This window comes from Elephas maximus, chromosome 2 (genome assembly GCF_024166365.1).
Source record: "Elephas maximus indicus isolate mEleMax1 chromosome 2, mEleMax1 primary haplotype, whole genome shotgun sequence".
Classification (NCBI taxonomy): domain Eukaryota; kingdom Metazoa; phylum Chordata; class Mammalia; order Proboscidea; family Elephantidae; genus Elephas; species Elephas maximus.
In genome coordinates this window covers 130,147,217-130,212,961 of record NC_064820.1, presented here as the reverse complement: position 1 = coordinate 130,212,961, position 65,745 = coordinate 130,147,217, and the positions used below count along the sequence as shown (strand labels likewise).

At 40.5% G+C, this 65,745-nt stretch overlaps 1 long non-coding RNA gene across 3 annotated transcripts; it reads left to right on the top strand.

Moving 5' to 3' along the window:
- The first annotated feature begins 6,431 nt into the window (after nucleotides 1-6,431).
- Nucleotides 6,432-37,193, top strand: LOC126069702 (uncharacterized). Of its 3 annotated transcripts, none has more exons than XR_007516015.1 (6): nucleotides 6,432-6,692; nucleotides 18,534-18,617; nucleotides 28,841-28,945; nucleotides 33,748-33,843; nucleotides 34,344-34,464; nucleotides 36,547-37,193. It is a non-coding gene; the product is annotated as an uncharacterized LOC126069702 (long non-coding RNA). The 3 variants fall into 3 exon arrangements; XR_007516016.1 differs by lacking the exon at nucleotides 36,547-37,193 and adding an exon at nucleotides 35,632-36,232; XR_007516017.1 differs by lacking the exon at nucleotides 6,432-6,692 and adding an exon at nucleotides 17,283-17,406.
- The last annotated feature ends 28,552 nt before the right edge of the window (nucleotides 37,194-65,745 follow it).

The window sequence follows — 65,745 nt, the reverse complement described above, 5'->3', positions numbered from 1 at the left end:
CTATTCAAAACCTATGCAACTTTGAAATGAGACCATTAACAAGACCAATAAAGCCTCAATTAAAATATTCCCACAATTTTAAAAAACATGTTCCTAATAAGTAGAAAAATAAAAGAGAACTTTAACAGGAGAAAAAAGGTGAAGGTAGCTGGATGGAAAGGGAGAGCAGTAATAAAAGATTGAGGGTGTTGAGCTTTGGAAAAAGGACAAATGACAGAATGATCAAGGACAACTGTGCGCTTCCAAGACGGAGCAGGGGTTCCATTTAAGCCAAGAACGTGGGTTGAATGGGCAAGGTGTGTAGTATGTCAGGGCTTCCTGTGCTCATCTGTGTTTGTGATTTTGCATTTAGGTGTTAATACTTTGTTGCAGAAACCAGTGGGACTGCTAGATTTTACAGACAATATGTACCAATTGTATATAAGCTAATTGTTACAGAAAGAGCCCCTGGGTGGTGCAAACAGTTAAGTGATCAACTACTAGCCCAAAAGGTTGGTGGTTGAAACCCACCCAGGGGCTTCTCAGAAAACAGGCCTAGGGATCCTCTTCAAAAAAGGACACAGCCTTGAAAACCCTGAGCAGCTCTCCTCTGTACACATGGGACCACCATGAGTTGGAATCAACTTGAGAGCAACTAATAACAACTGTTAGAGAAATGTGGGTTGTAGCGGAAGACTGAAGCTGATATTTGCCTTATTCATTACCTTTGGAAACTAATTGCCATTATATATACAAAAGCACTTCGTAAACCATCATTAAAAAAAAAAAAAAACCAAACCCATTGCCATCGAGTTGATTCTGACTCATAGTGACCTTATAGGACAAAGTAGGACTGCCTCATAGGGTTCCCAGGGAGCAACTGGTAGATTTGAACTGCCAGCCTTTTGGTTAGTAGCTGAGGTCTTAACTACTGCACCACCAAGGATCCACAAACCATCATAGACAAAGTCAAATGCCTCAGGGGTCAGACAAGCAAGAAGAGTGAGTGACCTGGGAAGGGCAGAGGCTGCTGCACTGGAGAAGGTACAGCCCAGCCACAGGGGCCAGGTACTCTCTGTTTCAGTTGATGGTTGCCCCATAGGATTGTGGACCTGGTGTGGTGAGATCAACTGATATTTTCAAGGGAATGGAGATGCATGGATTTTTATATGAAGTTGCTTAATTCTTAAAACTCTGACTGCAGAAAATACGACAGAGTTGGGATTCAGTCATCGAGATCCCAGTTTTGCCCTGTTAGGGTATAACGAACTTTGCAAATCTACATGTCTGTTCCCCAGAGAGCTTTACAATGAGGAGAGTTCTGTGATGGCTAGATGTGGCCTCAGCTGTGGGTTTGTGCCAACTGAACTCAAGATCTGGTCTCAGGAAGCTACATAGTGTACGTTCCAGATGCTGAGATCAGGGTTAAATTCAGTTGTCTGACACTTAGATTACTCCATCGTTCCCGTTTATTTTCCTATAATTGGGCTTTCCATGCTTTCCTCTAATAATGTAAAGGTGAGTCTCTTTCTGCCTTTGCAGAGTTGGTATATCCAGAATAAGCTCCAGCACTTCACGAAAAATGAGAACATAATGCAACAGCCTGAAACTCTTCCTGTAACTTTTCTCCTTATCGCTGCTTCGTTCAACACTAAAACAACTGGCAGGAAAAAAAGTCCAAGTCTTTCTAACAAACACAGCTAATTGGATTCTTAAGTCTCTTCTGTAACATAAAAACTGAAGTAGTTTCAAAGCTAAAACACCAGTTAACAACAGGGCTTGTCATGGAAAGAACACTTTACAAGCAAACCTTAATACCACATTTGTAGATTAGTAGATTTGCGTAATGGTTTGTTGGCAAGCCGGGTCTTTTTCCCTGTTTCTTTTGCCTGTGCTAAACACTCTAAAAGGCTCTAAGCACGTATCCTAGTCAGCAGGAACTTGGCAACTAGTATCTCCTTCCTGGAACCCCTGAGCCTTGCTTCAGCCTCAAGACAGTGAGCCAGCCAGCCATCCAGGCGACGCTTTATGAACCTGATGCCATGAAAAGGACAGTAAATTAGGGGGAGCTGGGATTCATCTGTCTCTTGCAGAACACCCCATTTTGAGTATATGAAATGTGTATTGCCAACAGGAGTTTCTGAGACAAGATGTTGAGGTGGTGTCTGCTTATACAATTTTATTATTTTTTCAGCTGACTTGGCCCCACTGAAGATATAGGAGGTGAGAGGGAAAAAATGATTAAATTGCCTGGTAGTCAAAATACACTTTTCCCTTGCTTCTTAGTTTGAAACCAAGGAATGGTAGACAAATATTTCCATGAAGTAATAATTGCCCCTTGAATAAGCATCCATTCGTTAAAAAAAATCAGTCTATGCCAAATGAAAGTGAAAATGTGTACAGAATCGTGGTGGAAAGTATAGATAATCCAGCATGAAATCAGAGACAATTAACTGGGTTTTCTGAGTTTACACTGTTGCTTTAGGAAGATAAAGTCTCCTTTGTCATGTTGTTGTGTGCCATCAAGTTGATTCAGACCCATAGTGACACTATATGACAGAGAAGCACACTATAGGGTTTCCTATAGGAACAGATTGACGGTCAGGCCTTTTCTCCTGGGGAGGCACTGGTGGGTTTGAACCGCCTACCTTTCAGGTAGCAGCCAGCGCTTATGTATCAGATGGATGATAACCAAAACCAAACCAAGCCCACTGCCACTGAGTCGATTCTGACTCACAGCAATCCTATAGGACAAGTAGAACTGCCCCATAGGGTTCCAAGGAGAAACTGGTGGATTTGAACTGCCAACCTTTTGGTTAGCAGCCAAGCTCTTAACCACTGTGCCACCAGGGCTCCATCAGATGGATAGATAGATAAAACTCCATTCACCGAGGGCCTGCTCCATGCCAGGCGCTACTTTACACACATTATTTAATCCTCACTTTGCACGGAAGGTACTCCATTTTACAAATGAAAAAACTGAAGCTCAAAATGGTCACTAACTGGTGTAAGGTCGCACAACTACTAAGAGGTGGCACTAAGACTCAAACCCTGTCTTATAAGATGCTGAATTTCATGTTCTTTCCACGATGCCTCCAAAATGCATTTGGACAGGCGAGATATAGATAAAATGAAGCTGAGCTTTATAGGTAGATAGCTAGTCTGTGTGTGCCGCTACATACATGCTGGGCAACTCTGGGGCATATGACGAGAAGAATAAGTCAGGAGTTTGGCTTTGGAAGGAGGTCAAAGGGGAGATAAGCACATAAACAAATGATAGCAAAACTCCTGTGCAAAGCACTGTCGTTGAAGCAGAGGGGTCTGAGTGAGAAGCCTTCGGAGGATGGGAGATACTTGCTAGAGAAGATGACATCCGAAGGTCTCGAAGGATGGCCAGGGATCTCCAGTGTTCTGCATGGGGAGCACAGCACATGCTAACGCAGGAAGATGGCTGCACGGGTGCTCAGAGAAGCACAATATGTTCTGTGTCAGGAGAAATAGGATCAAAGATCCTAAGGGCTGGGTTGGGGCCATTCATGTTATAATGGAATTTTTTCATGAGGCCACTAAAACCAAAACCAAACCCATTGCTGTCAAGTCGATTCCGACTTAACAGCGACCCTCTAGGACACAGAGTAGAGCTGCCCCATAGGGTTTCCAAGGCTGTAAGTCTTTTTGGAAGCAGACTGTCATATTTTTCTCCTACAGAGTGGCTGGTGGGTTTGAATCAGTTAGTAGCTGAGAGCTTAACCATTGCACCACCAGTGTTCCTCGTAAGACTGCTAGTTACTAAAAATGGTTTTTAGAAAAAGTTGCAAATAGCAGTGTAAAAGAAGAGTTGGCAGTAGAGAGAAAATCCAACTAGGAAGATGTAAAAACAATCCCAGTGGGAAATGATCAATGTCTGGAATAAAGCAATGGTGTCCAGGACAGAGCCCTGGTGATGCAGTGCTTAAGCGCTCGGCTGCTAACTGAAAGGTCAGCGGTTGGAACCCACCAGCCACTCTGCCAGACAAAGATGTGGCAGTCTGCTTTGTAAAAGGTTTACAGCCTCGGAAACCTTATAGGGCAGTTCTACTGTGTCCTATCGGGTCGTTATGGGTTGGAATCGACTCGATGGCAGTGAGTTTTTTGTTTTTGGGTCCAGGACAGATGAATGGGAGAAATCACATAACTTGGTGGTAATGCCAGCTGAGAGAGAAGGAATCGAGACTGACCCTTCAGTCTCTGCTCTGGAGACCAAGTGGATACCGTAAATGGAGGTGGTGCTGCAGGTGGAGGAACAGTTTTGATGGGGAGAAAGGCTTTGGGCTGCATATGTATATATGTAGGATACTTAAAACCAGTTACTCTTGAATTGATTCTGACTCATGGTGACCCCATGTATGTCAGAGTAGAACTGTGCTCCACAGGGTTTTCAATGGCTGATTTTTCTAAACTGCCAAGCCTTTGCTCCAAGGTGCCTCTGGGTGAACTCCAACCTGCAATTTTTCAGTGAGCAACCATGTGCACTAACCATGTGCACTGCCCCATAGGGTTTCCAAGGAGCGGCTGGTGGATTTGAACTGCTGACCTTTTGGTTAGCAGGTGTAGCTTTTAACAACTGTGCCACCAGGGCTCCATATAGGATACTGCGGCAGGTGATATCTTTGGTCCTTTGCCGGCTTGAAGCGAACTCAGCACGTACTCTCTTCTTGTGATGACATGACAGTACTGCCTCATTATCCCATGGTTTCCCAGAGCCAAGGGGAATTGTGTGATTTTTGGAGCACGTCTGAATTACCTGAGGCAGCATTGAAAAACCAGCTGCCCCCATAGGCAGGTTCCCAGAAATACAAAGTAGAAAAACTGTCCTCATTGCTAGAAGAGAAGCAAACCCTAGAAAGCATTTAAGAACCCTTATCTTGTAGGCCCTAGGAAACCAACTGGGCTTTGCCTTCCAAATTACAAATGGACTCCAGATTCTGGCCTCCCAACTTCTTCATTTTCTTTCTTCTCTGTAATTCTGGGATACCAAAACCAAAAACCAAACCCACTGCCGTCGAGTGGATTCCAACTCATAGCGACCCTATAGAACAGAGTAGAACTGCCCCATAGAGTTTCCAAGGAGCGCCCAGCAGATTTGAACTGCTGACCTCCTGGTTAGCAGCCATAGCACTTAACCACTATGCCATAGGGTAAATTAACCAGCAGCCATCAGTGTCAGAGTGGAACTGTGCTCCACCAGGTTACCAATGGCTGATTTTTTGGTAGTTCCTCGACAGACCTTTCTTCCAAGACCTCTCTGCGTGGACTCAAATCTCCAGCCTTTTGGTTAGCAGCTGAGTGAGTTAACCATTTGCACCAGCCAGGGACTCCATAGGGTAAGTTAGGTAGAATGAATGAATTTAGCTTTAAGACGACAATATGTAGCCGCAGACTCCTTCCTGGCCACTAGAGGGCACCAGTTACACACAAAATGTCCAGGTTTCAAAGCCGGAAGCGCTTTCCCCCCACAAACATTCTTTAAATACATCAAAATGAAATGGAAATGGCTTGTAATAAAGTGGCTTCCCACTGCCTCTGTCCTCATTAACCCCCTATCTGCTGGTGAGTAAAAAGAACATGCTACACTGGACTTTACAGTGTTTTCAAGTTTTACTTTTAGCTCAGAAATCTAATAAATCAGGGATATGAAGAACAAATGTTTAACACAAGAGTACATGACTGTACATTATCTTTGCTACCATTTATCTTGCTCTTACCGTGTGCCAGGTAATGTGTAAAACATATTATATGAATTTTGCACATGGTTTTCTATCAGATCCTGCAACATGTGAAAATGGCTGTTGTTGGCAGGAAGCTTCCCCTAGCTAGCAATACTCTGAGATAAAATTCACCACTCACTGTATAGTTATGTCTCCTATAAAACCTACAGTTAAGTTCCTCTGTTGAAAGTTTAGAAAGAAAAACTGCTCAGAAGTTTAGTTTATATAACCCTGTGTGGTGCAAATGGTTACTATTAACAGAAAAATAGGCAGTTTGAACCCACCTAGAGGCACCTTTGAAGTAAGGCAATCTACTTCCTAAAGATCACACCCTTCAAAACCCTATGGACAGCAGTTCTACTCTGCAACACATGGGGTCACCATGAGTCGCACTTGACTAGATGGCAACTGATTTTTTTTTTTTTTTTGGTAAGGGATGGCAGAGAAATAAAATATCACAGCGAAGTGGCCAACCGTCCAGTTTCCACTGGCTTTGCCTCGTGAAACTGAACCCCTTGAGACCTGGCTTGGGGTTTACACAGCAAAAAGGGGGCTCACTGTTTCTCCTCTGGGATGTGTTCTCTATCTGTAGTCTGCTTTGGCAAAAGAAAGAAAGTGAGCAGTCACCATGAAACTTGTTGATTCGGTTGAGTGCTGACAGGTACTGTGTACCGAATAGAATTACAGAGACTCTGCTCACCTCAGGGACACCCAAGATCAGGTCAGATATAATTTAATTTGCTCATGATGAGAGGTCACAAAATGTAGGCTGTGGAAGGAAGTGCCATCCGGACTTTGCAGCGTTTGCAGTTGCTCTGAATGGTGTCAGGCAAGATCTTCAGTCAAGCGTGCTTTGTAATGTCGACTCTAAAAGTGGAGGTGAAACCAGCAGCTCCTCTCCACACTGCATGGGGATTGATGGATGAGCTTAGTGAACCGGGAGAAAGAAAGGAGCACAAACAGAAGGTAAAAGAAGGATTAGGACGTGTGAGATTTTCTTGCCCTTTTCACTGCCTGGTGTTTTCAGATCTGTGCATCTTCTCTAGAACCGAGGCAAGTAGGTTGAAGGGAGCTCCCGGCTTGAGGGCAGGGCAGCCTTGAAAAAACAATTTAACGTAAAATGCATTGACAGACCACTGGGCGCCGGGCACAGGGCTAAGTATTTATAGCCTCTCAAGTGTCTTATGAAGAAGATCCCTGGTTCCTGTTTCATACAGGAATAAACAGGCTGCACTAGATTAAACAATTGCCAAAGTCATGCTTCTAATTGTAAAAGTAATGGCATCATAAATAAGAACCATCACTGAAGAAGCACATTCTGTGTACCAAGTACAATCTCATCACTAATCCTGTCAACACAGCAAATCAAAAAGAAAAAAAAAAAAAACCTGTCACTAGTGAGTCAATTCCAACTCATAGCAACCCTATAGGACAGAGTAGAACTGCCCCATAGGGTTTCTAAAGAGCGGCTGGTGTATTCGAACTACTGACCTTTTGGTTAGCAGCTGTAGCTCTTAACCACTGTGCCACCAGAGCTCAGTCAACACAGCAGGGAGATATTACCACACCGGTTTTGTAGATTAGGAACCTGAAGGTTAGAGAATCACATCTTCATCTCCCCCTCGGTCTCGCCACCACCTTTCATTAGCCCATGCCACACCAGGCCCCCCTCACCCTCTCACCTCTGGTTTGCTGCTTCCTTCTAAAAAAGGTTAAAAAAAAAAAAAAAAAAAAAGGCTGATAAACTAATTCATTTGCATACCCTGGAAAAACTGGGTTAAAAATTAGCATCTCCCTGAGGGTGTCTGGGAAAACAATGGTCTGTGCTTCTATCCACACAAAGGGTCCTGTGGTTAAACAAATTTGTTGTTGTTTGCTGCTCATGCAGGCCCTATGCACAAGGGGATTGGACCCTTGTGATGGATAACGAAGGTTTTCATTGGTTGATTTTTGGGAAGTAGATTGCCAGTCCTTTTTTCCTACTCTGGCTTCGTCTGGAAGCTCCGCTGACACCTGTTCAGCGTTAGAGCAACACGTAAGCATAAGGTTCATTGGCTGGGAATTGAACCTAACTCTCCTGCATCAGAGGAGAGAATTCTACCATTGAACCACCACTGCCCCCACTACCCCGCCAAAAAAAAAATTTAGGAAATTTAAAATGTGCTATCTTCCTCTTAGAGATTCCTAAAGTAAGGAAGAAAAGAAGTTAAAGAAGGATGAAGATTTCCCCCTAAAAGACCTTATGGGAGCTAAAGCTGGGGAGGTGTTTGGGCATTTAAATATTGACGCTGTTCTAGACATTCCGGGGAATTCTCCACAGTACAATGGGAGTCTTCCACAGCACAACCTATGCATGAGTAAAATCCAGTGTTACAGGAGGCCTCAGGGGTTAAGGGCTCGGCTGCTAACTGCAAGGTTGGCAGTTTGAATCCACCAGGTGCTCCTTGGAAACCCTGTGGGGCAGCTCTACTCTGTCCTATAGGGCCCCTATGAGTCGGAATTGACTTGACAGAAACAGGTTGGTGACTGATTAGACTCTATAGCCAATTCACTATATAATACAAATTGCATACCATAAAGAGATATAACTACCAATCGGATCTGATGTGTTTGCTTTAAAAAGGAAAGAAAAAAAAAATTTAGCAGCAGCTGGCAGCTGTACCTTTAAAAAGTAACCTCTGAAAGTCAGGCGGTGATCATCTTGTTGACCTTGGTTAGACTATATGGTTCTCTTGAAAGCCCAAAGGAGTGAATAGATCTCTTCGTGTGCTCAGCCCTCACGCAGGCCAAGCCGCCCTGGATTTTGTTTTGGCATGTCCGCAAGAACGCCATAGACAAATAGGTTTTGATTTACAGATACACATAAGTAGACGTGATTTCCTTTCCAGGAAACAGGCAGGATGGGCTAATGTGCCTTAATGCATACACTCCAGCCTCTTCAGAAGCTTGTAGTTTGGGCTTTGTCAGTGTGGGTACTCCAGCAGAGAGCAGGCATTGCTCCCCAGTGCTGACAGTAAAGGTGGGAAACTGGCAAGGCAAGGAAAGGGTAGGGGAAGACTTGGAGAGAAGGAGGATTTTTGGAATTTTCGTTTTGGAAACTAAACTTCTGAATGTAAAGGTTTCATAAATTTCCCCTGCAACCGCATTCTAGTTCTCTGGGCCTGGTTTTTCTTGCTTTAGCTGCTTCCTGCTTTGCAGGTATGAGTGGTCCTACTGCCTGGAAACACAACTGCTACATTTTTTCCAGCATGTGGTTTTCTGTTGGATAAGGTTTCTACAGTGAATGAGGTTGATTTGGTCCGGTCATCCTGGTGTCATTTTTCCATTGTGTAGATGATTCCTAATCATCTCATTGGATTGAAGCAAAAGCCGTAACTTAACCATCCCTAAAGCTCAACAGCATTTACAGGGGCCTAGAAAAAATTTTTTTTTTTTTTTAGAACAATTGCTTTTCCAGTAAGTAATTTTAGTAAGTCCAGCAAAGAGACAGTGTCTTTCTAAGATCCAAGACCCTCCTCCCCTAGGAGTTCCCTGAGCCATCTGACAATCGTGTGGAAGAGTTCCCAGGCCCACTGGCTAGCTTTGCTCAGAGAAAACGTGTTCCATGGCCACAGGTTGAACCGTTCACCCTGGGGAGACATCTGTGCTGCTCAGAGGGGGCATTAAAAAGGCATTCTTTGCAGCTATTCCACACATTTGTCCTTTGTTCCCTTGCCACCCAAAGAGACAAAGACTCCTCTGTCCTTTGTTTGGTTGGCCTCTCCTCTGTGGAGCTTTCTGCTCTCTTTCTTCTCCTACAGTCTATTAAGACTGTTCCTGTTACCAGAAGGTGATAGGAAACACCTTTCAAGTAGTAAAAACAAGTGTCTAGGAAGTACCTTTCCATCAGGTTAAAACAAATGACAAAGCCAGGCCTCTGACTCTGGAACAGAGGAGGAGAACTATCCAAGAGAGGCTTTGAGCAGCTGTTGACAGGCAAAACACGGCTGCCCACACTGCTGTGAGCCATGGTGGCCGGAAAGCTGGTGGGCAGGGAGATGCTTCCAGGGCAGCTGCTCTGTCTGTACTGGACAGCTCTTGTCCTACTTTGATTTTTTTCCTTTTTTTATTTTTTAATACTGTCTCTCACTTTTCACTCTTGTCCTTTCTTTACTTTTCACCTCCTTTTTTCTCTGCCCAGAACTCATGAACTCTCTCATCACCAACGATCCGCCTAGCAAATCCTGTCAGGACCCAACTCTGTAGTGTGTTCTCATCTGTATAGCATGATAATGATAATAATAATGGCTATTGTTTATTGAAAGTTTATCATGCCCTTTTTAATTTCAAGGAAGCGTTTCAACAAACCAGGATAGGTTAACCGTTGCAATGAGTACCACAGAATCGCAGTGAAACTCTTTCTTTCTTTCTTGCTCACGCTGAGTCTGATGCAGGTGGTCCTGGATGGGCAGCTGTCCTGGGCAGCTTGCCTTCAACCATGAACTCAGGGTTCCAAGTTCCTTCCATAATGTACCCATAATGTCCCTTTGGTCTTGGAGGCTTTTGTGTAAAGGGGAGAGAGAATGTGGAAGCTCACGTGGTTATTCTAGACTAGGCCTGTGAGTTGCTGGCGTCCCACCACTTCCCACATCCCACTGGCCACAAGTCTGACACACAGTCCCTCCCAGCTGCAGGGAACTAGGAAATACAGTTTTCCTTTTGCCCAGGATGAAAATGAAACTGTGGTGGGTTTACCTTTGTCTCTACCACAGGTGGGTCCAGGTAGGGAAAATGAGGCTCAAAGATTCTGAGTGTAAAAATGGTGTAGGGCAGCTTCTGACCTCCTCTAATTTCACAAGGAAAAAGGAGAATCAAGATCAACAGGCCAAGGCTGATTCCTATGAGGCAGAGGTCAGACATGACTTATCTCTCCACCATTTTTACCAGTTCTGACACCAACTGCCCCTCCCACAGCACTGTCTACTTCTCTGCTGAGTTCAATAATTCATTGCAATGGCCACAAAGAACTCACAGACAATATTCATGATTATGGGGTTTATTAGGGAAGCAACAGGTTACAATTCAGGTTCAGAAATGCTCAGGATACAGTTCTTCCACCTGGACAGCCTCTTCTCAGCCGTGCCCACAGTCACACCTTTCAGGCCCCTCCACCTCTGCTCTGCTCAGGCAAGTGTTACAAAGCTTTTAGCTCCGCCAACAAGTGCCCAGAGGCACCCCACTCCATTAGTAAGCCTTGGCCTGAAGGTGCTCAGTTTTCTCACTCCATGGGCTAGGAAGCCCACTGCCCCATCTCCTGCTGGTCTTTCCTGCCGCTGTTTCTCTGCCATCGCTTCTCACCATCTTCAGTGTTATGACTCTCTCTTTCTCTCTCTCTCTCTGTCTCCTGGTTCCAAGAACTTCTCAGTGCAGGGATTCAAGGTCCAAAGGTCATGCTCAGCTCCTGGCTCTTCTTCCTTAGTGGTGGTGACATCTTTGTTTCCCGCCTCTGGTATGGCTCATTTTAAGCCTAGCAGGATGGCAAAACTGACCAGGCCCCTTGATGGGCTACAATTACCTTATTTGCACAGTCCCACCCAATCACCTGAGTGAAAGTTACAAGACCATGGTGAGAAAGGTCACACAATATGATTCATTGCACCACACTGAGTCAGCCACTAATACGTGATGGGGGCAGGATTCCAGCTCTATAAATCTGACTCCAGAGCTGCACTCTTAACCTTGTGCTTTTCTTCTTTCTTTGGTTCTCTTCAAATAAAAACAGTCCTTCCCTCTTTTGTGCCAATGCTGTACCCATTGCCAGTATTTATTCCAGTGCTTATCACATTGTGGTGCATGTGGTACCAGGATGTGAACGCCTGTGGGACAAGGAAAACTCTCATTCATATTTGCATCAGCAGAATATAGCATGGTACCTGGAACATGTTGTCGTTGTTAGGTGCCATCGAGTGGGTTTCAACTCATAGTGACCCTATGTACAACAGAATGAAATACCGCCTAGTCCTGCACCATCCTCACAATTATTGCTATGCTTGAGCCCATTGTTGCAGCCACTGTGTCAATCCATCTCACTGAGGGTCTTCCTCTTTTTCACTGACCCTCTACCAAGTGTGATGTCCTTCTCCAGGGTCTGATCCCTCCTGATAATGTGTCCAAAGTATGTGAGATATAGAACAAAGTGGGCCTTGATAAAACTTGATGAGTGAAGAATCCCTGTAGTGTGTGTGGAGGTTCATTGAAAGGCATCCCAAGGTGCTGAGTCATGAGTGGGTTACTCTACCAAATAACTTCTGTAGACTAAAGTTAAGGAATCTAGATTATCACAACACTCATCCCATATAGCTGTTTTAAACCCATCAGTAAAATCCCACATTTAAAACCTAAGTCAGAGTGTATTTCTTTTCTTCCCTAATACCTCCAATGACACATACACACACACTCCTAGATTTTTGTTTCTTAATATTATGCTCCAATAAAAAAACACAAAACCAAGGCTCCTAGGAGAAATGGCTGATTCTAGGGCTGGGACATGGAAAATACAGGACGAGCCTGAAGTATCTTGTAGTTCCAGGAAGTTAGAAAGTGCTAAAAAATAGAATAAAATACATGGGGATAACTCAAAACGACAGCCTGAAGGAGCCCCAAATGTATGAAGCTAGAACAATTGAAGAAACAAAATAAATAACAATAGTATTGGATTATATTCCAAAGAATAAAATAATTATCCATGAGCCTACACTGATATAAATAAATGATTGAATAAACAAACAAACAGGGGAGAAGGGACAAATCTTCCTTCTAGAAAAAATCCAAATGTTAAACATGGGAGGAATGAGTGAAATGGAAAATCACCCTTAGAATACGACTTGCTGCAGGTAGGACCCGCTGATAGATGCTAAAGTTAATGGGCAAAATTTTAAGAAACAGCAGGATTTTTTCATGGGCTCAAAGTATCTCCCTCCAAATACTTGTTAATTACTGTGGTGGTTTTAACATATGTCCACAAATTCGCTGATACTCCGCACTCTAAGAGATGGAGCTTAATTTCCCTTCTCTTGAGTGTGAGCTGAACTTAGTGACTCGATTCTACGAATAGAGTATGGAAAGAAGAAAATAGTGCCCCTGCGATGGAGGAACCTGGCAGACATCACCTTAACCAAATGATCAAAGTTCTATCAGCAGCCGTAAGTCACAGAGATACCGTGTATCTTGTCACAGGATATGGTGAGATGGGCACTCCCCATCTGTGGAATTCTTTCCAAATACCCATAACCCCAGTCCAATCATGAGAAAACATCAGACGGACCCTGACTGAGGCACATTCTACAAATAACCTGACCAGTATCGTGCAAAATGTCAAGGTTGAATTGCGTGTCCCCCAAAAGATATGTTAAAGTCCTGACCTCCGGTACCTGGGAATGTGGCCTTCTTTAGAAATAGGGCTTGGCAGATGTAATTTGCTAAGTTAACGAGAAGTCAGACCGGAGTTGGACGGGCCCTAATCTAATATTTTGTTGTGTGCCATCGAGTCAATTCCAACTCATGGCGACTCCATGTGACAGGATAGAATTGCCCTATGGGGTTTTCTTTGCTGTAATCTATTTTTTTTTAATCTTCACAGAAGCAGATTTCCCGTGAAACCACTAGGTGGTTTGAACCGACAACCTTTCAGTTAGCAGCTGAGCACTTAATCTTTGCACTACCAGGGCTCCTTTAATCTAATGTGACTGGTGTCTTTATAAGATACAGAGGGAAGATGGCACGCGAAACAAAGGCAGAGATTGCAGTTATGCTGACACAAGCCAAGAAACCCCTGGGGCTGCCAAAAGCTGGAACAGACAAGGAAGGGTCTTCCCTTAGAGCTTCTAGAAAGAGCATAACCTTGCCAACACACTGATTTGGACTTCTGGTCTCCTGAGCTGAGAGAGAATAAATTTCTGTTGTTTTAAGCCATCCGTTTTGGCATAATTTGTGGTAATTCCAGCCCTACGAAACTAATATAGTCCATGAAAAACAAGAAAAAAAACAGAGAAACCATCATAGATTGCAAGGGACTAAGAAGACACGATGACTAAATGCAGCAAGATATCCTGGATAGAAGGAGCCCTGGTGGCTAAATGGTTAAGCACTCAGCTGCTAACTGAAAGGTTGGTGGTTCGAACCCACCCAGTGGCTTCAAGGAAGAAAGGGCTGGCAGTCTACTCCCATAAAGATTACAGCCTAAAAACCCTATGGAGAAGTTCTACTCTGTCACATGGAGTCGTTATGTGTTGGAATTGACTTGACGACACCCAACAAAAACATCAGGGATTCCCCTTTGCTCGTCGAGTTGATTCAGACTCATAGCAACCCTATAGGACAGAGTAGAATGCAAAGTCCGTGCAAAGCAGGACTGATGTTAAAAAAAGAAAAAGGCAATAAATGGCCACAACTACAAGTGCAGAGAGATGCTGGCACACCCTGCTCAGAAACCAGCCATTCTGGAATGAAAAGGTTACCTGGAGGAACTGAGCAAGACTCAGCATGTAAGCTCATCCTTCTGCTGGGGGTACAGCCATTGATACTCCTGCCAGACTGAAGCTCAGCCCAAGTCTCAACTGTAGGTAGCCTCTCACAGAAAATACAAGCTCACTTGCTGCAAGATACTGAGTGTAAGTCATGCGTAATTCCCTCAGAAAATCACCCTCTCCCTAGCATTTGCCTCTGTGGGCATCAGCTCAGTGGAGACTACAGTAGTCTTCTCACGCTCCATGTCCTTCTTTGGGGGATAATAGGACAGAGGGAAACAAAGATGGCAGATGAAATTAAGGTTGCTAATCCACTAATTTTGAGGAGATTAACTTTTTTTTTTTTTTAACCTGGATTATTTGAGTGGAACTAATGTAATGACAAGGGTCCTTGAAAGTGGAAGAAGGAGGCAGGAGGATAGGTCAGAATGATTTTGATATGGGAAGGATTCAACCCCCATTGCTGGGTTTGAAGATAGATGGGAACCATGAACTAAGGACTGCAGGCAGCCTCTAGAAGCTGGAAAAGTCAAGGAAATGGATTTTTCCCTTGAGCCTCTAGAAAGGAATGCAGCCCAGCTAATAACTGATTTTTAGCTCAGTGAAATCCATGTCAGACTTCTGCTTTAAAGAAGCATCAGCCCATTGCTAATGCCCACGTTAGATTTCAGGTTTGGTGAATCCTGGCATTTACCCAGTGTGAAAACTGATGGCAATGCAAGAGCTGTTTTATCATGAATTTCTCCAGTGGTGATCAGCAAGTTGGCAAGATTCTGTGAGCACAGGATGTGTCTGAGTGTGTGTGTATCAGTTTGCATGCATGTGTGTGTGCGTGTGCGTGTATGTGTATGTGCGAGAGAGAGAGAGAGAGGATTGTGTCTGTTGTATAAAGCAATTTTCTGCCAGGCACTCAGACATCCCACAGGCAGAGTTTCTATCTTTGGATTACACGCTATGAGTAAGGCCTTTTCCATCTCTTGTGTTTAAGATTCAAAGTCTCAAGGTGGGCTTGGGGGTCCTGGTGGCTCAGTGGTTAAGAGCTCAGCTGCTAACCAAAAGGTCAGCAGTTCAAATCCACCAGCTGCTCCTTGTTAACCCTATGGGGCAGTTCTGCTCTGTCCTATAGGTTCTCTATGAGTCAGAGTCAACTCGAAGGCCACGGGTTTTTGTTTTTTGAGGTGGACTTGGACGGCTTTTCCAGCTACTGCCTAAGTGCCCTGCATCACCTTGTCTGTTCTAGATAAGAGATAAAATGGTAGCTACAGCACCCTGGAGTTTTATGCTTAGGACTGTCTCTGAGACATTAAAGAATCTTACAAGAAGCAGCTGGTGTACAAAGGCGGTGCAAGTGCCTCCCTTGATCTTACTGAGAGTCCTTCTCATCTAGAGTCAGGCCTTTGAGGGGTTAGAGATTGATGGCTGAATTTGCTTGTTTTTATTATGTAAAATAACAGGAGAGCCAGAAGCAATATAACCAAAAGAGCTTTATAAATAAAATAGGAATAATAGATATTTGAAAGATAATGTCCTCAAGGACCTTGGAAATGACTAGAGTGTCCTAGAAATTTTAGATGAATGGCTCTGAATTCATTTTGGAATGGTCTTTGGTTGTTAAATTTCCCTTTCTGAATAAATCAGCAAAAGTTTTAACTAGATGTAAAATACAAATTGAAGACCAGGATTATCCACCATAAAATCTTCATTGATATATTTAATATAGCTATAATCATGTTGTACCAGTAGGGAGATTTTAGTTTGTCCATGCTAAAAAAAAAATCCCATTCAACCTGGCTTAAACAATAAAGGGAATTTATTGGCTTACATAACTGTGAGAATCCCAAGGAAGGGCAGCCTCCAGCAAAGCTGATCTAAGAGGCAGTGTTAGAATGGTGCTGTGGCTCTCTGCAGTTCTCCCAACTCTTCTCTCCATTGTGTGTTGGCTTTTCCTTGGTCTCTCTTCTCTCATAGAAGTGAGATGATGACCACTGGCTCCCAGAGGAATCTGCTTCCTCACTCCCATCTGGTGGTCAGAGACACCCTGGATTTCCTATTCAAAGCCCATGATCGGGAAATTCAGGGTTGATAGTAGCAAAGCCCACTACTCATCTGTCATTTTATTCTTACTGTGGTAGCTTGTGAGTTTCTGTGATGCTGGAGGCTATGCCACTGGTATTTTAATATACCATGGTAGACAGGTTTCAGCAGAGCTTCCAGACTAAGACAGACTATGAAGAAGCGGCTGGCAATCTACTTCTGAAAATTAGCCAATGAAAGCCCTACGAATCACAGCAGAGTTTTATCTGATATACTGCTGGAAGATGAGCCCCCTGGGTTGGAAAGTAACAGTGGACTTAAGCATGCTGGTGATCAGGAGGATGGCTCAGGGTTGGGGAGTGTTCCATTCTGTTGTGGATGGGGTCACCACGAAATGGAGCCTACCTGATAACAACAACAATAACAGAGCAGGGATCAGCAGAGTAGACCTTGGCTTTTGGCTAAATTCAACCTGCTTTCTGTTTTTGTGAATGGAAGCATATATGTTTACGTATTGTCTATGGCTGCTTTCACACTACAATGGCAGAGTTGAGTAGTTGCCATAGAGACCTTATGTGATGCAAAGACTAAAATATTTACTATCCTGCCCATGACATAAAAAGTTTGTGGACACCCCTGTAGTCGAGTAATAGGGAATAACTCTTTGAGGTAACACTCAGCTCAGAAGCTGTTCTTTTCTTACCAAAAGCTGTTAGTTCATTCTCCCTATTTCTTCTTTCCTTTTCCCACCAAAGTACAGAAAGAAGATTTTCTCAAGCAATCACAGCAAGTCAGTTTCAAAAGCCAAGAACCAGACTTCCTGATTTTTTAAATTTACATCAATCTTGACAATAGCTAATGGTAATAGTAGCTAAAGCTATAGCTAGATAAACAGAGTAATTGAAGTTGTTATTGTTAGGTGCTGTCAAATTGGTTCTGACTCACAGCAACGTCATGTACAACAGAACGAATCACTGCCTGGACCTGTGCCATCCTTCCAGTCATTGCTATGTTTGAGCCCATTGTTGTAGCCACTGCGTCAATCCATCTTGTTGAGGGTCTTCCTCTTTTTCATTGACCCTCTACTTTACCAAGCATGATGGCCTTCTCTAGGGACTGATCCCTCCTGATAATGTATCCAAGTAAGTGAGACAAAATCTTAACATCCTTTCTTCTAAGGAGCATCCTGGTTGTACTTCTTCCAAGACAGATTTGTTTGTTCTTCTGGCAGTCCATGGTATATTCAATATTCTTCCCAACACAATAATTAAAAGGTGTCAATTCTTTTTCGGTCTTCCAAAGACTGGGCTGTAAATAAACACTAGTAGCAAATAGTCAGGGCAGGATTCTGTATACACATTTTACATGTATTAACTTCTCAAAAACTCTTATGATGTAAGTTCTCTCATTATCCTTATTTTATAGATGAGGAAACTGAAACACTGAGAGTTTAAATAACTTCCCAGGTTCACAGAGTTGTGCCTCACTAAGTGTTGCAGCTATAATGGACACTCGGGCTGTGTGACTTCAGCATCTACAGTGTTAATTAATACATCATGCTGCCTCTCTGAACTCGAATGCAAACTTTGAGCAAATGTAGAAACAACTACAACAAAGAAACCAAATCCATTGCTGTTGAGTCCATTCTGACTCATAGCGACCCAAATGCAGAAGGAGGCTAAGGATTATCTGCAGATTGTGAGTGTGACTCAACATTGTACATGAAAAAGTGTAGGAAAAACACACAAAAAAGAGCAGAGTACTTTCACATAACCAGAAGACAAAACACAGATCAAGTCAGGAACAGAAAATAAGCATTATCTTTACAATCTCTTGCAAAGGGTTCAAGCAAGACCCTGCTAAGATGATCCTGGAAGGTAACGCCTGAACCACACCAGCATTGAGCAGAATGAGTTTCTTGGAACACAAGCCCCCCAAGTTTCTCCATAGAAAAATGGTCCTGAGGTGAGATTAGCTGGAGAAATGGTTTGTACACTAGTCCACTCAGGAAGATTCTAGTGCAAACATGAAAGACTGAGAAATGTAACCATCAAAAAATCTATTTGTTTAATACAGTTTTCTTATGAAACTTATCTGACCACTGAATATTCTTTGTGGGTATGTATGACACCTATACATTTTCTAAAGAATATGTTTTTGAATTATTTTGTTGTATTATTTAAATGCTTAGTAATATAATTTCTTCCATAGCCCATGATGTAAAACGATTGCTTCTTAAATTATTATTGTTTCCTCTTTACAATCATAGTAAAAGAGCCCTTCCAAGGCAATAAAACAGGAATCTGAAGCAGATGGATATCTGGGGACCAGATGGATGGACCATTTGAGCCAGGTGAGCTTCCCTAGCAAAAGATGCTCTGCAAGGCCTGGTGCTGTGAGGGCCCATCACACTAGGTTCACCCATCACACTGGTGGCATTATAAATAGTGGCACTATAAGTTGTGCAGAACAACTAAGTAGGGAATCAAAGCTGCAAACAGTACAGGCAATAATTTCTAAAGAAGGAAGGCATTTGCATGGACTATTCCCAACAGGGAAGGGTACATGGGAGAACGAGATGGTTGAGCTGGACCTGAAAGGATCTAGTGGGTGTGGGCAGCTCAAAGCAGGAATGCGGGAGGCCATACCAGTAAGTGCAGAGGTGGCCTGGGTGTTCACAGGGCTGGGGACAAGCTCTGTGGTAGAGCAGACTGTACCATCAGGCCTGGAATGGGCAGAAGATGTCAGCTGTAGCTGGTGAGATCCGATAGGTGAAGCAGGCCAGTTCCTGAAGGACTTTGAAAACCTGGCTGTGGGGTGTGACTTTAATTGAGTTGATAATAAGGAAACATTGTAGATTTCTGAACTTGGCTGAAGTGTGAGCTGCAGTATAAAAATGGACTGGGTTGGGGGAAGCTAAAGAGCCAGAGGAATTCCCTTATTACAGAGCAGGAAGAGACTGTTAGGGCTGATTCTGTCTAGTTTCATGCTTCCAAGAGGGCTAACTTCCAAATTACCAAAGTTATTGGTTCTAATTTTAAGAAATGTCCTGGATTTATTTGGATGGGCCCGATGTAATCACAAGGGTCCTTAAAAGTGGAAGACTGAGGTAACTGTAAGTGACCTGACCCATTGTTTAATCACTGTTATAATTAGGAAATAGGATTGTTTGCTTTCTCTCTTTTAAAATAATGTGTGTGTATGTGTGTGTGTGTCAAGGAACATACATGTTACTTTTTCATTACAACAGATTTAGAAAATATAGAAAGATCTAAGTAATAAATCATTCACCATTTCAGAAATGGGCAGACATTTTGGCAGTATTTCTTCTTGGAAACAATATGGCGAGCCTGTCTGAGGTGGTGGAGGTGCTAGCAGACGTGACCATGCTCAGCGGTCACTGCAGTGATGTCTGATGGCAGTCCTGGTGTCCAACTGAGGAGAGAGGAGCAGGAGAAGTGAATGAGGTGGAAATCATGTGGGTGCCAGTCAGTCTTGTTCATAAGCATGTGTACAGCACTCCCAGGGCTGCCAGATTTTGTACCATTTCAATGACTTTTCATTCTTAAGGGCAGAGCCTCAAGTGTCATCACATCATTGATATTACCCTTTCACGTGTCACCCAAATAATTTGGGGCCATTGCATTCCTGCTTCAACGTCTAATCCAAGACAATCACACATACAAAAGGATCCTTTTGGTTTCTACAAACTCTGAAAGATAATGTGAGCCTTTAGTGCAGCTGATGGAAGGGTAATTCCATCAGAAAGCACACACACACGACTAACTCTGAAACTTCTTAGCCTTTTCAGCTCCTTGAAGCCTCCTGCTGCCCAGCAGCTGCTTCTCCAAATCCTTCTCCAGAATGTCTCGATGACTCCCACAAGCTTCCTTCTTACTAATCTGGATTCTCTTGCTTACTTCCTCCTTTTCCTGTTGCTTCTGCATGTTTTCCTTTTCAGAGAGTTGAAGCCTTTTTTATGTAAACAGATGTATCTCTAGGTATTTTCTGCTTCTTTACCAGAGTCTCTGGGTTATGCAAATGGTTAATGCACTCAGCTGCTAACCCAAAGGTTGGAGGTTGGAATCCACCCACAGACTCTTCAGAATAAATGCCTGGTGATCTACTTCTGAAAAATAGGCCACCGAAAATCCCATGGAGCATAGTTTTATTCTGACACACACAGGGTCATCATGAGTTTGAGTTGCCTTGATGGCAACTGGTTACCCTACCCAGTACCCTGTTTATGAGGTAAAGGCCCAGGAGTTGGGAACTGAGCAGTTCAGCTAAAGAATTTGTGAGAACTTAGAAAGCTAGGTAGGGTAGAAGACTGGGAATAATTATGCTTTAATACTCTTGTACCTGCCACACAAACATGTAGAGGTGACTGATGTTATTAAGAGGGAGGAACTCCCTGATCCGGATTATCTACAGATTAACTCTAGGCAAGGAAAGTAGAAAGAAAGCTGATTACTGCAGTAAGTAAGTGGGCTCTAAATTCTAGTTGGTGCCTAAAGAAAACTCTGACTTCAAAATTAGTTGGCTCCTTTGTTGATATTTCCTGACACTTTGAAGTAAGTGTTTGTGCATACTGACTCACAAGCCAAAAAGGTTGGTGCCAGGCCTGGGGTTCCTGAATGTTGAGCAAGACCACCTTGCTTCACATGGTTGTGCTTTTATATAAAACATTTCAGAAACTCCTGCTTGTTATCTGAGGCCAAAATGATGACTCAGCAGCCTCATGTTCTCTTAGTGGTCATTATCACCAAACTCAAAGTACTCACTATACCAGTATATGGTTCACGTCCCTGTGCTAGTGCTTATGACGAATAAAGATGGTGATGTGCGTTTCACCTTTGACAATGTCTATGGATCTTCCTTGGGGTCTCCAGCACTGGTAAGGATGTCTTTCTCTCTACTGTTGAGTCTACGGATCTGTTCTCGTTTATGCCTCTCACTGTCTCTCTGCTCCTGCACAGATGTATGTACCCCTGGCTGCCCTTGTACTGGCATTCTCTATTTTTGAGCTATGCACAGCCTTGTCTCTGTAGTTTCTTCAGGGATCCCTTGAGGACAGAATATAACACTTCCATTTTGCCATAGAGATGGACTGTAAGGCTGGCAATGGAACTCCGCAAAAAACATTTAGGCACCTGAAATCTACCACCCAGTGTATATTATTATGCTTACACAGTAAAACAGAACAGAAAAAAATCAGTATATATAATGACTCTAAGCCTGATATTAATCATTGGAAATAAATGAGAAAAGCCAGTGAACTTTCAATGAGCAACTGACAATATGCAAAGTTTTTTGTCTTTTAAAAATATAATTTAGCTAAATATATTCAGATTGAATGCTGAGAATTCAAGTAAACAATCTAGCTGAAGCTATAACTTGATCATTATTCATTTAAGGGGCCACTATGAGATGGATATATATATATATAATATATATACATACATATACCCACTGCTGTCGAGTCAATTCCGACTCATAGCGACCCTATAGGACAGAACAGAGCTGTCCCATAGAATTTCCAAGGAGCACCTGGCAGATTTGAACTGCCGACCTTTTGGTTAGCAGCCGTAGCACTTAACCACTACACCACCAGGGTTTCTTATATATATATATATATTTGACAATAATGTCAAAAATATACTTTGTTGATATATTTTTATTTAAAATATTATATCTATGCCTATTCTCAAAGAAAAATTCTCAAAAATTAGGTGGATTTCACATTATCTTTGGAAAAAGAAAAATAAAAGCCTTATATAGTCATATTTAGAATTTGATTAAGAGAATGATCTAGAACAGAGCATTTCTTTAAGCAAGTTGAATGGAAATCCTGGTATTCTTCAAGACATTGCCATACACACCACACATCACAACCTACCGCCATGGAGTTAATTCTGACTCATAGCAAGTCTATAGGACGGAGTAGAGCTACCCCATAGAGCTTCCAAGGAGTACCTGGTGGATTTGAACTGCTGACCTTTTGCTTAGCAGCAGTAGCACTTGGCCACTACACCACCGGGGTTTCCAACATTTCCATAGGATCTTTTAAAAGAATATAAAATTGTTTTCAGTCTAAATGCAATAACGTTCCAGAAATTGTTGTGGAAGGATGGCAGACTGTCAAAAAATCTAGAAAAGTTTCATAGTCTCAAAAAAAAAAAAAAAAAAGTGAAAATCCCAGTGCCCCAATCTTCCCCTGAGGCTTTGTACCCAGTTGCTGCCTGTGAGAGCCAAAGCGGGTGTGCTGTTTGCTACTCAAGCACCCAACAACACAAGGAGGTTTGATTGTTGAAAAGCATGTAATTCCTCTGAAGGTGGGAGTGGTGGAAGAAAAGGGTGGTAATGAGATGGTGTATCCTTGTAGGAGTGTAATAAAAAGGATCTCTGCTGTCTCATTTGTGCCCCCAGGCTAAGAATAAAACTCTAGGTGCCAAGGGCTGCCACATCCTGAGTGAGGGGTTAAAGGCTGTCTGTGGGGCATGCTGAGGAGATGGCAGAACCTCCACCGACCTCATGAAGAGCTCACAGACCCTTCCTTTGGAGGCAGTTTGGATGCATGTCTCTTCTCCCTCCCCATAATCTTGCTATGGATGAGGAGAGGGAGTTTCCCCTTAAGCCAAGTGAGAGGAGCTTCAGGAGACCACTCAGTTTAACCTGGCGTCTGGCACACCCCATCCTCCCAGCTAGAATCTATGGCTAGATCAGCCCGGAGTTGTCAGAGTAAAGAGAGAGCCATAGGTGCCAACAAGATGACGGAGCAAAAGTGCTTGTCCTCCATTGATCAGATGCGGACCTAACAGGAGACAGCCTACCTGTCCATGAGACATTGATAATCTGGAGAGATGAAAGGACCCCGCAGAGGCATCCACTTCCGAAATCCAGAGGCTGGGCATGGGGGTGGCTACAAAGGAGCCAGCCAGAAAAGGGCATTACACTGCAGTCACAGGATTCCAGCTGGGTTCTTGAGAAGCCGGAACAGTTCCAGCCCTCCTTCCACAGACCTCTGAAACCATCCTTCCGCAAGTTGAGGGGTGGTGGGGCCCTCCACCAGCTGTGGCTTCTCTGGCAAGACTTGATATAAGTGATGAGTTGGTCTCCAGGGAGGCGCCATGGCAGATGAGGCAGGCCACCCTAACTTACAGTCCTGGCTCCACAGTCAGTTATGGAACTTGAGACAAATAATTAGTCCCTCTCAACTTCAACTTTCTCATGTTTAAAAATCCAAAAATAATACATACCTAATGGGGTCATCATTGCAGGGCTTAATACCTACTTAATTGGGTAGTTATCGTACGTGATAGAAACCATCCAATTCATTTGCTTCCTTCTTCCCAGTTCACCTAGGAGTGTGTCTCTTTAATTGTTAAAACTCCTCTGTAGGAGTCCAGATCAAAAAATGTTACTGCTTTCTGCCCTATTTCCTCTACTTATTTGGGAAAGTAGTCTAAGAAATTAATTTCTAATGAGGTAAAATGAATAATTGCTTAGACTGGAGATTACTTTTTTTGTTTGTTTTCTTTTTCTTACATAAATTTTAGCAAAAATCTTTAATGTAAAATAAGCCATTTTAAATATTTTTAAATGTACAATTCAGTGGCATTAATTACAGCCATAGTGTTGGGCAACCATCACCATCAGTTATTTCGGAAACTCTTTCATCACCACAAACAGAAATTCTGTACCCATTTCCCACTCCTTCTACCTCCTAGTAACCACCAATCTACTTTCTGTCTCTATATGTTTGCCTATTCTAGATGTTTCATAAGTGGAATCACACAGTATTTGTCCTCTTGTGTGACTTGTTTCACTCAGCATATTGTTATCAAGGTTCGTCCATGTGGTAGCGTGTATCAAAACTTCATTTCTCTTTATAGCTGAATAATATTCCATTGTTTGTCAGAGATTACCTGTTAATAGAGGAATTTGGAAAACAGAAAGTAGAGAATAAATCTCAAACCTTGAGCTTTCCCACCTGTGTCCACCTGCTGGGGAAGGTTTAGGGCTGGAACGACCACATCAAACACTCCCACTATGCTGGTGCTTCATGGAAGACAAAACTACCTCTTATTCAGTGAGGGCATCCAACTCTTACAGCTGGTAAGCAGGGAGTGAGCCAACATTTGGACTGGCCAGCTGCTCTATTCTCCTCTGTGCCCGGCCCTAGACTCAGAGCTTTACAAAAGAATTGCATTGGATCTTTGTAACCTCCGGAAAGGTGAGGTATAGTTAGCTCAGGGAGATGTTGACTTAAACCCCAAACCAGACAGACTTCAAAGTGACTATTCATCCCAGACATACGGCTCTGCCCCCATGAGAAGACAGTACTGAAGAGATTCCAGGAATCCATGCATAAGTTAAAAAAAAAAAAAAGATGAAAACTTTGAAAAGAGGAACAGAGGGGAAAAAATAAAGATGAAAAGAAAGTCACAAACTTTAAATGCTTGAGATTGTCCTTGAACTCTTTATATTCCTTCCTTGCTAGTTAATACTCATTTCTGTTGGATCAGCACACAAGCTGCTTTCCACAAATCTGCCAGGTACTCAACCGATGACAAGACGTCAAAGCGTAATGTGTGTTCATGTCCTTTAATCTGGAGCTGGCATTTGGCAGTGTTTGTGGGGACTTAGTTTTTAATTAATTGACTCCTAATTTTTTTTTTTTTACGGAATAAGGAATAGAACTGACAGTTTCCTTTTAATGGATTTTAAAAAGTTAAAATTTTTTTCCTCAAAGAACCTTATGTCTCTCCAAATCCCTAGGCATAGCCTGTGGAGGAGACTATCATAAAATAGATGTCTTGATCTTTTAGAAGGTCTCTCTCCTCACACAACAAACACTGTGTTATTCGTCCTTGCTGTAAGTCCTAAGGGATAATAAAGGGATATTTGATAATGGAACTAGAGAGGAATAAAAATATCATAGCTAAGCTGTGACCACTAAACATTCCTTTTCCTCTTATTCAGGGATATTCTGGTGGCTTCTCATCACATCCCATTGAACTTTAGTGCATGATTTAGTCCTTCTGAAGCAACCTCAGCACTGACCTAGCCTCAGCCTTTCTCAAGATCCCACAGCCATCAGCAGCCAGATCCTTAATCCATAAACTAGACGTGGCAGCGTGCTGGTAGCAGAGGCTGCCGCAGGAAGCTGAGCTGTGCTCACCCCAGGGTTCAGGCATGTGTGAGCTTGTCTGGACGGCCAGAGTTGGGTGGGCCGCCAGGCTCAATTTCCACAGATGACCAGGGGGTGAGTCATGTTGCACCAACTGCACAAAGTAAGTTCTGGGGAAGATCAGTGAGGACATGTAACTCTGCCCCAGGTGTGTCAGCCTGTGTCCAAAGGAGGGGGCTGAATTGAGAAGTGAGATGGGACAAAAGCTAAAGTGCCCCTGGGAACAAGGTGCCAGCAATACAGACCTCCGGAGTTGATGTTTCTGATACTTAGCTCCCTCAGTGCAGACAGTACCTGCCAGATGATGGCTTTGCTGGGAGCTGACAATGACCTTGTCATCTCTTAGTGCCCTGGCCAGGTCAGAGCCTAGGTGGCAGCACTCTGGTGGGTGCCAACAGTACCATACCTCTGGTGGGCATTGTCTGCGATGGCTGACTACTGGGGCAAGTGGAAGCAATGCTTTGGAGACAGCCATGAGAGGAGACAGTTCCACAGGGAGCAACGAGAATAGCACTGAGAATTCTGATAGAAGTGCTTCATGGAGCATGTGCAGGACCCCTCTGAGAATGCCCAGAATTATCAACCTGTATTTCTAGGTACAAGGAGCCCTGGTGATGCAGCAGTTAAAAGCCCAGCTGCTACCAAAAAGTTGCCAGTTCAAACCCACCAGCCACTCCACAGGAGAAGGATGTGGAAGCCTTCTTCCATAAAGATTACAGCCTTGGAAACCCTACGAGGCAGTTCTATTCTGTCCTATAGGGTAGTTATGTGTGCGAATCCACTCCACGGCTATGGGTTTGGTTTTATTTCTAGCTGCAAGAGTTCTCCAGACCTAGTGGAGGCTGAATCAGAGAAATATTGTGTAAGAACATTATTTTACTGCTCTCACTACTCCTAGTTGATGTACTGCGGTAAATCAAGCCTGCGTGTGCTGGGATACCCACTGCCTCGAGTTGGTTCTGACTCTTGGTGGCCCTATAGGACAGAGTAGAGCTGCCCCAAAGGGTTTCCAAGGCTGTAATCTTTACAGAAGTAGGCCGCCACATCTTTCTCCCATGGAGAAAAGCCGGTGGGTTCTAACCACCGACGTTTCAGTTAGCAGCCAGACACTTTAACCACTGTACCACCAGGGCTCCTTGTGTGTCGGGATAGTGGGTTTATAGATGATTGTTGATGGGGGCTATGGCGATAAGACAGTCAGCACCTTGACTGAGAATCATTCTAGGTCAGGAAATGGGTGAGGCCTGGGGCTGCAGGATGGAGAGGCCCAGTGTGGGTGGTCACCTTCCCTTGGCTCTGAGGAGGCTGGGCCATGTCAACAGCACCCCTGATTCTTCAGATTCTGGCCTATCCCTATGCCACTAATAGGACTCATTTTCCCAGAAATGTGTCCTGATTAAACCATGGTAGTAAGTGGTGTTGGGGGGGGGGGATTCTGGGAAGGACATGTGTTGGATGATTGGACATTTTAGGTATTTCACTTTAGCATCATGGGATGGTGACTGAGTTCGTGTGTATGGTAGGAAGCTGTGTTTCTAGACAGCTGTTGGGCTGCCTGAATGGAGAGAAACTTCTGCCAGTTCAGCATTGGTAGCGTGTGCTGTGGTCACTTCAACAGGCAAGGACTGCATTGGCCTACATGGGCAGTAACAACCACTACAGCTAAAGATGAACCAAGGAGGGTGTTCAGTTTTCTCTCCTGGAAGGGTCGATAATCAAAACTGACCCCTTTAACTGAATAAATACCTCTGAGTCTTGGGCTTCATATGGGAAGAAAGGTCCCAGGAATGGAAGAAATAATTTCCTTCACAAGTGGATTAGAGGTTTAGAGTAATTTAATCTGAATACTAAAAATGTTACCTTGTTTTGCTTCCCAAGCTGGTAAAGTGGAACAAGACAGTTACATATTACATTGTGGGAATTTTTGGGAAGCTAATAAATGTGTGCTGTCATTCAACTGTCAGTTGTCTTTAGCGCTGGTGTAATGGCCTCAAGACAACTTGGAAAATTTGAAGAAATCAGTGGTTCCTGCTGGGAGCTGAGCTCAAGTGAAGACATGGAAGAACCTGCAAACACAGGATAGACAAGTCAGAAAACAAGCTTGAAGCCTGTCTTCATGAACTAATTATAAGGTGCCTAAAGCAGAAGATAGGACCTGGTTTGAAGATTAAAAATGTCTTCTTGTGTCCTGCTAAATTAACAAGCTGTCCCCATGCCACCAGCCTCTAGCAATGATCTCTGACCTCTTCCCCCCCCCCGCCCCCCAGTCCTTGTGAAATAATAAATCACTTCTGGAAGATGACTGGTGGATAAAAGAAAAAACATTCACTTTCAAGAAAAATGGAACTAGGCACCTTCAAGTTTCATATCCTTTGTTGATTTATAAAATTCTTCTTCCTTAGTGACAGCAGACACCCTCGTAAGTTTAGCCACTTATCCAGGACCAAGGTTTAGGAATTGGTTGTGGTCTTGTGTCAAGTGTTTTGTTGCTAATGCAGATCCATAATACAATAGCTTTATTTTTAACAGAAACATTCTCTATTGTCAAACCTTTTCAAAGCCAAAAGAGGTTTTGGCCAAACAAATTAGACCACATCTAGCAAGCATCAAGATAAGTAGAAGATGCCTTAAAGCCCCTCAGGAAAACCATCTCAGTCTATAGATAATTATCAGTTGATTAGAAACTTTGTTCATGTCATCACAAGAATCAATGTACCCTTAATTATCAATGCTGTTTAATAGGAAAACTAAGGAATTATAGTAGTTAAGAACCTGACTTTACCTTTTTCAAAGGTTATTAACTTTTGATAGAGGCCTGTCTTAGCTCAGGTTATATGGAAGCTGTCTTTGAGATGGAGATTCGTGTGCAGGAGGTTTATTGAGGAAGACACTCAGGAATAACATCTGTAAGAGAGTGAGGAAAGCAAGACTGAGCAGAGGAAGAAGCTGAACTGTCATACAGTTGCAACAGAGGTCTTAACCTATCCCATAAGGAGCTCTGGAGCTATGATGACCATTCAGATTGTTCTGAATTGAAGCAAGGCAGTCTGCTCTTTGTATCCTGTATCAACAATTTTTGGATACAGTTGCTCTCAGAGACTGTACCTTGGGCAAGGCAGCTCCTTTTGGCTAAGGGCAATTTCTGGAAAGGAACGCAGCTGTGATCCATCAGCAGCCAATATTCCTGTCAGCTGTGGGAATGAGTGCCTTGGTTCTGGCAGGGATGGAGGTGGACTGAGGGTCAATCTAGGCAGTATGCTACAGATCTACTCAGGGGTGGATTATCCAACAGGCAAGGTAAGCACAGTACTTATCTTGCTTACCAGATCATCTGTACTGAACAATTTCACATTTTTTCACCACATCAAAAATTCTGCTTCTAGGTATGGCTGACACCTGTCTCACAAACCCACAGCACCTTCCTACAAAACTAAAGCCTCTTCTCAAATTTACAATCCCTGACAGGGATGGATTACCCAATTAGCAAGGTAAGCATGGGCTTAGTTGTGTTTATGTCTTAATCTGTAGGGAACAATTTCACATGTTTTTCACCAGGTGTTTTATAACAACATGTAAAAAATTAGCATACTTGTACTTATGAACATACTTTGGGGAAGGAGGGAGCAGCTGGCAAACAAACATAGAAGGTGCACATTATTTGTGTAAAAATACATTATAAATTCAGCCCAGAATATTCTCTCAGTTGTAAGGAGCTAGACATCGATATTAAATCCAGCATTACTAACTTCTATTAAGCATAGTATATGAAGGTATAGGAGACACAAGCTAAACAAAGTTCTTTCTGTATTACAAAAATCAGTTGATCCTGATCAAAAGGAGGAAAATATAGAACAAAATTTCAAATTTTTACGGGCTCCAGATTTTCTGGAGCCACAGAGCCTGGATGAGCCCCTGAAACTATTGTCCTGAGATACTCTTGAAACCTTAATTGGAAAATATCCCCTGAAGTCTTCTTGAAATCAAACAACTAACTGAACTAGTAAAAAATATCTGCCTTGAGAATTACGCTCTTTTAAGAACTATCTATATGGTCAGGAGCACTGCCACAGTGGTTAAGAGCTATGGCTGGTGACCAAAAGGTCAGCAGTTTGAATACACCAGCTATTCCTCAGAAACTCTATGGGGCAGTACTTTTTTGTTCTATAGGGTTGCTATGAGCTGGAATCGACTCCATGGCAACGCATTTGGTTTTGGCGTATGGGATCGAATTGACAACAGCAACTCGAAACATTCGATAGGAACTTTTAGGGGCAGTGAGTTTATGTTAATGCGGGGGCAACTTAGAAAAGGGGGTTGAGAATGGTTGTACAACTTGAAGAATGTAATCAATGTCCCTGGATTGTACATATAGGAACTGTTGAATTGGTATATGCCTTTTTTTTTTTTTTGCTGTGTATATTCTCAGCAACAATAACAAAATAAATAAAATTTAAAAACAATTAGGTGAATGAATTCTATGTTAATTTTTGTTGAGCCTGTAGTTTAACATGTCATACTGCAAAGAGCTCAATGGTCAATCCTTTTTTTTTTTTTGCAGTGGTGTTAAGAAATGATGAGATCAGTATGCAAGTTTTAACATTCTGAATCTCAGTTTTGGACAACATGTATACTATTGGCTCCCCTTTTGTTACTTGACTGAAGAAATGTGGCCAACAGTATGGGGATTTAGACCTCAAATTCCATTTTAAAACTGGCATTAATTTTGATATTAGCCAATTTATGTTAGCTCTGATAAAGACAGTCTTTTGGATGAGTTTGGTCAACACTAATAGCTTTGTATATCTGAAGTTTATTTGATGTTTCCTGGGGAGGGGAGTGGGGGAACAGAAATACCTCTGAGTGATGGAATTCAGAAACAAAAAGCAGCCATTATGCTTCAGGGCTTTGCTCTTTGGTGATAGAAGTCAGACACTTTTTAGCATCCCTGTCATTTCATCAAGTCTCTTTCAATGCCATTTTAAGTAACCACAATTGCAATTTCCGAACACTGACAAATCTTGAGCTAGCATTCAATCAGCGTTTGTTTGGGGGGAACAAAAAGATTTGTTTTAGATTAGGAATCCACCAAATCATGCTTTTCAAAAAAAAACAAAAAACAACTTCTCAATTGTTTTATTATAATGTTCATTGGTTTAGATAGGAAAGGCTATTTAGTTTGTAATGTGTTGCTGCTGAGTGTACAATGTACAATTTAGATGATAATAAATGAGGTTCCAACTCCTTTTATGATGCAGAACACTTTTTAGCAGTGCTTGGCAGTATAATCAATGTTGTTTTCTCAACTTAGAGAAAAAAGCATTTGATGGAAAACTGCTGTTATAGAATGACTTTGTATATTAGTGCTTTCACCAAAAGTGAACATTTTTAAAAATAACTTTTAAAAGAAATGATTAAAATCCCAAAGATATAAAGTTATCTTAAAGTAGTTAAATGATGGCTATCTGTATGTTTTAAACAATGTCCCAAGTTTGAAGATACTAGAAGCTAAAAACTTTTTCATTATTCAACAAATATTACATTTTTTTCTCTATAAAGAGAAGCTTTTCAACTCTTTATCTTATGGAGGCTAGAATAATTAGTTGGAAAATAGCCTTGTGTGTTTATTTGAAAACCTCCAGAACTATTCTTAATCTAGCCTTGGTATGTTGGTCCGTTATTTCTCATAATATTTAAAGTACAGTGAAGGGTACGGATTGTGAATTTTTTTAATTGTTGAAACACTTTGGGTGCTCTTTCCTCTCCCTCCCTTCACCTTTTAAACCTAGAGAAGCTCAATGAGAAAAGGAGGCAATGAGTTGTCACTTCCCATGCTCCCTCTACACCTCTGTGTTCCCATTTCTACCTTTTAAAAGATTGTGGGCCCTTCACATGGTTTAAAGCCCCTTCTCAGGACTCCTAATTTTATCCTGTCTTGTCTCCTCCAGGATCTTCTTCCAAAATTGGTTTCTTTTCTCCCTGGTATTCTCAATCTCATCATCTTTATTGGCTAGTTGTTCTTAGTTATAAATACAGTCAAGTGTCCCAGGCAAGATCATGGAAGCTCCATAGACACACATCCAAACTCCCTGAGGGACCAAATTACCGGGCCGAGGGCTGGAAACCATGGTCTCAGGAGACATATAGTTCAATTGGCGTAACATAGTTTATAAAGAAAATGTTCTACACCCTACTTTAGTGAGTAGCATCTGGGGTTATCTAGGATATGCCACTGGTTTTACCCCATCTGGAGCACGGAAGAATAAAGAAAACCAAAGTCACAAGGGAAAGATTAGTCCAAAGGACTAATGGACCACAACTATCACAGCTCCTGCCAGCACAACTAGATGGTGCCCGGCTACCACCACCAACTGCCCTGACAGGGAGCACAATAGAGGATACCGGACAGAGCTGGAGATAAATGTAGAACAAAATTCTAACTCACAAAAAAGGACCAGACTTATTGGTCTGACAGAGACTAGAGAAACCCTTCGAGTGTGGCTCGTAGACACCATTTTGACTCAGTACTGAAGTCGCTCCTGAGGTTTACACTTCAGCCAAAGATTAGACAGACCTATAAAACTAACATAAAACTAAATGGGCACACCAGCCCAGGGGCAAAGATGAGAAGGCAGGAGGGGACAGGAAAGCTGATAATGGGGAATCCAAGGTCGAGAGGGGGACAGCGTTGACGTGTCATGGGGTTGGAAACCAATGTCACAAAACAGTATGTGTATTAATTGTTTAATGAGAACTAATTTGCTCTGTAAACCTTCATCTAAAGCACAAATAAAAATATAGTCAAGTGTCCGTCATTAAAAAAAAAAAAAACCCTCTCTTCTCTCTATTTCCCCATATCACCTTGAACCATGCCTGTTGATTGAATAATCTCAGCTTCCTCATTTCATACTTAGCCTTTTACTCTCAGCAATCTGGTTTCCACTTCTGCCATTTTTCTGGAACTGCATCATCTAATGTTATATTGCGAAAATTAATAGACTTCAGTGAACTCTATATCCTCTGACTGCACTTGACATTGTTGATCTTTCTCTCCTTGGAGCTTACTTTTCTCCTAGCTTTTGTAACAACACATCCTTTAATTTTTCCTTTATCTTCCTTACCATGTCTTCTTGGTCCTCTTCATAAACTGATCTTTCTTTCCATCCATCCTTTGGCTCATGGCTCTCCTTGGGGATCTCACAAGTGCACACGATGTTTTAGAAAGACTTCTAAATCTATATGCCCGGATCTGTAGACCGAGCCTCTACTCTGAGGCTCAGACCCCTATAACTGAAACCTTGCTGGACATCTCAATTTGCGAGACACCCAGGCAGCCCAAATTCAACATGTCCAAAACCAAAGTATCCCAGGTTCCTTACCGTGTGTTGTCCCTGACTAGTTTTACCTCCAGGGTTTCCTGGCACAATAAATTGCATTGTTATTGACTCTGTCATGGTAACTAGAAATCTGGGAATCATTCTAAACTACTCTTTCTCGTTCTACCTCCATATAATCACCAAGTTACATTGATTTCATGTCTTTGACATTTCTCAAGACTATCCTCACTGACATTGCTATAGCTCACATCCTCAACACCTCTTACATGGACTGTTACAATGCTTCTAGCTGATCTCCTGCATCCACTCTTGCTCTATAATCATTGTTCATGGTCACCTGAGTGCTCATCTAAAGTGACACTTGAGCCTGTCCCTTCCCCACCACTCTATTCAGTGATTCTTCATTCTTTAGAAGTATGCTGTCCCATAGGGGAGCCACTAGACCTGGGAGTCCCAAGGTAGTGCAAATGGTTAAGCACTAGACAACTGTCAAAAGGTTGGTGGTTCGAACCCACCCAGAGGTGCCTCTGAAGTCAGGCCTAGTGATCTGCTTCCAAAAGCTCACAGCCTTGAAAACCCTATCGAGCAGTTCTACTCTACACACATGGGGTTGCCATGAGTCAGAATCAAGTTCATGGCAACTAACAACAGCAAAAAAAGCCCCATGTAGCTATTGGATGTTTTTTTTTTTTTTTAGCTATTGGATACTTGAAATGTGGCTTGCCCAATCGAGAAGTGGTGTAAGTGTAAAATACACACCAAATTTTAAAGATAACAATATAAATGTATAATATTTCAATAATTTTTATATTGCTTACATATTGAAATGATAATAGTTTTGGATATATTGTGATAAAGGGAATGTATTATTAATATTAATAGCACTTCTTCTTTTTTAAAAACTTGGATATTAAAAATTTAAATTAACTACATGGCTCATGTCTTTCTATTGTCAGGGCTGAAGCAGAGTCTCAGCCCCACAAATTACGGGCCCCTCAGCACCACTGTATCACAGGAGTGAAGGCCCCCACAATGCCCTAGCTTGGGAAGAGGTAAGAGTCCCTATAAGCACATGACAAACTACCACCAATTGGGAAATGGCTAACTAGGCTTAATAAACTCTTTACTTCTTAGTGTGTTTATGTGTGTGTGTCCATGTGAGGGAATGTGTGTATTTTAACTTGGTCATTATTGCTCAGGAGAATTTTATGAGACAGGTGGGCATGACACTTGTACTTTTTTTTTATTTTTAATAATGAAGAAAAATTTCCTTAAGGAGCTTGGTAAGAAGGCTGGGGTCCTGCGTAGCCTGGTTAAAGGAAATAGATCATCCTCTTAACCTCACCTTCTGTTAGGAGGTACCTCCTGTCTGTTAACAATGACCCGGGGCCAGGGTTTCCCTTTTTTTTTCTTTAGTGGGGAACTGCGAAGGGATTCCTGGGAAATGACCTTGAGTGGTCTCTCACAGGAAGAAAACAGGTGATTCTATGCTATGTCTTTCAGCTACTTTGTTCTCAGGGTGAAAATTACATTTTCGTCATTTCTCTTTCAGACAGTGACAGTTCCCTGGAGATTTTTCACTGTACATCTTCTCCTCACCTTTCTCTGAGAGGTCATTTCTCATTTCACTGCCAGCTTACTGTGTGGTCCTTTTTTATTTGCAAGTTTCTAAGGTAAATACTGTCTTGTGTGAACTTTCAGTACCTTGGGCTGTATTTTACTCTTGGGTCAATTCTCAGTTGTAAAATAGAAGCTTACAGCCAGAATAAGATGAAATAATAACCCTCAAGGTTCTACTTCAAGCTCTTGAATTCTATGATTCTGACTTCCGTATTTCAAGTGTTAAGCAAATTTGACTTTTCAGGGTTTTCTCTTATATATGCTGTAAGCACATTTACTGAACCTGAAGAAATATGTCTATTTCATTGATACTATCACAGAAATATCAAACTCTAGAAAATTTGACATTCCCCTTCTTCCTTAATATGTTTTTTTCCTATGACATGAAAGTCCAACATAAATAGATGGTAAGAACCATATAGCATTTATATCCACTCATATAAATGTTTTAGATACTAAGAAAACCAAACACCAAACCAAACCTGTTACTGTCGAGTGGATTCTGACTCATAGTGACACTGTAGGAGAGAATAGAACTGTCTCATAGGGTTTACAGAAGCAGACTGCCACATCTGTCTCCCATGGAGTGGCTGGTGTATTCAAACTGCTGACCTTTCAGTTAGTAGCCAAGTGCTTAACCAGTGCACCACAAGGGCTCCTCAGACATTAAGAAGTTTTTTTTTTCAACAATAAATTCTAACATGAGAAGGAACAAATAGAGTTTGGAGAATGAATTTTGTCTCTGACAGCATAGATTTGTCCTTAAACATTTAATGATAGAGAAAATATCTTACCAAATTTAGATTTAAAGTAGCCAAATTACTTAATTTGTTGAAATGTGGTCGATTTGGACTTTGAGTAATCTGATTCAGTCCAAAGTAAAATGTTAATACTCAATATGGAAAAGTACCTGATAAGATAAATAGTGGAGGTATAAATAGCAAGAAAGAGAAGCTTAAAAAAAAATCCTTTTTTTTTTTTTTTTACTTTATAAAATATACAAACCAAGGTAAGCAGAGATAAATATGAGAAATCCTGGAAATTAAGATAGTATTCATGGAAGATTGGTTTATTTACAAAATTTCAATAGCTTACTATGTTCTAGTATGTGTAGTAGTAATACCTGTGCTTATCCAGCTATTTACCAATTCTTACCTCTCTAAAAATTGTGCCTTTTCTGGGATGTTATCTCAAAAATTTTTCATCATGAAATTTTTCAGATTATTTAGGAGAGTGAGGAAATACATCAGCCTCCATTTTCTGCTAGCAAGTGAGTAGCATTGATGGACACGATGAGGAGAAAGTACTCAGGTGAAGGCCTGTTTTGAATTGGGACCTTTTTTTTAGGTATTCTAAGAATCAAATACTCTAACCCAAAAGTAAATGTGCTACACAGGCATCCCCATCTTATTTTTCCTTTATTTATTTATCTAGGAGTGTGGTAAATGTATTAGTTTCCCATTGATGCTATAACAAATTATTGTAAATTTAGTGACCTAAAGCAACATAAATTTATTCTCTTACAGTTCTGGAAATCAAAATCAGTTTCACTGTGCTAAAGCCACGGTGTCATCAAGGTTGTTTCCTTCTGGAGGTTCTGGGGAGAATCTGTTTCCTTGTCTGCTTTCCTTGGCTTGTGGCCCCTTCCTCTCTTTTCAAAGCCAGCAGCATAGCCTCTTTTCTCCTCTCTGACCCCTACTTTCATCCTTACATCTTTTCTCTCTGAGTCCTCTTGCATCCCTCTATAAAGACTCTTGTAATTGTCCGTGCCCAACCCTATAATCCAGGATAAGACAGTGAAACCTGTGAGAGCTGGACTCAGTGGGGCTGTCTTGTTTTTCTGAGTCTCAAAAGTTTTCCACCTTTGACAGAGCACAGTCTTACCACTTTGCTATTGTACGCTTTAGTGGGAAATACTTGAATTTTCCTTCTCTGACAGGGTTCTGCCTTAAACAGTTCCCAGTTTTTGCAAGCTTTACTGTATCTCCATCTTAAGGTCATTTAAACAGTCCCTTTTGCCATGTAAGGTAACATATTCACAGATTCTAGGGATTAGAATATAGGCAATTTAGGGAGGGCCATTATGCTGCCTATCACAGTAAATAAATGCCCTATATATCTTATAATTTTTCCAGCTGGTCTTTCTTTTGAACACCAAAACAATACGACATCCTGGAGTTAACAGGTCCTGTTCTCATATTTGGAGCCCTGGTGGTGCTGTGGTTAAGAGTTTGGCTGCTAGCCAAAAGGACATCAGTTCAAATCCATCAACAGGTCCTTGGAAACCCTGTGGGGCAGTTCTACTGTGTCCTATAGGGTCTCTATGAGTCGGAACGAACTTGATGGCAACAGGTTTGGTTCGGTTATCCTCATATCTACTAGGTTCTTCGGTGGTATGAATAGTTTGCACTCGACTTCTAACCTAAAGGTTGGCGGTTTGAACCTGCCCAGCAGTATTATGGAAGAAAGACAAGATGATCTGCTTCCGTAAAGATTATAGCCAAGGAAACCTTATGGCACAGTTCTATCCTGTAACACACGGGGCCATTATGAGTCAGAATTGACTCGATAACAATGGGTTTAGTTTGGTTTTTAATTCTCATATCTGAGGAAAAGGGTATGAAGGATAGTGAAAAGTTTTAGCTGAAGCCAAAGTTATATTCTAATATTTACATCTCCTTGTCTCACAGGGATCTCTCTGTTGAAAATTTATTTATGGAGTTTGGACTTAGGAGCTTAGGTTTTAAACTTACACCACTGTTTGTAAGAGAGAATGAGAGCAGAAAGATCTAGATGCTATGATATAACTTTGAGGAGTGCTTTACTTTTTTGGACTTCTTCCCAGCAAAAACAACATTTTCCATTTATAGTCTGTGCTATTTTGAAATGACTTATCAAGTTTTCTAGAGGCTGGTCAATGAATTTCAAATATTCTTATTGATGGACTGAACTAAATTTTACACCAAGAGTTTTTCCAAAAGCATTAAATCAAAATGCAGATGCGTCTATTAACTGCTCAGGTGCCATACTCCTTGTCAATTTTCTATCCAAAAAAGAGGTCACTCAATAAAAAATTTCCTTGGTGTCAGATGGGGACAGATTCACCAGTTTAAAAACTCAGGCAAATAGCAAGTAATGGTACAGTAGTTAATAGGGGGTAAGATAAGCTGAAAGGTCACAGCCAGGCCACCAGATGTCCCAGAATGGCACAGGTGTTGACTCCCAATACAAAGGGTTGTTTCAGAAGTCTGGGGGTTGTCTTAGTGGATCTCAAGAAACTCCTTCAGTCATCAGTGCCCCCGGCGTTTCCCAAGGGTAAATCTATACCAGCAGTTTCCTAGGTTTTTCATTTCAATCCTAGAGAAGCTGCCACGCTGAAATCTCATCTAGGGCTGGTGTGGATGTCCATAAGACACCTGAGCTGCCCTCCCTCCACCGGCCTGTCTCTCTGTGGAACCGTAACACAGGCAGCCACAGAAGGTTCCAGAGCAAGGCGATAGACCAGGACAGCATCCATCAATATGCCAAATACTCATTTTTTACATCACCCATTAATATGCCAAAGATGTCATCTCTCTCACTAATGGTCCATAATGATTGTTGTCATAATGAAATAATCCCTGGAAAGGCTCTGTTTAGATTAAAATGCCTAGGTTGCATTTTAATAAAAAGTTTCCAAATTAGTCATTAACATGCTAACAAAGTCTAGCCATTCTTAACACTAATTTAAAAATTTGTCTAAGGTAAATAAGAATTTCTTTTTTACCCTAAAAAAAACTAAGCTTAAAAAAGTGACTTTGAGATTTGATTTTTAAGAAGTTAGAAACATTTCGTTTCTAGTAAACTACATTTTTTTTCTTGAGGAATATTAAAATATTTGAATCCAGCTTGAAATTAGTTCACAGAGTTAAGGATTATTTTTTCAGTTAATCTAAGGATTAAATTTTACCTGTTATGACAGGTCTCTGCTAATTGCTCATGAAAGTGCATGTATTAAATTGGTGGCTTTCACACTTTTTTATTGTAATCCACAATAAGAAGTGCTTTTTATAGTGCAACCCAATACACATAAATATTACATATACATGTTTTTGAAACAAAAGCCTCATGAAAAATTTCCTTTCCTATAGCTACGCTCTGATATTTTCTATTGTATATTATCCTATTAAACTAAGAAAACAGTTACTCTGACCCACTAAATTAATTTCATGGCCAGCAGAGTGAAAAACACTGTGTTATTAAATGATACGAAAACCCAGATAATTTTGAGTTGAAAGGGGAAAACAAGACCGTGGGCAATCCAAATTAATGGCATTAACATATTCTATTATAAAAAGATTAAAAGTTATATCCTTGAATCATGAAGATTAGTGGCTCAAATTTTTTTGTTAAATATATTTCTGCTAGATTTTTAATGACTTTGAAATGATATTGAGTAACCTGGAATACTGTTCTCTGAAAGATGCTGAGGTGGTTCGGCCCCACACTGTTGGTACAATTCCACCTGAGTGTATTGTATTGCTTATAAATACCTGTGGTTAAATTTCAGCACAAAGAAAATTACATTTAAGGGTGTCAATGAAAGATAAGGGCATTTATCCAAGGAAATCAAATGTTAGCATTTTTTCTTTATCATTTGTGACCCAGAAAAAACAAAAAACAGAAACAAAACAGAACAAAAAACTAAGTTATGAGGGCTGAAAATTTTTACTTTGAATAATATTTTTGAAACAATATTGAGATTATCTCCAGCTGGTGCTAGCTTCAATAAGTTCTAAGGGTGCTCCATTGGTTCAGAGGAGAAGATATTACTGGGAAAGGTGAGGCTTTGATCCACAGAGAACAGAGTTTGCATTTGCAGATGAGCTGAACGGTCATCTCAAAAAGGGCCAAGTGGCTACCTTTAGAAGTCTAAAAAAACTAGTTGCTGTCAAGTCCAACTCATGGCAACTGCATGTGTGTCAGCGCAGAACCATGCTCCATAGAACTTTCAATGGCTGAGTTTTCAGAAGCAGATCACCAGGCCTTTCTTTCAAGGCACCTCTAGGTGGACTCCAACTGCCCACCTTTGAGTTAGTAGCCAAGTACCTCAATTGTTTGCACCGCCCAGCACCTCCTTAGAAGTCAAAGTCCAGAAAAGATTAAGATGCCTCTCTACCTCATAATTCAAATTTTAAACAATATTAAACTGTAAACTAAGCATAACAAATTAATCAATTTCTCATTTTTCCATTGGTTATCACTTCGATGCCATAGGCATATATAATACTTCAAGTTTTTCCTCAAACTTTTGGCGTCACTGTTTTGTAAGTGCTTCTGACATATCCTTGCCCTCTGCAATCTCCCTTTTGGCTGACCCAGCCCCCTTTGGGAAGAAGTGAGGCTGTAATCCTTGGTGCTTTGGGAGCCCATGGGTGTTCCCTAACCACGCATAAAGCATTCATTCTGGGGAGCCACGTTTTTCTTACCCTGCTCCTCTAACATTTTTACTGAATATAAATAACTCCAATTCATCTTCACTTTTATATTACCTTATTTGCTGCTTTTAAATGCATTTCACATGAACTGAGGAGTTTGCTAAGTAGGTGACCTTCACATCCTTTTACAGGAGAAAATACAAAATGAGACCTGGGATTTTAAATGGAAGAGCTAGAGTTGGAAGAAAAATAGCTCCTCAAGGCCCTTGAAGCAGAGCTGATTAGTCATAAAGAGCTAGAGGCAAAGCATTTCTCTTTGCACTCTTTTGCTGAATTTCATAACTTTGGTTTTTAGGTTCTAGGCTTTAAAAAGCAAGTCCTTTTATGCAAAGAAGGGTGAGCAAGGACAAGAAATAGCGTGTATGTGTGTGTGTGTGTGTGTGTGTGTGTGAGGGCCTTTGTATCTGTGCTCATTCATTCGGGACAACACTAGCATCCGTTCCTTCATTGAATAGTTACTGAGTCCTTACTATGTGCCCTGCTCTGTATTCTCCATTCTGGGACTACATAGGTGAATAGAACAAGATATTGAACGTCAAAGAGTTTACAGTCTTGTGTGGGGAGACAGGAAGTAAGCGAACAAATAGATGCGTATACACATAACAAATGTGTATGTGAGAGAGAGAGGGAGAGAGAGAGGGCTTGGTGGTTCAGTGGTAGAAATCTCACCTTCCATGCAGGAGTCTGGGGTTGACTCCTGGTCAACGCACTTCATACACAGCTGCCATCTGTTTGTCAGCGGAGGCTCGTGTGTTGCTATGATGCTGAACAGGTTTCAGCAGGGCTTTCAGGCTATGATGGACTAGGAAAAGTTATCTACTTCTGAAAATCAGCTGGTGAAAGCCTTATGAACCATAATGATCTGATCAGCAGCAAATCACAGGGATGGGGCAGGTCTGGGTAGCATTTTGTTCCGTTGTGTATGGGGTCATTATGAGTCGGGGGCCAACTCAATATACACTAACAACAAAAGCATACGTGTGAGTGTTTAAACAAAACATACACAGACATACATTCTAGTAAGTGCTAGGGAGAGCAACAACATAGCAAAATTAGTGGGAAAAGAATTGTGCCAGGGTAGCCAAAGATCTCTCAGTTATGGTGACCTTTGACCAGAATCCTAAAATAAAGGAAGGATAAGAGCCCTATAAGCATGCGCAAAGCCCTGAGGTGGGAGCTGCTTGGCATGTCTGAGGAACAGAAGGTCAGTGTGGCTGGAGCTGAATGAGTGAAGGGCAGACTAGTGGAAGATGAGGGCAATGAGGCAGGGCAGGTGGGACAGTGCATGGGACATGCCATGCAGGCCTTATTAGATGGCTTTGGGAAAAGAGAGGCCTGATCTGAGTCCATTTAAAAACCAATCCTCTGGCTGCTGTGTGGAGAACAAACTGTAGGGAGACCTTGTCAGGAGGCTGGTGCCTTGGACTTGGGGGTAGAACTAAAACTGCAGGTCAGAGCCTGCATATGGTATGTTTATCTTCTTTTTTTTTTTTAATTTTTTGCTTTTCAAACTTATAAAAAGTTGTAAAGAAAATTACACAAGGAATACCTGCTCCCCTTTACTAGATTCACCTATTGCTGAAATTTTACCCCATTTACTTAATCATTTGCTATCTATGTATCAATGAGCCCTGGTGACACAGTGGTTAAAGTACTTGGCTACTAACCGAAAGGCCAACAATTCAAACCTACCAGCTGCTTTGTCAGTCTGCTTCTGTAAAGCTTGACAGCCTTAGAAACCCTATGTGGCAGTTTTACTCTGTCCTATGGGGTCATGACTATGAGTTGGAATTGACTCAATGGCAGTGGGTTCTATCCATCTGCCTATATGTCTGTCTTTCTATCTAATCTATCTATCTTATCTATCAGTCTGTCTATCATCTATCAATCTATCTTATCTATCTATCTAATCATCTGCCTAATCATCTGCCTGTCATACATCTATCTGTTCTACCTACCTACCTACCTGTCCATGCACATACCTATGCAAAAGATTTCTTTTTATGTAGTCACATTTATGTAACATTTATTTTCTTGCCTCTGAATTTTGAATCATAGTTAGAAAGCCTTTCCCTTCATTAAGGTTGTTGAAGAAGTCATCCACGTTTTCTTCTAGTACTTATATTGCTTCCCTTTCTTTTTTTCCATTTATATTTCTAATTCATTTGGAATTAGGCTTACATGTAGTAGGAAGAATGGATCTAATTTTATCTTTGTCCGAATGACTATCCAGTTGTCCCAACACCATTTGTTAAAAAAGACTATCTCTGCCTGTGATTTGAAATAATGCCTTTATCAAATATGAGATTTTTATATACAGTTAGGTCAACTTCTGGATTTTCTCTTTTATTCCATTGATCGGTTTGTCAATTCATCCACCTGGGTATGTTTTGAAAGTAGAGCTGACAGGATTTGCTGATGGATTTGATCTGGGCATGAGAAAAACAGGGGTCAGGGATGACTCTAAGGTTTTTTTATCTGAGCACCTGGAATGTTAGAGTTGCCACTTACTGAGAAGAATAAGGCTTTTGTGGGGAAGGCCAGGAGTTCTCTTTTGGTCATATTAAATCTGAGATACCTGTTAGACCCCCTGGGGGGAGATATAAGGGGGAAGATGACAAATGTGGATTTAGGGAATGAGCAGTAAATATATATATTTAGAGTCAACCAGGTAGAGACAGAATTTGATGAAAGCATCACTATCTCCATTTAGCGGGTCCATAGGTCCTGACATTTGAGGGCTTAAGTTACTTGCATTAACTTACTTAAATTTAAGTAAGCTGCAGAGCTGGGCCATGAATTTAGATCTTATCTTCTTTCCATGACACTAACTTATTATGTGTTTGGAAGGAAACAGAGATTTAGAGTCTAAAAGATGATATTGTTTCATAAAGTAACCCTGGTGGTGTAGTGGTTAATTGCTACAGCTGCTAACCAAAGGGTCGGCAGTTCAAATCCGCCAGGTGTTCCTTGGAAACTCTATGGGGCAGTTCTACTCTGTCCAACAGGGTTGCTATGAGTTGGAATCAACTTAAGGGCACTGGGTAAAGAAATAAAAATGATTACCTTTGTTTTCAAGAGTTAATATTTCTCCTCTGTTTGGAGGATATTTATGTTAAAGATATAAAAATGAATGATATTTAATATGAGCCTGTAGTCCTCAGTTTAGAAGCCCTGTTCCCAGTGGAAAAGCTTTATTCTTGCTGGGAAACGTGGGACAAAGAAGGACCCTTGACACACAAATTTCAACAGTACATTTGTGCCTGCGTAGGGCTGGAGAAATGGGTGAACATTTTTGAAAACTCATGTCATTGCTTATCTCAAAGATGTCATTCTTTGGCCACTGGCAAATGTGGATGAAAATAAGCCAGAAACATCTGTCGGATAAAAAAAAAAAAAAAAACCCAAACTCTATCAATTGGGAGCAAACCCCACAAGAAATTCTCCTTTATTTATAGGAGATATATATATATATATATATATATATATATATATATATATATATCACTCTGATGTTGGAAGCTATGCCACTGGTATTTCAAACAACAATAGAGTCACCGGTGGTGGAAAGTATCAGTGGAGCTTCCAGACTAAGAGAGACTGGGAAGAAAGCCCTAGTGATCTACTTCCAAAAATTAGCCAGTGAAAACCTTATGGATCACAACGGAATGTTGTCCAATATAGTGCTGTAAGTTAAGCCTCCACAGGTTGGAAAGCCAAAATATACTGTGGCCGAAACAATGGATTTATGCACACCAGCAATCATGAAGAAGGACTAGGTGATGTTTTGTTCTGTTGTATATGGGGTTCCCATGGCCTGATGACAACTAACAACATATATAAAGACAAGATATACCTTGTCTTTAGTTATATATGGAAATCAAGAGTCAAGACTTATAAAATAGTGTAATTAATTTATATTTAAATATTTGTATATCTGTAAATACATTAAAAGAAAAAAAATGAAACCCATCATCTCCTCTGGAATCATCCTATAACTTCTCAAAGTCAGCTTTACTTGGAAATGTCTTAAAGGTTCTTTTCTGCACTATTTTGTAATCTATCTGTTTTTTAATATTTTTGCTAGCAGTATTTTGCTACTTGGTCACTATTCATTAAACTGTAGGGTCCTGATGCAGGAAAACATCTTCATAAATTACTGAAACTCATCGAGATTCTATGGGAAACAAATTACTTTGAAATTTGGCTTCCAAAAATTTATAGTCATTTCCTTGTACCTTTTATCACTAACATCTGTGATAACTTTTTCTGGAATTAGAATGCATATCTAACATTTTTACTTCTTGGAATAAATGATCTGAACTCAATAAAATTTGTTTGAAGACGTTAGGTTGGAAAAGAATTAGAAGCAAGCTGGATTTTAGTTATGATGTTTTAACAGAATATTTTAAAGTATAAAATTGGAGAGCAAGTCAGACAGAACGTTCCAGTTGCCTTACATTGCTTAGGAAAGTAACACCACAGTGTTTGGATAAGGGCAGCCAAGAAGCTGACATTAGTTGTGAATAATGGATTGAAGAAAGCATAGACACTATGAGATTAAACAAGCAAAAATCATAGAAAAATGTAAATGTTAATTTCATCAGTACCCTACAAGTTAATTAAGGTTAATTTCATTATTAGAAACGGGAAAATCCAGCCTAGTTAGAACAAAATGTTGAAAAGAAGTAACTCCTAAATATAACCAAATGTTATAAACCACCCTGCCATTAACTGGATGGGTCCTCAGACCCTGGGAGTCTTTGGCGTTCTAGGCCTTTGGGTCCAGGCTTCTTTCACAAACATCTGCAAATGGGTTATTCAGTTAGTTGCAGAGGTATACTGTCAAGATCCAGCACTTAAAATGTTGACACAGCACCGCATCCCAATTTTGACATTTTTAAAAAATATATGGGCCCCTTAATAAACAACAGTGGCTACGTTATACAGTTAGTAACTTGAATAGGTCATAAATTGGGGACTACGTGTATGTAAAAATAAAATTTATCTGGATTAATGGCTATTGTTTTTAATTATGAAAACACTAAAAAGAAAACTTATGAAACATACTTATTGTAAAAGAGAAGGCCTTCTTAGGACAGCTACAATTCCTGGAGTCATTAAGAAGTGACTTCACTACGTAAAAACAAAATTCCAACATGACTGTCTTAGTTTTACAGTGCTGCTGTAACAGAAATACCACAAGCGGGTGACTATAAAGAACAAAAATTTATTTTCTCACAGTTATAGAGACTAAAAGTCCAAATCTGGGTCTTGGCCATGTGGATTCCTTCCTTGTCAGTAGCCCGAGTATTCCTTGGTGCCTTGGCTTGTAGACAATGCTCACGTGATGTCTGTCTTCCCCATATGTGTGTATGTCTATATCTAATCTGCTCTTTTTATAACTCAGAAGTGATTAGAGTTAGAATCCCCCCTACTCGGGTATGACCTAATTAACACAACAAAGAAAACTCTATTTCTAAACAGGACGATGTCCACAGGTATAAGAGTTAAGATTTCAACACATATTTTGGGGGGACACAGTTTAATCCATATCAATAACAAACAACAATATGGGAGAAACTATTGTTTGCAGTCTACAACACACAATTGGATTATAATCAGGAAATGTAGAGTTCATGGGACAGGTGGCCTTTCAAGAATCCTTGTAGATACTGATTACTTAAAAATACCAACAACAAAATTGCTGTCAACCTCACCGTGCCGTGGACTCACTGAATTACTTAACGCACAGCAAACCTCAAAGGAATTGCTTTTAGGAGGTGTCAGGCATTCCTTGGCTTCAGTATCTCTCTCTCCTGTGGCCCTGGCTCTTAAGACCTTACTTTGTTTCCTTCTCCGTTGCTTATTTTAAGGAAAAGTCATTCAGGATTTCTGTCTCCAGATGTTTTTAGTTCACTAAACTATGCCTGTTTCCTTTCAGTGATGATTATAACCTGACACACTTTAAAACATACAAATATATAAAACACAGACTAAATGCAACTCGCTCTAGCTCTACTGTGACTAACGATTCCACAGGTACCTAGTTTTTAAAATAGGCAGCATCTCAGCTTATTGCCTGCTTTAGAGAGTATAAAATGACAAAAGGAGTGAGTGTCATGAGCGGTCCGAATACTGCCTAGTGTGTTTACTAGTGGGGGACATTGGTGGCTCAGCGGTAGAACTACCTCCTTCAACGCTGGAGCCCTGGCTTTGGCTCCCAGCTAGTGCACCTCATGTGCAGCCATCACCTGCCTGTCTGTGGTGGCTTGTGCGTTGTTACGATGCTGAACTGGTTTCTGTGGAGCTTCAAGAATAAGACTAGGAAGAAATGCCTGGTGACTTACTTCAGAAAATCATCCAGTGAAAACCGTGTATATCACATGATCATGGGTATGGCACAGAACCAGCAGCATTTTGTTCCCTTGTGCACGGGGTCACCATGAGCAGGAGGCTGACTCAACAGCAGTTAACAAGTGTGCTTAGTATTCTACGGGGTCACAGAGCTAGACAAACTCTAAGATCTTGCCGTGTGGCCTAAAGCATAATTTTGGGTTACCTTTACTTTTACTATACTGCTGGTCAGGTCCACTGGAATGTACCAAAAGCCCTAGTATTGGTATCAGTGGAGAAAGTGAAAAGAGAAGAATGCAACAGAGGGACCTGGGGCTTTATTCAAATAATACAGATATGTTTAGAAAAGAAAATGAAAACCTTCTTGATCCCTGGCGACCACCCCTCAGCCTATCCCCAATCAGTTTGTGCAATCAATAATATGACCAGAAAGTCACATTTAGACTAGAAAGTCTAATCCTTTTTCTATAAATTGATATACAGATAAAACTGTTGAATAGAGTCCCCATAAATCATTATTTAAAGACTCTATACATGTCTGAATATGATCCCATTGTTTGTTGTATATTACAAACAATAGTTTCTCCCAGACTGTTATTTGTCATACTGGAGTTTTACATTTATACAGTCAAATTTTTTCTTTATAACTTTGTAGCTTTATTAAGAAGGCTTTCTTTTTTTTATATAATATTACAGAATATGTCTCCTAAATTTCTTTTTAATGTTTCTATACTTTGAAAACATAGCCCTTTAATTCACATATCATTTATTTTTATGTCTAGTATGAAAAGGGATAAATTTATTTCCATTTCCAAATGGAAAATTCTACATTTAACCCCAGCTTTTACAGTCACTAAAGTCTAGTATATACCTGTGTTTGCTCTGGACTCTACAACCTATTTTTTGGGATCAAATCACACTTTATTTTCAGGGCAATATCCTCTCCATTTCTTCTTTCAGTTTTGGTTTCTTTCTTCAACTTGAGTCATTGAGAAAAGAATTTTTTGATTTCCATTTTTGTAAGCTTTTAAAAAATTTCAGCCATTTTATGCAGCTATTACACAATATAAGAGAATGTGATCTGTATAATTTCTGCTTTTTCAAGCTTATTGAGAATGTTTTTGGTCTGACATAGGTCAAATTTGGAAAGTTTTTATAGGTTTTTGAAAGTAATGTGTATTCTCTCTTTCTTAGATTAAAACATATATTCAAGTTTGTTTTTAACACCACCACCAACAAAAAAACCAAACCCGTTGCTATCGAGTCAATTCCAACTCATAGTGACTCTATAGGACAGAGTAGAACTGCCCCACAAGATTTCCAGGAAGCAGCTGATGGATTCAAACTGCTGACATTTTGGTTCACAGCCGTAAATCCTCTATGTCCTTATGTATTTTTTATTTACTTGATTAGACAGTTTCCAAGAGAATGATGTTAAATTATCCTGGTATGGTTTTAGAGTTACCAACTTCCCCTTGAATATCTAACATTTTTTGGTTTACATTAAAGCAATATTATTATTTAAGTATATGTTCATGATTATTATAATTAGTTGATGAATGTCATACCTAATATCCTAATATTCCAGTATTAGAAGGTAAATTGGTATTGGGAGATAATCAGGAGGGCACTGGGAATCAAAGCAGAGGACTAGAATAGAAAAAAAAAAAATATACTTTTTTAACCTCATGGAGAGGATTTGGAAACCCTGGTGGCGTAGTGGTTAAGTGATATGGCTGCTAACCAAAGGGTTGGCAGTTCGAATCCGACAGGCGCCCCTTGGGGCAGTTCTACTCTGTCCTATAGGGTCGCTATGAGTCGGATTCGACTTGATGGCACTGGGTTTGGTTTTTTTTGTTGTTGTTGGTTAGAGGATTTGGTGGTGGCCTTAGAATGACATGTCTAGGTTCTAACCCCAGAAACCCATGAATGGGACTATATCTGGAAAAAAGTATTTGCAGATGTTAAAGATGTCAAAATGAGGTTACCCTGGATTATCTGAGCAAGAGGAAAAGGCTCATGTAAAGAGGGAAGCAGAGATTGCAGGGACAGAGCCATTAGCCAAGGAATCCCTGGAGGCACCAGAAGCTGGAAAGAGCAAGGAAGGATCCTTCCCTGGAGTCTTCAGAGAGAGCACAGATGTGCTGGCACCTTGATTCCAGACTCCTGGCCTTCAGAAATAGGAGAGAATACATTTCTGTTATTTTAAGCTACCAAGTTTAGGGCAATTTGTTACTGTGGCCCTAGGAAATGACAGACTCAAAAGTATCCTCAAAAGAAAACATCTCTAGTAGAGAGGCTTTTGCTCCTCAAAGCCAACAGCCCCCTTCCTTGGACAATGCTGAATCAAGACAGCCATATTTTGCCCTCTGACCCCAGTGTTCCTGTTTCCAAGTAGTCCGTTGCTCATTTATTTATTTATTTTTGGGCATTTAAGACGATTAAGAAATCATCAAACTTGCTCTGCTTTTTTGTCTCATCTTCCTTTTTTTTTTTTTTGGCCCAGTCTTTCTTTTATGTTCTTATTACTACGTTGTGATATTATAAGCAAACTTTTCACAGTTTTGAGTACTTTTATACTATGTGCTCTTTGTACCATTTCTGGATGAGAATGTTTAGATTAGAAAAAAAATAAGTGGCTATTTGATTGCTCTTTAAGTTGAGATTGTAAGCATTCGATGAAATGGTCACCATTTTCCATCAGCCTTTTTTTCTTTTTTAGAGGTGTGTTTTGTAGCTGACAAGTCTGAAAAAAATTCCCTCTTAATTTCATGATGCTATGATTTCAAAACACGATATATGGAGTGCCCAGGACTATACCAGGAACTGTGAGGCCCACATAAGAACTTGGCCACTAACCAAAAGGTCAGCAGTTCGAATCCACCAGTCACTCCTTGGAAACCCTATGAGACAGTTATACTCTGTCCTATAGGGTCACTACGGATCAGAATCAACTTGATAGCAATGGGTTTGGTTTTTTTTTTTTTTGGTTGGTGAGACCCACAGCCACACACTATGATTTTACAGGACAGTCTAATTATCAAGAATTTTTTTCTTTTGAATAGAGGCAATTAAGTGACAGGATAATTAATGAAATTAAATTTGTATAATGTTATCAGGCTTCATATATACAAAATGAGAAATTCCCAAAACCTCTTTGTCAGGCTATTTGTCTAGGTTTTTTACTCAGAAGATATGGGACTTGTAAACTGAGAACAGTAGAGGATACAAACGTACCTGAGGAATATTCTTTCAAGGAATTAGCAAATTTTTAGGCAGAAAACACTCTCCGTTAAAAGCCCTTAGAAAACCATAGAACACAGTGTAGACTCAAGTGCTTATTTATATAGCTTAGTCTGTAAATTTTCTGGGAGCTTCGAGAGGCTGCGCCTTTATGTGTAGGTACACCTTGATTACCCCAGCCATAGCTTTTTCAGATAAGAAGCCTCTTCCCATCACTACAATTTAGAGCAGACCACGTAATTCAAGGAGTTGGGAACCAATAGTACGCCTTCTCTCAGAGTTCTAGAGTCTTAGCCTCTTCCATCCGTGCATAAGAGAAAGACAAACCTACATTTATTGCCTGCCTGCTATTTGTCAAGTGTTCTTACGTGCTTTATTTTACTTTACTTCTTCATAAACTTACACTTGTAAGTGTGAGGATCCCCTTATTACAGAAGACAAAATTGCAGTGCAGATTGTTTCATGCCTGAGGTTACTGAGCAAGGAAGGGGCAGGTTAGCTGTTAGTCTTCAGAGCTCCTGGTCTTTCAAATTCACTATCATGCCTCTACTGTGAGATTTCACACATGCTAACAAAAACATTCCAGGCCTTGTTAATTTAATCATTTCTTTTTCCATATAAATGGTTAGAAAGTAGACATTTGGCCTCTTCTGCAAATTGTATGCCATCCTGCAGAGCAATATGTTCCTGTAACTTTTGTTTAGATCACTTCATGACGGTTAGAACCAGGGGGAAGAAAACTAAGAAAGAGTCCTCAAAATCCTTAGGCACGGTTGCTAGAGTTAGCAAATAAAAACACAGAATGACCAGGAAATATTTGGCACATACTTACACTAAAAAAAATAATTTGCTATTTATTTTAAATTCATATTTAACCATTTTATTTGCTAACCTTATTTCTAGAGCCCTGGTAGCACAAGAGTTAAGCTCTCCGCTTTAACCGAAAGGTTGATTGGTGGTTTAAACCCACCCAGTGGCTCCACAGGGGAAAGGCCTGGCAATTTGTTTCCGTAAAGATTATGGCCTAGTAAACCCTACGGGGGCAACGCTACTCTGTCACACGGAGTTGCTATGAGTGGAACTCAGCTCGAAGGTACCTCACAAAACAGCAACCTTGTCTCTTAGCCCATCTTTTGTTATTTTAATTTTATTGTGGTAAAATTTATATAAAATGAAAAAAATTTTGCCGTTTGTAACCATTTTTCCATATACAATCCAGGGACATTGATTACGTTCACCATGCTGTACAACCACTACCACTATCCATTTTCAAATGCTTTTCACCACCCAGATATATGGACACTCAGTATTCCTTAAACAATAACTCTCCGCTTTCCCTCCCCCAAGACCCTGGTGACCATTAATACACTTCTGTCTCTATGTATTTGCCTGTTCTCAATATTTCATACAAGTGAGATCATACGGTATTTTGTATGTTTAACTGACTTTACTCAGCATACTGTTTTCAAGATTCATCCATGTCATAGCATGTATCAGAACTTCATTTCTTTTTTGGCTAAATAATATTCCATTGTATGTATGCACCACATTTTGTTTATCCATTTATCTGTCGATGAACATATGCGTTGTTTGCATCTTTGTGCTATCATGAATAATGCTGAACCGAACACTGAGGTACGCCTTAGCCCAAATTTTGCTAATATGTAATTTCACCTTCCTTCCTAAAATAATTTTCTTGCTAGATTTTTTTTTTATAATTTTTATTGTGCTTTAAGTGAAAGTTTACAAATCAAGTCAGTCTCTCACACAAAAACCCACATACACCTTGCTACACACTCCTAATTACTCTCCCCCTGATGAAACAGCCCACTCTCTCCCTTCATGTCCATTTTGCCAGCTTCTAACCCCCTCCAACCTCTCATAAGATTTTTAGTTTTATTTTCTTACCTGTCAGCCCCACGTAAGAGATAGAAAGTGAGGGAACTAGCCAATAGGTGCTTATCAAGAGGAAGCATTTGTTTGGGTAACTGAGTAATCGGCTCATCGTACGTGGAGGATTTTTATAAATTTTCATCTCTAATTTTGAGGCACACTATGAACCGGAATTGACTTGACGGCAATGGGTTTTTTGTAGGTTTAATTCTGAGAACCTCTGTCTGGTGACAGAGCTTTTTTTTTCCCCCTTTGGCAAAGTGAAAGCCATTATTATTTATAGAAAGAAAACAGTAAACAATAACAATAGATCCTCAAAAGAAACACCCTTCAACAAATTGCCCATGTCCATCTTATGTCGCTGGGCAGGAGTGCCATGGTTCAGGTCAGAAGTCAGATGCTGTCTTCAGGTCACCATTGCCTCTGGCTACCACCATGTTGCTATGGAGGCCTGCATGGCTCCAGAGCTTTCTGCTCTGGTGATAAAGCCTTATAACTGACTTTATTCAAACAATAATTGTCCTACAAAAAAAAAAAAAAAAACCAAACCCATTGCTGTCAAGTCGATTCCAACTCATAGCAACCCTGTAGGACAGCGTAGAAATGCTCCATATGGTTTCCAAGAAGCAGCTGGTGGATTCCAACTGCCGACCTTTTGGTTAGCAGCCATAGCTCTTAATCACTACGCCACCAGGGTTTCCATAATTGTCCTAGTTCCCTATTAAAGGGACTTAGATAACAATACAGGGAAATGGGAGAGACCTATACTATATATTAAATGTGAAAGGTTTTTTTTTTTCCAAATTTATTTCAAAAGACAATTGTCCTAATTCCCACACTAACGTATTATGCTGGAGAGTCATTCTGGCAACCACACTCTGTCATGCATCACTGGTTAGTTAAAAGATGCAAAGTCAATCTGGAAAACTTGTCAAGGATCTATGGTCAATTGGAAACAGATACAACTGGGTATCTCAGACAAATTCACTGTCAAGATTACTGTGATGGGGGTATCAGACTTCCTCTGTGGTTTTCAAATATAGGGAAAACGATTGAGTGTAGCTGAACATACAATTGCAGAAGGATAATCTTTTTATTTTTAGAGGATAAAAACTTCATTAAAAATTGAAAATAGTTTTTGCATGTGATGGAAAACACAGAGGGACCTTGGAGAAATATGAAACAAGACAGTAATGGATGAAAAACTCTGGTTCTAGTCAATATCTATATATGGGAATTTTTATGCATTTTTCACCCCTGGGAGACACATTTTTATTATACTCATGACATGTTCCTGCACACTGTTTTATATATTTCTCTATAGTTATTACTTAGAAAAATGTAGGAATGTAAAGCTGACAGAGACTTCAAGGTGACCTGATCCAAGCTCCTCTCGCAGAGTGCAGAGTAATGGAAATTGGAATTTATAGTTTCATGGAGAGAGGTTGGGAAGGAGGCGGGGATGGAGGAATGGACGTTCGTTTATATCATGTTTTTGGTAATTGTTAAAATTTTCCGATGAGAGCCTATGACCTTCAAAATCAACTGTTCAAGTACCCCCGTTGACCTGATCTTTTTTTCTTAATGTTTTATCAGTGTCTCTTTGATTACATTGTGAAGACAATGAGTGTATCATTCTTTTAAAACAAATTAGAAGTTAGTCCCTCCAGGGAGAAGTACTTCTCTGTAGTTTTAGGGGGAAAATGTTAGATTGTTGTGACCCAGATGTGACGGGATCCTGATGGGCTGTCTCTTTTCAGTCTATACTCTCTTTGAAATATAACTCAGTAATTCTTTCTCATTCCAAAGAACAAATCTAATTCCACTATACATCAAGGTCATTGCAGTTGTTAACAAAGATTTAGCAAGGAAATAGGAAAGTGAATTGCCCACTTAAAAAAAAAAAAAACCAAACTTAGTAAAATTCTCCATTAAATATTTCTGAAATTTGATATAGTTTCTTTCTGGATGCCTATCTTTCCATTCTCCTCACTACCCCCCCGCCCCCCCCCCTCAAAAAACCCACTGCTGTTGAGATGAGTAGGGCAGAGTAGAACTTCCCCATAGGGATTCCAATCTTTACAGAAGCAGACTGCCACTCCCATGGAGTGGCTGTGGGCTTGAACTGCCAACCTTTTGGTTAGCAGCTGAGTGCTTAGCCACTTCTTATCCAAGTATAAAACAAAACTCCAGTGCTCTCGAGTCGATTCCCATTATATCCAAGAATACACAGTGGATTATCCAAATATTCATCAAACAAAACAAGTTTTTATTTCTTTTTTTCCTCTGTGATAACCAGCTTCGTGATGGCCCCCAAGGATCCTCAACTCTTGATATTCACACTCTCTTATAATTACTACCCACAATATAATCAGGGCTGACCTGTATAACCAAAAGAATATGGTTATACATCAAAAGCCAGGTCATAAAAGCCATTGCAGCTTCTATGTTGGTCTTTTGGATTATTCACTTTGGGGAAGCCAGCTGCCATGCCTTGAGGGGACTTGAGGAGTCTGTGGAGAAGTCCACGTAGCAAGGACTTATCAACAGCCAAAGCCCACATTGCCAACCAAGAGAGTGTCCTGTCTTAAAAGCAAGTCCTCCAGCTTCAGTCAAGCCTTTAGATGACTGTGGCCCTGGCTGACATTTGACTATAACTCATTAAAAAAAAAAATAGAGACCCATAAACAGAACCACCAACCCTAGCCCCTCCTGAACTCCTAACTAACTCAAGGAAACTGTGAGAGATAATGATTCCTGCTGTTTTAAGCCATTAGGTTTTAGAGTAACTTATTATGCGATGATATTAACTAACTTATCCATGATTGAGGTGGCGATTTTAAATGCTTACTCTTTTTTGTGGTGTGAAAATGCTTTTGGATTCATAGTTTTGGATAACTTCTTTATTCCTTAGATTCCATAACCTTCTGCAATAAAATGACATTAAGAAACTCAGGTTACTGTTACCCTGAGTTTCTAATGGATCAGTTATTTAAAAATATATTCTATCCAGTACCGGGTACAGTAAAGCATCAAAGTTAAAAGCATGGACACTGGAGCCATAAAACCTGGATTCTACAATTTACCAGCTATGTGACCTTGAAGATATTATTAATCTTAGAACTGGTTTTCCTACTTGTAAAATATGCAAAGTAATCACAAGTACCTCGCAGAGATTTTAAGGGATGAAATATGATAATGCACGCTCTTTGTACGCTGCATGGCTTGTGGTGAATGCTCAATAAATGTTGATTATTACCAAGCTGCTTTCAGTATTAAAAATGTGTCTGTTCTGATTACATTTAAAATGGAAATTTGGAAGACAAAAGACAGATGTTGAAACTCAAAGCTTGCCAGCGCGTTAGTTTTTGTTAATGATATTAGCAGGATTAGGATGAATTTCTACTTATTCAGAGGACCCACTGACAATGTGAACCTGGATGTTAGAGTATTAGTCATCACCAACAATGTTCATGGCAGGGCAAAATGCCAGCTGAAGGAAATTTAATCAGGGGTATCTCTTCCTACGTAATCCATATTTTAATGCTACCCTACATTTAACGTAACTGGTTTGCATGGAAAATGCTTTCAATCAAAGAATATTCAGGAAAATGGCTTCTTATACTTCTCATGTTTTACTTCCTGGGCTTATCCATTCTTCTATCTCTCTCTCTCTCACACACACACACACACACACTTAATCTATTCAAAAATCATTTTGATTCAAGGTAATTTATTGGTAACTGCAGTGCTCAGTTGGCTTGAAGGTGATACTAATCAAGAGTTTACTCTGTAATCGAGGGAGAGAAACTGTTATACAAAAGGAATTGGTGAGGTGGCAGAAAAAATGAAAATAAAATAATACAAACAGAGAGTGCCAAATAGAAGAGAAAAACCATAATACATGAAAATATAGAGAATGGGGCAAGCCAGAAGGAAACTGAGCAATTGTTTGGTGTGAAAACATAAAGAACTCAAAGACGAGCGCTATGTGAGAATTTCTTATCACTGTTATCAGCACTTATTTTTTTATCCTGTTTCCCTTCACTAAATTCTTTAAAGAAAAAGAGGATATTTTTCATTAACAGGACTAACAGGAAGTGAAAGTTTATCTTATAGGTACCTTAAACACTCACCGCAAGCTTTATGTGGTTACTGCTGACAAGCATCAGCTTCGTTTCAGTTTGCTGGCTCTAATCCTGGACAACGAAACCTGAAAAAGGGTTACACATTGAGCGGTAAGTTCATTATCAAGGTTTCCAGGTATATAAGGGCATTTATTGTTCAGATGACTTGTACCATCACTGAGACTTAGCTTTTTCATCTGTAGATGTGCCCTTACATCATATCACAGCAATAAATGAGCCAGTAACTACATCTGGTCAATAAAATGGAAATAAACACCTCATATTTAACACTTTAAGGCAGCTATTTTCAAATGAGGAAACCAGGGAAGAAGCAGTGAGGAGGGTTCAGACCAAGTTGAAGGAGAAACTAACCATTCTAAAACGATAGTTGTTGTTGTTGCTAGGTGCTGTGGAGTCGGCTCTGACTCATAGCGACCTGTGCACAACAGAATGGAACACTGCCTGATCATGTGCCATCCTTACAATCATTGCTATGTTTGAGCCCACTGTTGCAGCCACTATGTCAATCCATCTTCTTGAGGGCTTTCCTCTTTTTTGCTCACCCTCTACTTTACCAAGCATGATATCCTTCTCCAGGGACTGGTGCCTCCTGATAACATGTCCAAAGTACTTGAGATGAAGCCTCACCACCCTCCCTTCTAAAGAGCATTCTGGCAAGACAAATTTGTTTGATCTTCTGGCAGGCAGTCCATGGAATATTCAATATTCTTTGCTAACACTGCAATCAAAGGCGTCTATTCTTCCTTATTCACTGTCCAGCTTTTGCATACATATAAGGTGATTGAAAATATCATGGCTTGGATCAGGTGCACCTTAGTCCTCAAAGTGACATTCTTTGCTTTTTAACACTATAAAGAGGTCTTTTTTGCAGCAGATTTGCCCAATGTAATGAGTCCTTTGATTTCTTGACTGCTGCTTCCATGGGCGTTGATTGTGGATCCAAGTAAAATAAAATCCTTGACAATTTCAATCTTTTCTCCTTTACCATGATGTTGCTCATTGGTTTAGTTGTGAGAATTTTTGGTGGCTGTATGCTGAAGTGTAATTCATACTGAAGGCTGTAGTCTTTGATCTTCATCAGTAAGTGCTCCAAGTCCTCTTCAATTTCAGCAAGCAAGGTTGTGTCATCTGCATATTGCAAGTTGTTAGTAAGTCTTCCTCCAATCCTGATGCCGCATTCTTCTTCATATAGTACAGTTTCTTGGATTATTTGCTCAGCATACAGACTGAATAAATATGATGAAAGGATACAACCTTGACACTCACCTTTCCTGATTTTAAACCATGAAGTACTCTCTTGTTGTGTTCAAATGACTGTCTCTTGGTTTATGTACAGGTTCCTCATGAGCACATGTAAGTGTTCTGGAATTCCCATTCTTCGCAATGTTATCCATAATTTGTTATGATCCACATAATTGAATGCCTTTGCATGGTCAATAAAACACAGGTAAACATCTTTCTGATAGTCTCTGCTTTTGGCCAAGATCCATTTGACATCAGCAATGATATCCCTTGTTCCAAATCCTCATCTGAATCCAGCTTGAATTTCTGGTAGTTCCCTGTTGATGTACGGCTGCAAACATTTTTTAATTATCCTCAGCACAATTTTACTTGCATGTGATATTAGTGATATTGTTCAATAAGTTCTGCATTCTGTTGGATCACTTTTCTTTGGAATGGGCATGAATATGGATCTCTTCTAGTCGGTTGGCCAAGTAGCTCTATTCCACATTTCTTGGCATAGACAAGCGAGCCCCTCCAGTGCTGCATTGGTTTGTTGAAACATCTCAACTGGTGTTTCATCAATTCCTGGAGCCTTGTTTTTCGCAAGTGCCTTCAGTGCAGCTTGGACTTCTTCCTTCAGCATCATCGATTCTTGATCATATGCTACCTCCTGAAATGGTTGAACATCTACCAATTATTTTTTGGTATAGTGACTTTGTACATTCCTTCCATCTTCTTTTGACACTTCCTGTGTTGTTCAATTTTTTGTCCATAGAATCCTTCAGTGTTGCAACCAGAAGTTTGAAATTTTTTCTTCAATTCTTTCAAAAGGCTTAGGTGAACTTATGCATTTTGAATGCTAAATGCTAAGATGTCCCACTTGGCTTCCAGTGCACATGCTGGAAGACTGAAAAGTTCTCTTCTGGGGCACCTGAGCAGCTGAAGAGAAAAGATCTGAAGTTACTGATATTATAGTTTTCCAGTAAATGCTCCACCCAGATCACATCATATTGAAGATCAAAGTCAATTCGTCTCACAAATGTACTCAGAACTACCAACCAAGAAATGTCTCTAACACAGAAGATGGAAACCAGAACAGACAGAAAACAATGTGCAGATAAAGAAATCTCCCAAGATCTATCAAGGGTATCCTCAGAGAGATAAGAGAAGATATTACATTCGTGTACATGAACTGAGAACAAGATTCTGTTAAAAAAAAAAAAAAAAAGCCATTTGGAGAACAATAAATATTGTTTGGAAATTAAAAAAAGATAATAGCATGAGGCGGAGCCAAGATGGCGGAATAGACAGATACCTCCGTCGAGCTCTCTTTACAACAAAGACCCAAAAAAACAAGTGAAACGAGTATATTTGTGACAAGCTGGGAGCCCTGAGCATCAAAAGCAAGCTTAGACAATGAACTGAGGGGCAGGCGGAGGAAGAGGCCATTCAAAAGTGGAGAGGAGTTACCAGACCTGAATCGCGGGGAGCCCTCAGACACCATTCCCAGAGCGGCGGCGGTGGCAGCGGCGGCGGCAGGCTGGTACTAGTGTTCGGCTGCAGTTTCCTCAGGGAGAAGCAGCCACCCACACAGCCCACTCACACCTCTGGAACCTGAGGAGAAGGGTGCTCTTGGCAAAAGCTAAGCACTTGGGTATATTTTACCGCACCCCCCCAACCCCAAAGCCAGCTTCAGTGGCTGAATCCCTGGCCCTGAGATAGACCCAGGTGAGCACCTGGAGCTGTCCTCCTGGCCTTGGGGAAGGAAAAAATTTGCAATTGGGGGGAAAAGATAATTTGCTAGCTCCATTAACTGGGGGAGATCAGAACAGAAGCGGCTCCTGTCCAGGCATAAACAGTCCGTGGACCTTGAGCACCTTTCCCTTCTGCATGGACCTGTGTGGGCCTATTTCAGGAGAATAGGCCCTTCTTCGCAAACTACAGCCATTTCAGTTGTGTGGTGGAGAGGTTGATGCTTGATGTTTTACATTGCCTTGCCTATTAAACAAGGTCCTCACTTACCCACATCAGGAACCTAAGGACTGGTAGCTCCACTCAGGTCACCCAGCCACCCGCAACAGGGGTCCAAAGGTAACGGGTACCTCCCAGTCCTTACAACCAAAAACTTTGGGTGCCCACGGTTGGTCCCTCTGCAGAACCCACCCACCAGCACACTCTAGGGAACAAAGACGTGTTTTCCTCAGAGACACTTGGGTGTCGGTTCTCAGCCCCCTGCCTTGTTCAGACTATGATCCCCTGCTGCAATCTGATACGGGTATATACGCCAGTTGCCCCTGCCCCTCTAAGACTGTACGACAGAGCCTGTACCACACACTTGATATCAGCTATCTAGAAACCTGAGCAGAATTAAGAAAACTGAATGGACTCTTAGACTGATATACCTGTTAACAGCTCTAGCCAGCTGGGGACAGAACACCAGAGCTCCAGAGGAGAAAATAATCAAGCTAGCTCACTCAAGCAACCCATAGGGGTATACCAAAACAAAACAAAGCAAGCAGCTACAACACAGTAAGCAAGCATAAACTAAATACAATAACTTATAGATGGCTCAGAGACAACAGTCAACATCAAGTCACATAAAGAAACAGACCAGAAACAGGTTTTCAAAACAAAGAATCCAGGGATCTTCTAGATGAAGGTGCATTCCTGGAATTACCAGATGCAGAACACAAAAGTTTAATATACAGAGCCCTTCAAGACATCAGGAAGGAAATGAGGCAATATGAGGAACAAGCCAAGGAACACACAGATAAAGCAATTGAAGAAATTAGAAAGATTATTCAGGAACATAACGAAAAGCTTAATAAGCTGGAAAAATCCATAGACAGGCAGCAATCAGAAATTCAGAAGATTAACAATAAAATTACTGAATTAGATAACTCAATAGAAAGGCAGAAGAGCAGAACTGAGCAAGTAGAGGGCTAGAATTTCTGGACTCGAAGATAAATCACTTGGCACTAATATATTTGAAGAAAAACCAGATAAAAGAATTAAAAAAAATGAAGAAACCTTAAGAATCATGTGGGACTCTATCAAGAGAAATAACCTAGGAGTGATTAGAGTACCAGAACAGGGAGGGATAACAGAAAATACAGAGAAAATTGCTGAAGATTTGTTGGCAGAAAACTTCCCTGATATTGTGAAAGATGAGAAGACATCTATCCAAGATGGTTGTCGAACTCCACATAAGGCAGATCTTAAAAGAAAGTCACCAAGACATATTATAATCAAGCTTGCCAAAACCAAAGATAAAGAGAGAATTATAAGAGCAGTGAAGGATAAATGAAAAGTCACCTACAAAGGAGAGCTGATAAAAATAAGCTCGGACTACTCAGCAGAAACCATGCCGGGAAGAAGGCAATGCGGTGATATATTTAAAAAATTGAAGGAAAAAAATTGCCTGCCAAGAATCATATATCCAGCAAAACTGTCTCTTAAATATGAAGGAGAAATTAAGACATTTCCAGATAAACAGAAGTTTAGGGAATTCATAAAAACCAAACCAAAACTACAAGAAATACTAAAAGGAGTTCTTTGGTTAGAAAATCAATAATATCAGGTATCAACCCAAGACTAGAACACTGGGCAGAGCAACCAGAAGTCAACCCAGACAGGGGAATCCAAAATAACAAAGCAAGATTATTAAAAAAAAAAAAAAAAAAGCCCAAAACAGGGTAACAGCGATGTTATTATATAAAAGAAGATAACATTAAAACAATAAAGAGGGACGAAGAAATGTAATCGTACACCTTCCATATGGAGAGGAAGATAAGGCGATACAAAGAAATAAAAGATAGGTTTAAATTTAGAAAAATAGGGGTAAATGATAAGGTAACCACAAAGGAGAAAAACTATCCTACTCATCAAAATAAAATACAAGGGAAAAATAGAGACTCAGCAGAAACAAAATCAACAACAACAAATATGAGGAAAGGACAATATATAAAGAAAACCTACTCAGCACATAAAATCAAGTGGGAAAAAGAAACTGTCAGCAACACACAAAGAAAGACATCAAAATGATAGCACTAAATTCATACCTATCCATAATTACACTGAATGTAAATGGACTAAATGCACCAGTAAAAAGAGAGTGGCAGAATGGATTAAAAAACACGATCCATTTATATGCTCCCTGCAAGAGGCACACCTTAGACTTAGAGACACAAACTAAAACTCAAAGGATGGAAAAAAATATACCAAGCAAACAATAACAGAAAAGAGCAGGAGTGGCAATATTAATTTCTGACAAAATAGACTTTAAAGTTAAATCCATCAGAAAGGATAAGAAAGGACACTATACAATGATTAAAGGGACAATACACCAAGAAGATATAACCATATTAAATATTTATGCACCCAATGACAGGGCTGCAAGACACATAAAACAAACTCTATCAGCATTGAAAAGTGAGATAGGCAGCTCCACAATAATAGTAGGAGACTTCAACACACCATTTTCAGTGAAGGACAGGACATCCAGAAAGCAGCTCAATAAAGAAACGGAAGATCTGAATGCCACAATCAACCAACTTGAGCTCATAGACATACACAGAACACTCCACCCGACAGCAACCAAGTATACTTTTCTAGTGCACATGGAACATTCTCTAGAATAGACCACATATTAGGTCATAAAGCAAGCCTTAGCAGAATCCAAAACATTGAAATATTACAAAGCGTCTTCTCTGACCATAAGGCCATAAAAGTGGAAATCAATAACAGGAAAAGCAGGGAAAAGAAATCAAACACTAGGGAACTGAACAACACCCTGCTCAAAAAACACTGGATTATAGAAGACATTAAGGATGGAATAAAGAAATTCAGAGAGTCCAATGAGAATGAAAACACTTCCTATTAGAACCTTTGGGACACAGCAAAAGCAGTGCTCAGAGGCCAATTTATATCAATAAATGCACATATCCAAAAAGAAGAAAGAGCCAAAATCAAAGAGTTATTCCCACAACTTGAACAAATAGAAAGAGAGCAACAAAAGAAACCCTCAGGCACCAGAAGAAAACAAATAATAAATATTAGAGCTGAACTAAATGAAATAGAAAACACAAAAACAGTTGAAAGAATTAATAAGACCAAATGCTGTTTTTTTGAAAAACTCAACAAAATTGATAAACTACTGGCCAAACTGACAAAAGAAAAACAGGAGAGGAAGCAAATAACCCCAATAAGAAATGAGAGGGGTGATATTACAAAAGACCCAAATGAAATTAAAAGAATCATATCAGATTACTAGGAAAAACTATACTCAAACAAATTTGAAAACCTAGAAGAGATGGATGAATTCCTACAAACACATTACCTACCTAAACTAACATAAACAGAGGTAGAACAACAAAATAGACCCATAACAAAAGAACAGGTTGAAAAGGTAATCAAAAAACTCCCAACAAAAAAAGGCCCTGGTCCAGATGGCTTCACTACAGAGTTCTATCAAACTTTCAGAGAAGAGTTAATGCCACTACTACTAAAGGTATTTCAGAGCATAGAAAAGGATGGAACCCTACCAAACTCATTCTATGAAGCCACCCTATCCCTGATACCAAAACCAGGTAAAGACACAAGAAAAGAAAATTATAGACATATATCCTTCATGAATGTCCTTCATGAATGTAGATGCTAAAATCCTCAACAAATTCTAGCCAATAGAATTCAACAACGTATCAAAAAATAATTCGCCATGACCAAGTGGGATTCATACCAGGTATGCAGGGATGGTTCAACATTAGAAAAACAATTAATGTAATTCACCACATAAATAAAACAAAAGACAAGGATCACATGATTTTATCAATTGATGCAGAAAAGGCATTTGACAAAGTTCAACACTCATTCATGATAAAAACTCTCAGCAAAATAGGAATAGAAGGAAAATTCCTCAGCATAATAAAGGGCATTTATACAAAGCCAACAGCCAACATCACCACAAATGGAGAGAGCCCAAAAACATTCCCATTGAGATCGGGAATCTGACAAGGATGCCCTTTATCACCACTCTTATTCAACATTGTGCTGGAAGTCCTAGCCAGAGCAATGAGGCTAGATAAAGAAATAAAGGGCATCCCAGATTGGCAAGGAAGAAGTCAAAGTATCTCTATTTGCAGATGACATGATCTTATACACAGGAAACCCTAAGGAATCCTCAAGAAAGCTACTGAAACTAATAGAAGAGTTCAGCAGAGTATTGGGATACAAGATAAACATACTAAAATCAGTTGGATTCCTCTACACCAACAAAAAGAACATCGAAGAGGAAATCATCAAATCAATGCCATTTACAGTAGCCCCCAAGAAGATAAAATACGTAGGAATAAATCTTACCAGAGATATGAAAGACTTATACAAAGAAAACTACAGTACGCTTCTGCAAGAAACCAAAAGAGACTTACATAAGTGGAAGAACATACCTTGCTCATGGATAGGAAGACTTAACATTACAAAAATGTGTATTCTACCAAAAGCGATCTATACATTTAATGCAATTCCGATCCAAATCCCAATGACATTCTTTAATAAGATGGAGAAACAAATCGCCAACTTCATATGGAAGGGAAAGAGACCCTGGATAAATAAGGCATTACTGAAAAAGAAGAACAAAGTGGGAGGCCTTACTTTACCTGATTTTAGAAGCAATTATACTGGCACAGTAGTCAAAACAGCCTGGTACTGGTACAACAACAGATACATGGACCAATGGAACAGAATTGAGAATCCAGACATAAATCCACCCACATATGAGCAGTTGATATTTGACAAAGGCCCCAAAACAGTTAAATGGGGAAAAGACAGTCTTTTTAACAAATGGTGCTGGCATAACTGGATATCCATCTGCAAAAAAAAAATGAAACAAGACCCATACCTCACTCCATGGACAAAAACGAACTCAAAATGGATCAAAGACCTAAGTATAAATCTAAAATGATAAAGATCATGGAAGAAAAAATAGGGACAACGTTACGAGCCCTAATACATGGCATAAACAGTATACAAAATATTATAAAGAATGTAGAAGAAAAACTAGTTAACTGGGAACTCCTAAAAATCAAACACCTGTGCTCATCCGAAGACTTCACCAAAAGAGTAAAAAGACTACCTACAGACTGGGAAAAAGTTTTTAGCTATGACATTTCTGATCAGTGCCTAATCTCTAAAATCTACATGATACTGCAAAAACTCAACTGTAAAAAGACAAATAACCCAATTAAAAAGTGGGCAAAAGATATGAATAAACACTTTGCTAAAGAAGACATTCAGGTAGCTAACAGATATATGAGGAAATGTTCACAATCATTAGCCGTTTAAAGAAGACATTCAGGTAGCTAACAGATATATGAGGAAATGTTCACGATCATTAGCCATTAGAGAAATGCAGATCAAAACTACAATGAGATTTCATCTCACTCCAACAAGGCTGGCATTAATCCAAAAAACACAACATAAGAAATGTTGGAGAGGCTGTGGAGAGATTGGAACACTTCTACACTGCTGGTGGGAATGTAAAATGGTACAACCACTTTGGAAATCGATTTGGTGCTTCCTTAAAAAGCTAGAAATAGAACTACCATATGATCCAGCAATCCCCCTCCTTGGAATATATCCTAGAGAAATAAGAGCCTTTACACGAACAGATATATGCACACCCACGTTTATTGCAGAACTGTTTACAATAGCAAAAAGATGGAAGCAACCAAGGTGCCCATTGACGGATGAATGGATAAATATGGTATATTCACACAATGGAATACTACGCATCGATAAAGAACAGTGAGGAATCTGTAAAACATTTCATAACATGGAGGAACCTGGAAGGCATTATGCTGAGTGAAATTAGTCAGTTGCAAAAGGACAAATATTGTATAAGACCACTGTTATAAGAACTTGAGAAATAGTTTAAACTGAGAAGAAAACATTCTTTTGTGGTTACCAGATGGGGGAGGGAGGAAGGGTGGGAGAGGAGCATTCACTAAATAGATAGTAGATAAGAACTACTTTAGGTGAAGGGAAAGACAGCACACAATACAGGGCCGGTCAGCTCAATTGGACTAAACCAAAAGCAAAGAAGTTTCCTGAATAAACTGAATGCTTCAAAGGCTTGCGTAGCAGGGGCAGGGATCTGAGGACCATGGTTTCAGGGGACATCTAAGTCAATTGGCATAATAAAATCTATTAACAAAACATTCTGCATCCCACTTTGAAGAGTGGCATCTGGGGTCTTAAAGGCTAGCAAGCAGCCATCTGAGATGCATCGATTGGTCTCAACCCACCTGGATCAAAGGAGAATGAAGAACACCAAGGACACAAGGCAATTACAAGCCCAAGAGACAGAAAGGGCCACATGAACTATAGACTACATCATCCTGAGACCAGAAGAACTAGATGGTGGCCAGCTACAACCAATGACTGCCCTGACAGGGAACACAACAGAGAATCCCTGAGGGAGCAGGAGAGCAGTGGGATGCAGACCCCAAATTCTCATAAGACAAGACTTAATGGTCTGACTGAGACTGGAAGGACCCCGGTGGTCATGGCCCCCAGACCTTCTGTTGGTCCAGGACAGGAACCATTCCTGAAGCCAACTCTTCAGACATGGAATAGACTGGACAGTGGGTTGGAGAGGGATGCTGGTGAGGAGTCAGCTTCTTGGATCAGGTGGACACTTAAGACTATGTTGGCATCTCCTGCCTGGGGGGGAGATGAGAGGGTAGAGGGGGTTAGAAGCTGGCGAAATGGACATGAAAAGAGAGAGTGGAGGGAGAGAGCCGGCTGTCTCATTAGGAGTAGAGTAATTGGGAGCATGTAGCAAGGTGTATGTGGGTTTTTGTGTGAGAGACTGACTTGATTTGTAAACTTTCACTTAAAGCACAATAAAAATTATTAAAAAAATAAATGAAAAAAGATAATAGCAAAAATTAAAAATGCAGTGAAAGAGTTGGAAAACAAAGTCAAACAAATAGCT